The sequence below is a fragment of the Staurois parvus genome, unplaced genomic scaffold (genome assembly GCF_062004578.1).
Source record: "Staurois parvus isolate SC_StPar_1 unplaced genomic scaffold, SC_StPar_1.0 ptg000415l, whole genome shotgun sequence".
In the NCBI taxonomy this organism is placed as follows: domain Eukaryota; kingdom Metazoa; phylum Chordata; class Amphibia; order Anura; family Ranidae; genus Staurois; species Staurois parvus.
In genome coordinates this window covers 314,333-386,421 of record NW_028318211.1, presented here as the reverse complement: position 1 = coordinate 386,421, position 72,089 = coordinate 314,333, and the positions used below count along the sequence as shown (strand labels likewise).

Below are 72,089 nucleotides of genomic sequence, written 5' to 3'. Positions count from 1 at the left end.
AAGGGAGTTGTCCCTGTGCATTGATTCAGTCAAGCTGGGCATCCCATAATCCCTATTACCCCATCCAAGTTATTTCCCCTAATAAAATAACAAAAACCGAGCTCACTGAATGTGAATATAAGTGTGGAAAATGTGTGCTGCCTGGCTGTGCAAGGTTTAGAGGGACCCAGAAACACAGTGGCCCTCAAGAGGGTAGTGATACACAGTGAAATGCCAGTTTGTAATAGATGCAGCTTTCAAACTGATAAACACTGTCATCTACTGATTGAAGAATCTAATGAATACTGATGTAGTTGTTACACAAAATACATAAACACTGTATTCCAACACCCCCATTCAACAATTACTATATATTAGTCCCATATCGGATCTTGGTTCTATAAATCTGTTTCTTGTAAATGGTTTTGCCAAAGCATCTTGTCCATTTTATTTCTCATGGGTTGGAAATCTTTGCATCTTATCCCATGAATCTGGCTTTGGTTTTACTGCTATGCAAGCAACATAGGACAGACGTTTGGCTAGAATGCCTTTATTGCTTATGGTGAATTTCCTGATTGAAGCCTCTTGTGGACTGGTTTCTACTTTTACAGTATTTGGATTGTCTGTGTTAATTTCTATTTCTGTGTCACTTTGTTATTTATCTTCATGTGACACTGATGTGGAATTTACCTCACTTTGAAGCGTTTTTGTTCATGAAATGTTCAACACACTGACGTTTCATCAACAATTACACTTCTACTGATGGTACATTGTTTTTGTCTTGGTGTAGAATTTTGTATCCCTTTTGAGATTCACTGTACCCCACAAGTACATGTTCCTTTGATCACACATCCCATTTTGTTTTTCTTTTGGGATTTGCTTCCAAAAAATTTTAGATGGTTCAGATTTGGGCCTTTCCATTCCACAATTCATATAGTGTTTTCTCAATTGATTTTCCTGGTAGTCAATTTTGTAGATAGCATGCAGTCATAATTTCCCCCCCCCCCAGTATGTGGTTGGCATATCTGCATCGAACAGCATGGTTCTTCCACTTTCACATAGAGTACGGCTCATTCTTTCTGAACCCCCATTTTGTTCTGGGTTGTATGGTACAGTAGTTTGAAATATGTCAGGCTTTCTGAGAATCACCTGTGTTTTATCACCTGTATATTCAGTTCCAATGTCTGGGCGCAGACATTTGCCAAAATTGATGCTTACTTGATCTAAATACTGTTTAAGTTTTTCTGGTACTTCAGTTTTGTTGTGTAACAGATATAGTGTTGTACATCTGGAGTAATCATCCATAAAAGTGGGAAAACACTTTTTCCTGAAGTAATTTTTTTCTATTTGCTGCATCTGAATGAATTAAGTCCAGTTTTTTTTTAGTTCTGATGCTACTCTGCTTTGGAAAGGCTTTTCTTGTCATTTTTTTATACAGCTGGTGCATTCAATTGTTTGATCACTAATGGACTAATTTTGTATTCCACTTGCATTGTCATTCTCAATTAATTTTTTTTTATTATGTCAGGACTTCTGTGCCATGTGTGAATGCAGTTTGAATGTTTTTCCTCCTTGGCAGTATTAACCACCTCATTGCAGTTCAACGGATATAGTTCATCCCTAAGATATCCCCTTTTGTGATTGCACAACTGTCACCTTAGAAAGACACTATGCAACCTTTTTTTGTGAGCTTCTTCACTAACAAAATATTAGTTTCAAGAGCAGGGACACACAAGACCTTTTTCACAGGTATCTTTCTGGTGACACTGGGAAATAGGATCGTAAAGAAAACTGTCTCTTATGATTCCAGTTCTTATTCCTATTTTTGGTCTTTAAAGCAGACTCTGCGAGAGAAGCACCTTCACTATTAATTCTTTCTGTTTTGCAGCTGGATAGAAGAAGAAGAAGAGGATTCATCTGGGGTCTGAGGAGGTTCACCAAAGTGCTTTGGATGCTCTTAGAGGAGAGACTATTTTGGTGCCCGTATTTGGGCATCCCATATACCCCTCAACCCCACCCAAGTTGTTAAACCCCTTAAAAATACAACAAAACCAAGCTCAAGGACTGTTTTCTGACTCCAATGTGCAAAGTGTGGAAGAAAATGTGTGTTGCCTGGCTGTGCAAAGCTTTAGGGGGACCCAAAACTCAGCGACTCCTAAGAAGGTAGTGCTACACCTATATTCATCCACAAGCTTGCCCTTAACATATCCCATTGTCGGTTCATCATCTGGACCTGCATCAAGTGCTGTGACAAGCGTTTCATAACATAACTATATTGCTCCAGGCTCATAGGAAGAGTGAGTTAGGCCTGCCGAAAACTTAAACAAAATTTCTTCCAGACTCCAACCACGCTGTCAAACTGTATAAAGCAAACCTGGATTACAGTATATTGCAAAAATAGGCACCATCATGCAAACGTCGGCAGCACTGTTTTTCAGGGCCTCGTGATTTATAACAGCAGTGCTGCTGTCTTCAGAGCTCCACAGCCAGGCAGTGGGTGCCTCTATGCATCTCCTCCAAGAGAGTACCAGGATCCTCTGAGGGTAAGACTCATTCACCCTTCAGTACAACATTTTCCCCTGGCTTTCTGCCTTGAATGTTGTATCCTTCTTGACCAGGCAGGACATTTTGTGCTAGGCTCCAACAATCATCAGGCCTAACCAGCACATACTACTACACACACCTTCCCAGGCCAAACCCCAGGGAGAAGACCCCTCACCAGGCTACTCTCCAAATATAAATATACTACCCCAGCATGCACCACTGGTAGTAAACTTCCTTGTGGTTTGCCAGGTTGCCTTAGAGAGATGTCACCTTTGCAGGGGAGACCTCTTGTGTTTTTCGTTTATTTTATTTTTGCTTATCCTTTCCTTATTCTTTACTCCCTCCTTTGTTTCATGCTTTTTTTCTTATACTATTACAGGTTCCCCAGTACCTACTTCCTGTCTGATTGGGGAAATATAAGCAAGGTGTAGCAGTTCTGGGCACTCTCACATTGAGAATCAAGGTTTTACCCCAGGATTCTCAACTAAACAGGTTGAGGGGCTCCAGAGGGTTTACTTAATGCAGAGGAAACTGGCATTTCAGTTTCCTCATTTTTCCGTAAAGTCCGTTTTGGGATCTGGAACCTGGAGATTTCAAAGTGATCTGGGAGGGATGAAATCTCCAATCCTGGGTCCATGTTTTATGAACCCCCAGCACACTATTTGTACAGGTGTGTGCAGGGCTTTAAAAAACAACCTGACTAGGGTTCTGGGCTCCACCCCGGCAGACAGGAGATCGTTGCCCAGGAGTCAGGAGAGCTCCACCTAAGAGAGGTGGGAGCCAGAACAGCAAGGGGCTGCTAGCTGTGTGCATAAATCCATTTAGGTAGGAGTCTGCAGGAGAAAGCTGTGAGCCTGAAGTGGAAGGCCAGAGCGGCAGAATTGTGTGTACAAGCCAGGAGGTTAAATATCTGTGTTTTTTTGAAGAGTGAAATGCTGAAAGCCCCTGTGAGGGAATTGCATGGCACATTCTTTTAAATAAAATTGGGCAGAAAGGACCTTAAAAAAATAAGAAAAAGAGTGGCTGTGTGCTTTAAAACTCTACCATTTGATGCTAGCTCTCACAAAGGTTAAAATATGGATTTTCCCATATTTTCATGCACAACACAATCATTTTTCAATTTATACTGATAACTTTAGAGTCACTGGTGTGATATTTGAGAATGCATTAGTCCAAACTACAAGCAGCTACAGAGGTCAGGGAGGACTTGTTTTAAAACTCTTTCTTTTGTAATAAAAGCTTCTTACCTGCCTGTTCACTAGAATCTTCAGAATGTACATTGAGCAGCTTAGTGTACAATCCCAGGGCTAGGACACCAAGTGGTGGCACCCTGCAGAGGGGCATTAAGAGATCTGGATTCAGAATTCAGTGAAGCTTTACGATTTGTTAAGAACACAGCACGAGTGCCAAACCACATAAACACAGCAACCTATACAAACCAGTCAACACTTGTGAAAAGTGGTAATTAAAGTTGGCTATACTTGGTTATACTAGCTGAACAAAAATACACGAACAGATTCCTCCATCCACACAAATGAGGTGGATCTAGGAATTGTCCCCACCAGGATGTTGTATTCCTACAGCAGGACTGGCCACTGTTAGAATATACTGATCAGCAGCTGCAGCCACTGATCGACAAAATATTTCCAATATGTTCCTTTAACACAGTGTTTCTCAACTCCAGTCCTCATGGACCCCCAACAGGTCATGTTTTCAGGATTTCCATTATTTTGCACAGGTGATTTGATCAGTTTCACTGCCTTAGTAATTACCACAGCTGTTTCATCTGAGGGAAATCCTGAAAACATGACCTGTTGGGGGTCCATGAGGACTGGAGTTGAGAAACACTGCTTTAACAGAAGTCAATCAAACACCTCACTATCCGCAGGGCTTTTCTTCCAGTTGGAATGCAGTGGCCCTGTGCTTACCGCTGTCATTTGTTGTAAACCAGTTGTCTTCACCTGCCGACTTCTGTGTGTGGTGGAAGAAATCTGTACTGGGGGGGGGGGGGGGGGGGAATGGGAGAGGAGCTTTGTATTGATGGGGGGGGGGAGTTGAGGAAAGAACTCTAAAGTGTGGGATTACAGGTTAAGTTATGTATTGGTGTGTTGCTCACTTTGGAGCCCTGCATCCTGCGAAATATGCACTCCCGATCTCTGCCCTAAACCCACTCCTGAGCCCTGCACCATGTGCGCTGCCCACCCCTGCACCCTGTGCAATGTGCTCTTCTGAGCTTTGCACAATACTCATTTTGAAACCTTGCATGATACACACTTTGGAGCCTTGCCAAATATGCGCTTCTGCTGATGTGTGAAAAGGTCTCTCTGTTCAGCAACTTATAGCAGGACTGCGGCAGGCATTCTGACACTAGGGGGGAACTGACTAATTGTCCCTGACATCCCCACTGACACTAATACAGTGATCAGTGCTAATAAAAAGCCCTGACACTGTGCTAATGACGCTGGGCAGGAAGGGGTTAACATTTGGGGTGATCAAAGGGTTAACTGTGTGCTGTTTTACTATTTTGTCTGTGTGTGTGCTTTACTGTGTAAGCACACTGCTATGCAGAGCAATATAAAACAGCATGCTGGAGCTGACAGGGGAGAGATCTGTATTGGTTACATAGAGACCTCTCCTCTGACAGTGTTTCTCGGTGATCGCCAGGTGCCAGCGGGGAATCTCCAGCCAGGATCAACAGCTGTTGCCGCCAATGGCAGTGCGGGTAGGTCGGCACATGTTCGTGCCCCCTACCCGGAAATACAAAATCACATATATATGCGTGATTTTGCCCAGCTCTGATGCCCTGTAGTAGTAGTTCTTTTATACAGTGGTCAGGAAGCTGTTAATAGGCAGCCCTCTCAGGTACACTTTAGGAGAATCCCATACAATAGGTAGTGGAGAAGTACCTTTGTTTAGGGATATGAATTCCACTATCAGTGGTGCAATAGGGTTAGGTGAAAGAGTCAAAAGGAATTGAGTCTACAATCTGTAAAGCCTTGTACACATGATCAGAATATTGGATGAATGATCATCCGTTTTGTTTTGTTTTTTGCATGCTAGCCTCTTATCAAAAGTGAAGAGGTACTGATTAAATGAAAATCGTACAATCTGGTATCATAAGAGAAACATTTTCATGCTTGTCCCTTCTAATAATTTTGGACAAAAGCTGTGTTCTAATGACCAGATTATCGTACAATTGTATTTTTTGTACAATTTTCTGACCATGTGTACTAGGATTAAGTTTAGGTATGTTGCTGAAGTCAGCACTAGTAAGGGAGTGATGTGATAAGACAGGCTCCTAGACAACAGACAAAATCATGAAAAGACAAAGCATAATTTCATTAACCAAAGCAAGGTCAGTTCTGGATAGGGCGTGTCTTAGTACTGAGATTCTACAGGATGGTGCATCTTCTGCAGATCTCTCAGGTCCAATTCAGATCATCATTTAGCTAAAGGAGTAGTATGGAGAGGTGTCGTAAGGGCTGTAGTTGGGGAATTTGTAGAGGGTTGGGTCCAAGGGATGCAATTTTTAGTGGCCATTTATATATGAACTAAATCAAAATGTGTGTATATACGAGGGGTGACTGAAAAGTTCTCGGCCTACCCATGAAGCATTTGTCTTAGCCCAATTTTATTTTTGCTACTCATAGTACATATCTTTGCAAGGTTCCATACCAAATTTCTCACAAATAGCTTTTTCTTTGTTTCAGTTATTGAAGACTGAAGTGCAGAAGGTCATCATTGTCTTAAAGATGGAGAAAGTGAGAAAACGTGCTGTTATCCAATACTTGCTGCTGCCACGTTTGTTTTCAACAGTCAACATTCTCAGGACCCACCGACTTGACACCTTGTGCATGTCCAGCACTACTGTTAAAATTTGTCCAACACGTTCCTTGGATATGCCCACTTTCTCTGCGATGAAATGTTCTGTCACACGCCTGTCTGCCATTACGAGATCCTGGATTGCTGTGATGTTTTCCTCTGCACATGCAGTTGCTGGCCTTCCACTGCGAGGGGCACCTTGGACAGAGGGGTTCCCCCTCTTGAATTCCACCACCCACTTTTTAATGGTGGAATAGGAAGGGGCATCCTCCCCTAATATTTCTATCATGTCCTGTCCACTCATTTCCTTTTTCAGCAGGTATTGGATAACAGCACATTTGCTCACTTTCTCCATCTTTCAGACAATGATGACCTTCTACTCTTCAGTCTTTAATAACTGAAACAAAGAAAAAGTGATTTGTGAGAAATTTGGTATGGAACCATGCAAAGATATGTACTATGAACAGCAAAAATAAAATTGGGCTAAGACAAATACTTCATGGGTAGGCTGAGAACTTTTCAGTTGCCCCTCGTATACACCCCCCCCCCCCACTACAATAATGTATAAAGTGCTAAGTGCTTAAATCACAAATATATGACAAGTGCAAATACATAAAAAAATACATAAAAGTGCCCATTGCAGAAAAGTGCTTTAGAGTTCAGTTCATTGCACATGTAGAGGATGGTTTCCACCACTCCTGAATATAAGGAGAAATTTATATTTTCCTAATATTCTTACTCCACATACTTCAGATCATTCAGTGATGTATCTATCCGCACTTAACTACTATGGACAAATATACCACAATAGTCATACTTTTGTTTTAAAAGACCTAACAAAAAGACCTAAAATTAAAATCAGTTAATACAACTTTTAGCTCTGGAAAAATGTAAATGAATCTATTACTGCATAGCACGTGCAGTCCTGGAGACAAAACAGAACTCTTCATCTTTTGTTTCCATTAATGGATTTATTTAAGTTACAGCAGTTCTATATGTATCAATAAATTATCTTCAGCCAATGCTAGGCACTAGAGCTTTGTCCTGAATCTGTAAGCTGCCTGAATTCCTTTTAATTATCATAAGTGGATTTGTTGTACTGCTGGCCTGTTGCTATCATTCCATTCCAAGGGAGATTATTTTTAAGTACCCTAGTTACTAGGTCTCACATCTCACATGTTGGTCTTGCCATGTAAGTACTGAGACTTTCAGTGCGGCTTTTACTCTTCAGAAGTTTTGGAGAGTATACAGTGGATATAAAAAGTCTACACACCCCTGTTAAAATGTCAGGTTTCTGTGATGTAAAAAAATGAGACAAAGATAAATCATTTCAGAACTTTTCCACCTTTAATGTGACCTATAAACTGTACAACTCAGTTGAACAACAAACTGAAATCTTTTAGGTGGAGGGAAGTAAAAATAAAAAACTAAAATAATATGGTTGCATAAGTGTATACTTTGTTGAAGCACCTTTTGATTTTATTGCAGCACTCAGTTTTTTGGGGTATGAGTCTATCAGCATGGCACATCATGGCTTGGCAATATTTGCCCACTCTTCCTTGCAAAAACACTCCAAATCTGTCAGATTGCGAGGACATCTCCTGTGCACAGCCCTCTTCAGATCAGCTCGCAGATTTTCGATCAGATTCAGGTCTGGGCTCTGGCTGGGCCATTCCAAAACTTTAATCTTCTTCTGGTGAAGCCATTCCTTTGTTGATTTGGATGTATGCTTTGCGTCGTTGTCATGCTGAAAGATGAAGTTCCTCTTCATGTTCAGCTTTCTAGCAGAAGCCTGAAGGTTTTGTGCCAATATTGACTGGTATTTGGAACTATTCATAATTCTCTCTACCTTAACTAAGGCCCCAGTTCCAGCTGAAGAAAAACAGCCCCAAAGCGTGATGCTGCCACCACCATGCTTCACTGTGGGTATGGTGTTCTTTTGGTGATGTGCAGTGTTGTTTTTACGCCAAACATATCTTTCGGAATTATGGACAAAAAGTTCAACCTTGGTCTCATCAGACCATAACACATTTTCCCACATGCTTTTGGGAGACTTTAGATGTGTTTTTGCAAAATATATCTGGGCTTGGATGTTTTTCTTCGTAAGAAAAGTCTTCAGTCTTGCCACTCTACCCCATAACCCAGACATATGAAGAATACAGTCACATGTACCACACAGCCAGTACTTGCCAGATATTCCTGCAGCTCCTTTAATGTTGCTGTGGGCCTCTTGGAAGCCTCCCAGAGCAGTTTTTTTCTCTTATTTTCATCAATTTTGGAGGGAAGTCCAGTTCTTGGTAATGTCACTGTTGCGCCATATTTTCTCCACTTCATGATGACTGTCTTCACTGTGTTTCATGGTATATCTAATGCCTTGGAAATTCTTTTGTACCCTTCTCCTGACTGATACCTTTTAACATTGAGATCCCTCTGATGCTTTGTAAGCTCTCTGCGGACCATGGCTTTTGCTGTAGGATGTGACCAAGAATATATCAGGAAAGACCTACTAGAACAGCTGAATTTTATTTGGGATTAATCAGAGGCACTTTAAATTATGGGAGGTGTGTACTGACTCCTATTTAACATGATTTTGAATGTGATTGCTTAATTCTGAACACCGCTACATCACCAGTTATAAGAGGGTGTGTACATTTATACAACCATATTATTTTAGTTTTTTATGTTTACTCCCCCTTCCCCCTAATTTCAGTTTGTTTTTCAATTGAGTTGTACAGTTTATAGGTCACATTAAAGGTGGAAAAAGTTCTGAAATGATTTATCTTTGTCTAATTTTTTTACATCACAGAAACCTGACATTTTAACAAGGGTGTGTAGATTTTTATTTCCACTGTACATAGAAAGCAGGATTAAAGTAATTCTAAGTGATATTTTTTTAAATTTAAAATTGTTGGAATACATTGTTTATTTATTTTGTGCGACAACTACATCAGTATTCCCTAGAAATATATTCGTCAACCAGTAGACGGCAGTGTTTATGTTTTTAGCTGCATCTATGGTATGGTATACTTTAGGGTCTCCACACTTTCTAAACAAAGGGCTAGTTTACAGGCTTTCAGACTTTAGGGGGGCTGGACTGTGGCCATTGGGAGCAGAAATTGTCCTGCATCATTGGGAGTAGACAATGCATCTTTGGCATTAGGGGGAGTAATAGTGCCCTATTCTTGGTTTATGTTGGAGAAATAGTGCCCCATCATTGGTTTCAGAGGGAAGTATGGTGCCCCGTTGTCAGTGTCTATATACCCTAGAGATGGTTGTGTGTGAAAATCCCAGTAGATCAGCAGTTTTTGAAATACTCAGACCAGCTCGTCTGGCACCAACAACCATACCACATTCAAAGTCACTTAAATCCCCTTTCTTTCCCATTCTGATGCTCAGTTTGTACTTCAGCAAGTCGTCTTCATCATGTCTAGATGCCTAGATGCATTGCTGCCATGTGATTGGCTGATTAGCAATTTGTGTTACCAAGCAATTGAACAGGTGTACCTAATAAAGTGGGGGAAGTTGTAAGGCTAGTTAGGTGTAAGCTGGAATTCCACTTTAAGGAAACATGTACAGTTAGGTCCATATATATTTGGACACAGGCACAATTTTAGTTTTTTTTAGGTATTTACCAAAACATATTCAAGCTATAGTTATATAATGGATATGGGCTGAAAGTGCACACTCTCAGGTTTTATTTGAGGGTATGTACATCCAAATTGGAGGAAGGGTTTAGGAATTACAGCTCTTAAGAGTAGCCACCCCCCCTTTTTCGAGGGACCAAAAGTAATTGGACAATTGAATCAAAAGCTGTTTCATGGCCAGGTGTGGGCTACTCTTTCGTTATTTCTTCATCAATTAAGCAGGCAAAAGGTCTGGAGTTGATTCTAAGTGTGGTATTTGCATTTGGAATCTATTGCTATGAATCTACATGATGCATTCAAAGGAGCTGTACATGCAAGTGAAACAGGCCATTGTAAAGCTTCAAAAACTAAACAAATCCATCAGAGAGATAGCAGCAACATTAGGAGTGACCAAATCAGCAGTTTGGTACATTCTGAGGAAAGAAGAACGCACTGGTGAGAGGAGCAACATAAAAAGGCATGGACATCCACTGAAGACAATAGTGGTGGATAATCACAGGATCCTCTCTATGGTAAAGAAAAACCCATTCACAACATCCAGACAAGTGAAGGACACTCTCCAGGAGGTGGGCGTATCATTGTCAAAGTCTCCAATCAAGAGAAGACTTCACGAGAGCAAATACAGAGGGTTCAGCACAAGGTGCAAACCATTCATAAGCCTAAAGAATAGAAAAGCCAGATTAGACTTTGCCAAAAAACATCTAAAAAAGCCAGACCAGTTCTGGAAAAGCATTCTTTGGAGGGCTGAAACTAAGATTAATCTGTACTAGAATGATGGGAAGAAAAAAGTGTGGAGAAGGCTTGGAACAGCTCATGATCCAAAGCACACAGCATCATCTGTAAAACATGGTGATGGCAGTGTGATGGCATGGGCATGCGTGGCTTCCAGTGACACTGGGTCATTGGTGTTTATTGGTGATGTGACAGAAGACAGAAGCAGCCGGATGAATTCTGCAGTGTTCAGAGATATACTGTCAGCCCAGATTCAGCCAAAGGCAGAAAGACCCACAAAGAGCAACTGAAGACAGCTGCAGTTAGAGCCTGGCAAAGCATCAGAAAGGAGGAAACTCAGTCTTTGGTAATGTCCATGGGTTCCAGACTTCAGGCAGTCATTGCCAGTAAAGGATTCTCCACAAAATATTAAAAATTAACATTTTATTTATGATTATATTAATTTGTCCAATTACTTTTGAGCCCCTGAAAATGGAAGGACTGTGTATAAAAATGGTTGCTGTTCCTAAAATGTGTACTTGATATTTAGCTGAAGCTGAAAGTCTGCACTTTAGATTCATTTGGATTGTTTCATTTTAATTTATTCTGGTAGCATACAAAGCCTAAAGTATGAAAATTGTACCTGTGTCCAAATATATCTGGACCTAACTGTATTAAGAGAAATATATAGGCTGCCATTTCTGCCTCTGGCCTTCTTTCTGAATCACTCACTTGGAAGGAACATGCAGCTAGTGAAGTCAGGGTAAATTCAGAACTCCTGATAATCTCATCAAAAAGTACAGAAGCCCTTGGGTCAACATTAGAGATGAGCGAATCGAACTTGGCGAAGTGGAATTCGTTTCGAATATTAGGAAAAATTTGATTCGCGTCGAATCCGAAAATGAGCAAACTTCGGATGCACGAATCAAATTTTTCCCGATCGGCCGATTTTCATCCCTTCTACAGCCGGCAAAAAGTGTCCCTGCAGAGAGCTCCGCTATTTCTAAAAGTTCTCTGACAGTTCCTTCACATTTACAGCGGTTGAAACATTGTATCTATTTGTTTCCATTTAGGATACAGATGTTTTTATTCGGAAACAAATAGATACAATGTTTCAACCGCTGTAAATGTGAAGGAACTGTCAGAGAACTGTCAGAGATAGCGGAGCTCTCTGCAGATACACTTTTTGCTGTACTGGAATTCTTCTTATTTTCATCCTACTTCTTCTTCTTCTTCTTCTTCTTCTTCTTCTTCATCCTCATCCTCTTCTTCTTCTTCTTCTTCATCCTCATCCTCTTCTTCTTCTTCTTCTTCTTCATCCTCATCCTCTTCCTCTTCTTCTTCTTCTTCTTCATCCTCATCCTCTTTTTCATCCTCATTCTCTTCTTCTTCATCCTCTTCTTCTTCATCCTCATCCTCTTCTTCTTCTTCTTCTTCATCCTCCTCTTCTTCTTCTTCTTCATCCTCATCCTCTTCTTCTTCTTCTTCTTCTTCTTCTTCCTCACCATCATCCTCTTCTTCTTCTTCATCCTCATCCTCTTCTTCATCCTCATCCTCTTCTTCTTCTTCTTCCTCATCCTCTTCTTCTTCTTCTTCTTCCTCATCCTCTTCTTCTTCTTCTTCTTCATCCTCATCCTCATCCTCTTCTTCTTCATCCTCTTCTTCTTCTTCTTCTTCTTCTTCTTCATCCTCATCTTCTTCTTCTTCTTCTTCTTCATCCTCATCTTCTTCTTCTTCTTCCTCATCTTCTTCTTCTTCTTCTTCTTCTTCATCCTCATCTTCTTTTTCTTCTTCATCCTCATCCTCTTCTTCTTCTTCCTCATCCTCATCTTCTTCTTCATCCTCATCTTCTTCTTCTTCTTCATCCTCATCCTCTTCTTCTTCTTCCTCATCCTCATCTTCTTCTTCTTCTTCTTCATCCTCATCTTCTTCTTCTTCTTCTTCTTCATCTTCTTCTTCATCTTCTTCTTCTTCTTCTTCTTCATCTTCTTCTTCTTCATCTTCTTCTTCTTCTTCATCTTCATCTTCTTCTTCCTCTTCTTCTTCTTCTTCATCTTCTTCTTCTTCATCATCTTCTTCCTCTTCTTCTTCTTCTTCTTCTTCATCTTCTTCTTCTTCATCATCTTCTTCTTCTTCATCATCATCTTCTTCATCATCATCTTCTTCATCATCATCTTCTTCATCATCTTCTTCTTCATCTTCTTCTTCTTCTTCTTCATCTTCTTCTTCATCTTCTTCTTCATCTTCTTCGTCGTGCCCCGTGACTGCCCAAATGAGTGAAGTGTGCGGTGATTCTAAGATCGACGGCACTCATCTGCATGTCATACTGACTGACAGTATTATTTCTCTTCCCCAGCAGACTCCAAGGGCATTTAAATTAAAGGTACAGTGTTCTGCACTAATATAAAGGCTCTCTGAAGCCTAGAAACCCTTTTAATAAGTTAAATTCGCAGCGAATAAATTCGCATCGAATCAAATTTATTCCGCAAATTCGGCGAATCAGCCGAATCGAATTTTTGAATAATTCGCTCATCTCTAGTCAACATAACAGCCAATCCACTAATGTCTTCAAAAGAAGAGTTTACATTTTCTTATACAGATTTTTTTAGAAAAAACATTTCTTTTACAAGACAATTTAAAAATTCACATGGCCATGACCATCCAAAACCAATATTTCAGTAGTCAGTGAAGCTTGGCATATCATATCACATCAGGGATGCTAAATTTACCTCTTAGACTCTGGTACCAAAATTGTCCCACTGGAATGTCCCTGCAACCACCAATGTCATTATTATCTTACTCAGTTTTTCTGAAAAGTCCCTGCTGAATTTTCTATTCTGGTTTATTGCGTGTTCCCCTGTGCTTTTGTAAAGTAGCAGCTACAGTAAAATAATTATACGATTTCTGCCTTTGGAGATTTAGTTTTCTCTCTAAAATTAGAATTGCGCCAGGTGCTGAAAATGGCCCAGTAATATTGAACACCTTGATCTTACTTCTCTAGGGTTGTATAAGCACCCACATTATTCAAGACCTGCAGACGCACAGTTTTTATGTGACAGTAAGAAAAGACGGCAACAAATTACATCTAAAATGGGAAAATCTGAATGTGTTTTTTTGAGGGGTGGAAGAAACATTTTTTGCAGCTTAGCAAATCTGTTTCACACACATAAAGAGAAGGGACCCTGAATAGTCTTTCATAGATATTTGAAGGTTAGTTTATAGCAGAACTCCAGCTTCCAGAAATAAAGATATAGGGGAATAGATAAAGAATGTCTAAGGGCTCTTTCACACGGGCGTTCCGTGTGTCTGTTTTTCATCTGTCCATTAAAGGTCCTTTCACACAGACGTTCCATTTTTTTCATCAGTTCAGTCACGTTTTTTCAAAGAAGAAATGGATTAGTTTACATTCGTTTTTTCATCAGTTTACATATGTTTTTTCATTAGTTTACATCCATTTTTCATCAGTTTACATCCGTTTATTCCTCAGTTTACATCCTTTTTTTCATTAGTTTACATCCATTTTTCATCAGTTTACATACGTTTTTTCATTAGTTTACATCCATTTTTCATCAGTTTACATAGTTTTTACATCAGTTTACATTCGTTTTTTCATCAGTTTACATCTGTTTATTCATCAGTTTACATCCTTTTTTTCATTAGTTTACATCCATTTTTCATCAGTTTACTTCCATTTTTCATCAGTTTACATCAGTTTTTTCATCAGTTTACATCTGTTTTTTCATTAGTTTACATCCATTTTTCATCAGTTTACATCCGTTTTTCATCAGTTTACATGTTTATTCATCAGTTTACATCTGTTTTTTCATTAGTTTACATCCATTTTTCATCAGTTTACATACGTTTTTTCATTAGTTTACATTAGAGATGAGCGAATCGAAGTATCCGAAGTGGAATTCGAGTCGAATTTCGGAAAAATTTCGATTCGTGCCGAATCCGAAAAACAGCCTAATTCGGACGCGCGAATCGAAATTTTTCCGAAAATGGCGGCTGACATGTGCGGCGACGGAGCGGGGATGTCGGGGAAGGCGCGCAGACAAGGCGCGCTGCCCCATAATGCATTCCTCAACGACATGTGATCGCATCAGCCAATCAGCAGCCAGCCAGCCAGCACTGTGTAATGGTCGAGGTATATATAGCGGCCATTTTGGAAATCTTCATTTGCCTGCAGTCATTGAACAGAGGCAGACCGCTCTGTACTAGGGACAGGGACAGAGTTAGGGCCACAGAAACGAGAATTGGGGACAGAGAGAAGTTACTTAGGGACAGAGAACCATTACTCAGGGACACAGACTTGTTAATGAGGGCCACAGAATCGTTATTTAGGGACAAAGAAACGCTAGTTAGGGCCACAGAATTCATACTCAGGGACAGACAGAATTGTTACTCAGTGCCAGAGAATTGTTACTTAGGGCCACAGAAACGTTATTAGGGCCACAGAATTTTTACTCAGGGACAGACAGAATTGTTACTGAGTGCCAGAGAATTGTTACTCAGGGACAGACAGAATTGTTACTGAGTGCCAGAGAATTCTTACTCAGGGCCACAGAATTCATTCTCAGGGACAGACAGAATTGTTACTCAGGGACAGACAGAATTGTTACTGAGTGCCAGAGAATTGTTACTCAGGGACAGACAGAATTGTTACTGAGTGCCAGAGAATTGTTACTCAGGGACAGACAGAATTGTTACTGAGTGCCAGAGAATTGTTACTCTCACAGACACAAAATTGTTACTTGCACAGACACAGAATTGTTACTTGCACAGACACACAATTGTTACTCAGGGCCACAGAATTCATACTCAGGGACAGACAGAATTGTTACTGAGTGCCAGAGAATTCTTACTCAGGGCCACAGAATTCATACTCAGGGACAGACAGAATTGTTACTCAGGGACAGACAGAATTGTTACTGAGTGCCAGAGAATTGTTACTCAGGGACAGACAGAATTGTTACTGAGTGCCAGAGAATTCTTACTCAGGGACAGACAGAATTGTTACTGAGTGCCAGAGAATTGTTACTCTCACAGACACAAAATTGTTACTTGCACAGACACAGAATTGTTACTCGCACAGAGACAGAATTGTTACTCAGGGCCACAGAATTCATACTCAGGGACAGACAGAATTGTTACTGAGTGCCAGAGAATTGTTACTCAGGGACAGACAGAATTGTTACTGAGTGCCAGAGAATTGTTACTCTCACAGACACAAAATTGTTACTTGCACAGACACAGAATTGTTACTTGCACAGACACACAATTGTTACTCAGGGCCACAGAATTCATACTCAGGGACAGACAGAATTGTTACTCAGGGACAGACAGAATTGTTACTGAGTGCCAGAGAATTGTTACTCAGGGACAGACAGAATTGTTACTGAGTGCCAGAGAATTGTTACTCTCACAGACACAAAATTGTTACTTGCACAGACACAGAATTGTTACTTGCACAGACACACAATTGTTACTCAGGGCCACAGAATTCATACTCAGGGACAGACAGAATTGTTACTGAGTGCCAGAGAATTGTTACTCAGGGACAGACAGAATTGTTACTGAGTGCCAGAGAATTGTTACTCTCACAGACACAAAATTGTTACTTGCACAGACACAGAATTGTTACTCGCACAGAGACAGAATTGTTACTCAGGGCCACAGAATTCATACTCAGGGACAGACAGAATTGTTACTGAGTGCCAGAGAATTGTTACTCAGGGAAGACAGAATTGTTACTGAGTGCCATAGAATTGTTACTCAGGGACAGACAGAATTGTTACTGAGTGCCAGAGAATTGTTACTCTCACAGACACAAAATTGTTACTTGCACAGACACAGAATTGTTACTCGCACAGAGACAGAATTGTTACTCAGGGCCACAGAATTCATACTCAGGGACAGACAGAATTGTTACTGAGTGCCAGAGAATTGTTACTCAGGGACAGACAGAATTGTTACTGAGTGCCAGAGAATTGTTACTCTCACAGACACAAAATTGTTACTTGCACAGACACAGAATTGTTACTTGCACAGACACACAATTGTTACTGAGTGCCAGAGAATTGTTACTCAGGGACAGACAGAATTGTTACTGAGTGCCAGAGAATTGTTACTCAGGGACAGACAGAATTGTTACTGAGTGCCAGAGAATTGTTACTCAGGGACAGACAGAATTGTTACTGAGTGCCAGAGAATTGTTACTCTCACAGACACAAAATTGTTACTTGCACAGACACAGAATTGTTACTCGCACAGAGACAGAATTGTTACTCAGGGCCACAGAATTCATACTCAGGGACAGACAGAATTGTTACTGAGTGCCAGAGAATTGTTACTCAGGGACAGACAGAATTGTTACTGAGTGCCAGAGAATTGTTACTCTCACAGACACAAAATTGTTACTTGCACAGACACAGAATTGTTACTTGCACAGACACACAATTGTTACTCAGGGCCACAGAATTCATACTCAGGGACAGACAGAATTGTTACTGAGTGCCAGAGAATTGTTACTCAGGGACAGACAGAATTGTTACTGAGTGCCAGAGAATTGTTACTCTCACAGACACAAAATTGTTACTTGCACAGACACAGAATTGTTACTCGCACAGAGACAGAATTGTTACTCAGGGCCACAGAATTCATACTCAGGGACAGACAGAATTGTTACTGAGTGCCAGAGAATTGTTACTCAGGGACAGACAGAATTGTTACTGAGTGCCAGAGAATTGTTACTCTCACAGACACAAAATTGTTACTTGCACAGACACAGAATTGTTACTTGCACAGACACACAATTGTTACTCAGGGCCACAGAATTCATACTCAGGGACAGACAGAATTGTTACTGAGTGCCAGAGAATTGTTACTCAGGGACAGACAGAATTGTTACTGAGTGCCAGAGAATTGTTACTCTCACAGACACAAAATTGTTACTTGCACAGACACAGAATTGTTACTCGCACAGAGACAGAATTGTTACTCAGGGCCACAGAATTCATACTCAGGGACAGACAGAATTGTTACTGAGTGCCAGAGAATTGTTACTCAGGGAAGACAGAATTGTTACTGAGTGCCATAGAATTGTTACTCAGGGACAGACAGAATTGTTACTGAGTGCCAGAGAATTGTTACTCTCACAGACACAAAATTGTTACTTGCACAGACACAGAATTGTTACTCGCACAGAGACAGAATTGTTACTCAGGGCCACAGAATTCATACTCAGGGACAGACAGAATTGTTACTGAGTGCCAGAGAATTGTTACTCAGGGACAGACAGAATTGTTACTGAGTGCCAGAGAATTGTTACTCTCACAGACACAAAATTGTTACTTGCACAGACACAGAATTGTTACTTGCACAGACACACAATTGTTACTGAGTGCCAGAGAATTGTTACTCAGGGACAGACAGAATTGTTACTGAGTGCCAGAGAATTGTTACTCAGGGACAGACAGAATTGTTACTGAGTGCCAGAGAATTGTTACTCAGGGACAGACAGAATTGTTACTGAGTGCCAGAGAATTGTTACTCTCACAGACACAAAATTGTTACTTGCACAGACACAGAATTGTTACTCGCACAGAGACAGAATTGTTACTCAGGGCCACAGAATTCATACTCAGGGACAGACAGAATTGTTACTGAGTGCCAGAGAATTGTTACTCAGGGACAGACAGAATTGTTACTGAGTGCCAGAGAATTGTTACTCTCACAGACACAAAATTGTTACTTGCACAGACACAGAATTGTTACTTGCACAGACACACAATTGTTACTCAGGGCCACAGAATTCATACTCAGGGACAGACAGAATTGTTACTGAGTGCCAGAGAATTCTTACTCAGGGCCACAGAATTCATACTCAGGGACAGACAGAATTGTTACTCAGGGACAGACAGAATTGTTACTGAGTGCCAGAGAATTGTTACTCAGGGACAGACAGAATTGTTACTGAGTGCCAGAGAATTGTTACTCTCACAGACACAAAATTGTTACTTGCACAGACACAGAATTGTTACTTGCACAGACACACAATTGTTACTCAGGGCCACAGAATTCATACTCAGGGACAGACAGAATTGTTACTGAGTGCCAGAGAATTGTTACTCAGGGACACCTAATCGTTGAATTAAATAGTATGTCAGACAACATGCAGAGGAGTGGCAGAGGAGGCAATGTTTTAGGAGCGAGCAGACGTGGCAGCAGAGGAAGGGGTCGAGGCAGCAGTATTCGCAGCCAGAGGCCAGTGCTCCCGGTGTCATCCAGCGGTCGTGTCTCCACCGACAACCCTGCCGTCATTGATTGGTTGGCTCGGTCGTCTTCCTCTTCCCAGGTCACCTCTGACACCTACAGCCAACGGTCGGTGGGTACGTCAGACACAACCGTTAGTTGGCATGGCCCGGGACCAAGCCCACTGAAATCACGTGTCCTCTACCTGCCCCTGTCCTTTGCTGTTCCCTCACCAAGCGAAGTATCGCATGCTGTGGGCTCAGCCCCACTGTACAGTGAGGAAGAGCTAACAGAGGGCGGTCAGGAACGGGGGGAGACATCGGCCTTTTCAGCAGCCAAGCGAACAAGTACTGGCGAGGAGAGTGGCTCGGTAGCCGGTCTAGAGACAGGTCTGTCTCCTGACCCAGACGCAGCCGAGGGGGCTAGTAGTGAGGCGGAGACCCTACTTGATGATGAGGAGGTTGATCGCACTTGGCAGCCTCGTCGTCATCAGGCAATTTCTTCCGCATCATCAGGAGAAGAGGGTGGCAGCTTGGCAGCGAGCAAAACAGTCGGTGGGTTGCCCAGGAGACAGCAGCAGGGTCGCATCAGTGTCAGTGGAGCCAAACGTCCACGGAGTAGAGCACCAGCTCCACTGCAGCCTACCACCACGGCCAGTAGTGGTGCCGGTGCGCACGGAGGAAGTAGCAGTCAGCCAGTGAAGAGTAGCGGGGGCAAAGTTTCCTACTCGGTGGTGTGGCAATTTTTCGTCAAGCCGCCCGAGGAAGTAAACGTAGCCGTATGTCGACTATGTGGCCAGAAATGCAAGCGTGGCCAGGGGGCCCATGTTGGGACTACAGCGTTGCGTCAGCATATGCAGCGTCACCATTCGGTGGCCTGGGAAAACCGTGATAAACATACGGCGGTTCTGCCTGCCCCAGCCCCCGCTCCATCACCCGCTCCGTTACTTGCTCCGTCACCCGACGTCGTCAATCGCCCTCTATCAGCCAGTCAAGGCTCCAACACCTCTGCTGAGGGGAGTTGTCGCTCATTGGCATCTTCCGCTCGTTCAGATGCTCCTTCTCCTGCTACTCCTCTTCTCGGATTCCGTCAACAGTCTTTCTTGGAATCCGTATCCAAGAGACAACAGTTTGCGAGCACGCACCCGACGGTGCAAAAGCTGAACGTCCTCCTGTCCAAGTTGCTGGTGCTGCAGTCCCTCCCTTTCCAACTGGTGGACTCAGCACCTTTCCGAGAAATGATGGCTTGTGCCGCGCCGCGGTGGAGAGTGCCAAGCCGTCATTTCTTTGCCCAAAAGGCAGTGCCAGCCCTGCATTCACATGTAGAAGAGATGGTGGGCCAGTCTTTGAGCATGTCGGTCTCTGCCAAAGTGCACGGCAGCGCCGACGTGTGGAGCTGTAACTACGGTCAGGGACAGTACATGTCATTTACGGCCCACTGGGTGAACGTGGTGCCGGCACAGCCGCACCAGCAACTTGGACAGGTCACGACGCTTTTGCCTCCACGTTTGCACGTCCTTGGTCCAGCAAGCATGTCCGCCTCTACCACCTCTTTTTCCGCCGTGTCCTCAGCCGCCACCCCCGTGCCAAGTCCCATTACCCGACCGGCATATCACATGTGCAGGGCGCAACGGTGTCACGCTGTGCTGCACCTGGTATGCCTTGGCGAACGTAGTCACACAGGGGAGGAACTGCTGAGTGTAATGAACAGAGAAATCGACAGATGGCTGTCTCCGCGCAAACTAAAAATCGGAACCATGTTGACTGACAACGGAAAGAACATGGTGTCTGCTCTGCGTCAAGGAAGGTTGTGCCATGCGCCATGCATGGCTCACGTGTTCAATCTGGTTGTCAAGCGGTTCCTAAAATCCACCATCCCACTGCAAGACATCCTTAAAATGTCACGTAAACTGTGCATGCATTTCAGCCATTCCTACACCGCAAAGAACACCCTCATTGAGCTGCAGCGGCAGAACGGAATTCCACAGCATCGCCTGATCTGCGACGTTGCAACAAGGTGGAATTCAACCCTACACATGTTAGACCGCCTTTACGAGCAGCGAAAGGCCATCACCGATTTCCTGATGTTACAAGCGGATAAAGGTACTCCCCTGTGTAACTTAGATGTCAGCCATTGGCAGCTCATGCGTGACACCTGCCGCTTGCTCAGGCCCTTTGAGGAGGCCACGCTATTCGTGAGTCGGCAGGACTATGGGATGAACGACGTCATTCCTCTGTTGCACGTCCTGGAACAAATGCTGTTAACAATGGCTGGTCAGGGTGCGGTAGACGTGGCGCACAGATCTCAACGCCACATGACCCCTGTGGGGGCAGGACAGGAAGAAGAGGAGGAGGTAGAGGAGGACATTTGTGCTCAGGAATTATTGAGTGAAATGGGTGGTTTTTCCACTCAGCGGACAGGAGTGGAGGAGCAGGAGCATCTGGTAGAGGAGGAGGAGGAGGAGACAGAGGACCCAGACGCACCGTGGCAGTATGCTGTGGAGATGGAGGCAGGGAGTCCCTCGCATTCCTTGGCACAAATGGCCCATAGCATGCTCGGTTGCTTGCGTAGCGACAGCCGAATAATAACCATCAGACAGAGGGATGACTTTTGGCTGTCCACCTTGTTGGACCCTCGCTACCGGTCCAAAATGGTGGCCTTTTTCACACCTGCTGAGAGGGAGGCCAAAATTACGTACTATAAAAACCACCTATGTAGTCAGTTGGTCTCTGCCTTTGTGCGCCAACGTCCATCCTCAGACACTGTGGGCCCTGTGCGCTCGCGTTCCGCTGGCATGGCAGCAGGGGAGGGGTGGGGTGGTAGGAGCAGTGGCAGCTCCACCAGCAGCGGCTGCCTCAGTCTGCAGTCGATGATGAGTAGCTTTCTTCACCAGCGCAGTGAGGAAACTACTAACCAGCCGCAGCAGCAGCAGCAGCATCAGGTGGACCTGGAGCAGGAGCTCAAACAACAGGCTTGGGCCTACTTGGACAGCACCCTGCCAACCGAGGTAGACAATCCCCTTGACTACTGGGCAACGAAACTTGACCTTTGGCCCCAACTAGCTGAATTTGCCCTTGAAAGGCTGTCATGCCCGGCCAGTAGCGTGGCATCGGAGCGCGTGTTTAGTGCGGCAGGAGGTATTGTAACTCCGCGGAGGACACGACTGTCCACCCAAAGTGTGGAGAGACTCACGTTTGTGAAAATGAATCAGGCGTGGATTAGTCTGGATTTCAAACCACCAGTTCCTGACACAACTGACTAAATCCGCCATGAATCATGCCTCAAACATGTGCCACTTTCAGGTCTCCTCACACTGCTGGTGTGTTGAATTTTTTGACATAGGGTGCTGGCAGATTACGGGCCTCCTATAGCTGCTGCCAGGCCCCTAATCTGCCATAGGCCCCTATATACCGCCTCCTCCTGCTGCTGCCAGGTCCAGAGTCTCTCATGGGTCCCTGTACGGCCTCCCATTGCTGCTGTCTCCATCGCCACACTCTGCTGCCATGTGCCACTTTCAGGTCTCTTCACACTGCTGGTGTGTTAAATTTTTTGACATAGGGTGCAGGCAGATTACGGGCCTCACATAGCTGCTGCCAGGCCCCTAATCTGCCATGGGCCCCTATATACCACCTCCTCCTGCTGCTGCCAGGTCCAGAGTCTCTCATGGGTCCCTGTACGGCCTCCCATTGCTGCTGTCTCCATCGCCACACTCTGCTGCCATGTGCCACTTTCAGGTCTCTTCACACTGCTGGTGTGTTAAATTTTTTGACATAGGGTGCTGCAAGATAACGGGCCTCACATAGCTGCTGCCAGGCCCCTAATCTGCCATGGGCCCCTATATACCGCCTCCTCATGCTGCTGCCAAGTCTAGAGTCTCTCATGGGTCCCTGTACGGCCTCCCATTGCTGCTGTCTCCATCGCCACACTCTGCTGCCATGTGCCACTTTCAGGTCTCTTCACACTGCTGGTGTGTTAAATTTTTTGACATAGGGTGCTGCAAGATAACGGGCCTCACATAGCTGCTGCCAGGCCCCTAATCTGCCATGGGCCCCTATATACCGCCTCCTCATGCTGCTGCCAAGTCCAGAGTCTGTCATGGTCCCTGTACGGCCTCCCATTGCTGCTGTCTCCATCGCCACACTCTGCTGCCATGTGCCACTTTCAGGTCTCTTCACACTGCTGGTGTGTTAAATTTTTTGACATAGGGTGCAGGCAGATTACGGGCCTCACATAGCTGCTGCCAGGCCCCTAATCTGCCATGGGCCCCTATATACCACCTCCTCCTGCTGCTGCCAGGTCCAGAGTCTCTCATGGGTCCCTGTACGGCCTCCCATTGCTGCTGTCTCCATCGCCACACTCTGCTGCCATGTGCCACTTTCAGGTCTCTTCACACTGCTGGTGTGTTAAATTTTTGGACATAGGGTGCTGCAAGATAACGGGCCTCACATAGCTGCTGCCAGGCCCCTAATCTGCCATGGGCCCCTATATACCGCCTCCTCATGCTGCTGCCAAGTCCAGAGTCTGTCATGGTCCCTGTACGGCCTCCCATTGCTGCTGTCTCCATCGCCACACTCTGCTGCCATGTGCCACTTTCAGGTCTCTTCACACTGCTGGTGTGTTAAATTTTTTGACATAGGGTGCAGGCAGATTACGGGCCTCACATAGCTGCTGCCAGGCCCCTAATCTGCCATGGGCCCCTATATACCACCTCCTCCTGCTGCTGCCAGGTCCAGAGTCTCTCATGGGTCCCTGTACGGCCTCCCATTGCTGCTGTCTCCATCGCCACACTCTGCTGCCATGTGCCACTTTCAGGTCTCTTCACACTGCTGGTGTGTTAAATTTTTTGACATAGGGTGCTGCAAGATAACGGGCCTCACATAGCTGCTGCCAGGCCCCTAATCTGCCATGGGCCCCTATATACCGCCTCCTCATGCTGCTGCCAAGTCTAGAGTCTCTCATGGGTCCCTGTACGGCCTCCCATTGCTGCTGTCTCCATCGCCACACTCTGCTGCCATGTGCCACTTTCAGGTCTCTTCACACTGCTGGTGTGTTAAATTTTTGGACATAGGGTGCTGCAAGATAACGGGCCTCACATAGCTGCTGCCAGGCCCCTAATCTGCCATGGGCCCCTATATACCGCCTCCTCATGCTGCTGCCAAGTCCAGAGTCTGTCATGGTCCCTGTACGGCCTCCCATTGCTGCTGTCTCCATCGCCACACTCTGCTGCCATGTGCCACTTTCAGGTCTCTTCACACTGCTGGTGTGTTAAATTTTTTGACATAGGGTGCAGGCAGATTACGGGCCTCACATAGCTGCTGCCAGGCCCCTAATCTGCCATGGGCCCCTATATACCACCTCCTCCTGCTGCTGCCAGGTCCAGAGTCTCTCATGGGTCCCTGTACGGCCTCCCATTGCTGCTGTCTCCATCGCCACACTCTGCTGCCATGTGCCACTTTCAGGTCTCTTCACACTGCTGGTGTGTTAAATTTTTTGACATAGGGTGCTGCAAGATAACGGGCCTCACATAGCTGCTGCCAGGCCCCTAATCTGCCATGGGCCCCTATATACCGCCTCCTCATGCTGCTGCCAAGTCTAGAGTCTCTCATGGGTCCCTGTACGGCCTCCCATTGCTGCTGTCTCCATCGCCACACTCTGCTGCCATGTGCCACTTTCAGGTCTCTTCACACTGCTGGTGTGTTAAATTTTTTGACATAGGGTGCTGCAAGATAACGGGCCTCACATAGCTGCTGCCAGGCCCCTAATCTGCCATGGGCCCCTATATACCGCCTCCTCATGCTGCTGCCAAGTCCAGAGTCTGTCATGGTCCCTGTACGGCCTCCCATTGCTGCTGTCTCCATCGCCACACTCTGCTGCCATGTGCCACTTTCAGGTCTCTTCACACTGCTGGTGTGTTAAATTTTTTGACATAGGGTGCAGGCAGATTACGGGCCTCACATAGCTGCTGCCAGGCCCCTAATCTGCCATGGGCCCCTATATACCACCTCCTCCTGCTGCTGCCAGGTCCAGAGTCTCTCATGGGTCCCTGTACGGCCTCCCATTGCTGCTGTCTCCATCGCCACACTCTGCTGCCATGTGCCACTTTCAGGTCTCTTCACACTGCTGGTGTGTTAAATTTTTGGACATAGGGTGCTGCAAGATAACGGGCCTCACATAGCTGCTGCCAGGCCCCTAATCTGCCATGGGCCCCTATATACCGCCTCCTCATGCTGCTGCCAAGTCCAGAGTCTGTCATGGTCCCTGTACGGCCTCCCATTGCTGCTGTCTCCATCGCCACACTCTGCTGCCATGTGCCACTTTCAGGTCTCTTCACACTGCTGGTGTGTTAAATTTTTTGACATAGGGTGCAGGCAGATTACGGGCCTCACATAGCTGCTGCCAGGCCCCTAATCTGCCATGGGCCCCTATATACCACCTCCTCCTGCTGCTGCCAGGTCCAGAGTCTCTCATGGGTCCCTGTACGGCCTCCCATTGCTGCTGTCTCCATCGCCACACTCTGCTGCCATGTGCCACTTTCAGGTCTCTTCACACTGCTGGTGTGTTAAATTTTTTGACATAGGGTGCTGCAAGATAACGGGCCTCACATAGCTGCTGCCAGGCCCCTAATCTGCCATGGGCCCCTATATACCGCCTCCTCATGCTGCTGCCAAGTCTAGAGTCTCTCATGGGTCCCTGTACGGCCTCCCATTGCTGCTGTCTCCATCGCCACACTCTGCTGCCATGTGCCACTTTCAGGTCTCTTCACACTGCTGGTGTGTTAAATTTTTTGACATAGGGTGCAGGCAGATTACGGGCCTCACATAGCTGCTGCCAGGCCCCTAATCTGCCATGGGCCCCTATATACCGCCTCCTCATGCTGCTGCCAAGTCCAGAGTCTGTCATGGTCCCTGTACGGCCTCCCATTGCTGCTGTCTCCATCGCCACACTCTGCTGCCATGTGCCACTTTCAGGTCTCTTCACACTGCTGGTGTGTTAAATTTTTTGACATAGGGTGCTGCAAGATAACGGGCCTCACATAGCTGCTGCCAGGCCCCTAATCAGCCATGGGCCCCTATACCGCCTCCTCCTGCTGCTGCCAGGTCCAGAGTCTCTCATGCCATGTGCCACTTTCAGGTCTCTTCACACTGCTGGTGTGTTTAATTTTTTGACATAGGGTGCAGGCAGATTACGGGCCTCACATAGCTGCTGCCAGGCCCCTAATCTGCCATGGGCCCCTATATACCGCCTCCTCATGCTGCTGCCAAGTCTAGAGTCTCTCATGGGTCCCTGTACGGCCTCCCATTGCTGCTGTCTCCATCGCCACACTCTGCTGCCATGTGCCACTTTCAGGTCTCTTCACACTGCTGGTGTGTTAAATTTTTTGACATAGGGTGCTGGCAGATTACGGGCCTCCTATAGCTGCTGCCAGGCCCCTAATCTGCCATGGGCCCCTATATACCGCCTCCTCATGCTGCTGCCAAGTTCAGAGTCTGTCATGGGTCCCTGTACGGCCTCCCATTGCTGCTGTCTCCATCGCCACACTCTGCCATGTGCCACTTTCAGGTCTCCTCACACTGCTGGTGTGTTGAATTTTTTGACATAGGGTGCTGGCAGATTACGGGCCTCCTATAGCTGCTGCCAGGCCCCTAATCTGCCATAAGCCCCTATATACCGCCTCCTCATGCTGCTGCCAAGTCCAGAGTCTGTCATGGGTCCCTGTACGGCCTCCCATTGCTGCTGTCTCCATCGCCACACTCTGCCATGTGCCACTTTCAGGTCTCCTCACACACTGCTGGTGTGTTGAATTTTTTGACATAGGGTGCTGGCAGATTACGGGCCTCCTATAGCTGCTGCCAGGCCCCTAATCTGCCGTAGGCCCCTATATACCGCCTCCTCATGCTGCTGCCAGGTCCAGAGTCTCTCATGGGTCCCTGTACGGCCTCCCATTGCTGCTGTCTCCATCGCCACACTCTGCCATGTGCCACTTTCAGGTCTCCTCACACTGCTGGTGTGTTCCATTTTTTGTCATAGGGTGCTGGCAGATTATGGGCCTCCCATAACTGCTGCCAGGCCCCTAATCTGCCATGGGCCCCTATACCGACTCCTCATGCTGTGACGTTGCAACAAGGTGGAATTCAACCCTACATATGTTAGACCGCCTTTACGAACAGCAAAAGGCCATCACAGATTTCCTGATGTTAAAAGCAGATAAAGGTACTCCCTGTGTAACTTAGATGTCAGCCATTGGCAGCTCATGCGTGACACCTGCCGCTTGCTCAGGCCCTTTGAGGAGGCCACGCTATTCGTGAGTCGGCAGGACTATGGGATGAACGACGTCATTCCTCTGTTGCACGTCCTGGAACAAATGCTGTTAACAATGGCTGGTCAGGGTGCGGTAGACGTGGCGCACAGATCTCAACGCCACATGGCCCCTGTGGGGGCAGGACTGGAAGAAGAGGAGGAGGTAGAGGAGGACATTGGTGCTCAGGAATTATTGAGTGAAATGGGTGGTTTTTCCACTCAGCGGACAGGAGTGGAGGAGCAGGAGCATCTGGTAGAGGAGGAGGAAGAGGAGACAGAGGACCTAGACGCACCGTGGCAGTATGCTGTGGAGATGGAGGCAGGGAGTCCCTCGCATTCCTTGGCACAAATGGCCCATAGCATGCTCGGTTGCTTGCGTAGCGACAGCCGAATAATAACCATCAGACAGAGGGATGACTTTTGGCTGTCCACCTTGTTGGACCCTCGCTACCGTTCAAAAATGGTGGCCTTTTTCACACCTGCTGAGAGGGAGGCCAAAATAACGTACTATAAAAAACACCTATGTAGTCAGCTGGTCTCTGCCTGTCTGCGCCAACGTCCATCCTCAGACACTGTGGGCCCTGTGCGCTCGTGTTCCGCTGCCATGGCAGCAGGGGAGGGGTGGGGTGGTAGGAGCAGTGGCAGCTCCACCAGCAGCGGCTGCCTCAGTCTGCAGTCGATGATGAGTAGCTTTCTTCACCAGCGCAGTGAGGAAACTACTAACCAGCCGCAGCAGCAGCAGCAGCATCAGGTGGACCTGGAGCAGGACCTCAAACAACAGGCTTAGGCCTACTTGGACAGCACCCTGCCAACCGAGGTAGACAATCCCCTTGACTACTGGGCAACGAAACTTGACCTTTGGCCCCAACTAGCTGAATTTGCCCTTGAAAGGCTGTCATGCCCGGCCAGTAGCGTGGCATCGGAGCGCGTGTTTAGTGCGGCAGGAGGTATTGCAACTCCGCGGAGGACACGACTGTCCACCCAAAGTGTGGAGAGACTCACGTTTGTGAAAATGAATCAGGCGTGGATTAGTCTGGATTTCAAACCACCAGTTCCTGACACAACTGACTAAATCCGCCATGAATCATGCCCCAAACATGTGCCACTTTCAGGTCTCCTCACACTGCTGGTGTGTTCCATTTTTTGTCATAGGGTGCTGGCAGATTACGGGCCTCCCATAGCTGCTGCCAGGCCCCTAATCTGCCATGGGCCCCTATACCGCCTCCTCATGCTGCTGCCAAGTCCAGAGTCTCTCATGGGTCCCTGTACGGCCTCCCATTGCTGCTGCCTCCATCGCCACACTCTGCCATGTGCCACTTTCAGGTCTCCTCACACTGCTGGTGTGTTCCATTTTTTGTCATAGGGTGCTGGCAGATTACGGGCCTCCCATAGCTGCTGCCAGGCCCCTAATCTGCCATGGGCCCCTATACCGCCTCCTCATGCTGCTGCCAGGTCCAGAGTCTCTCATGGGTCCCTGTACGGCCTCCCATTGCTGCTGTCTCCATCGCCACACTCTGCCATGTGCCACTTTCAGGTCTCCTCACACTGCTGGTGGGTTCCATTTTTTGTCATAGGGTGCTGGCAGATTACGGGCCTCCCATAGCTGCTGCCAGGCCCGTAATCTGCCATGGGCCCCCGTACCGACTCCTCATGCTGCTGCCAGGCCCGTAATCTGTCATGGGCCACTGTTGTCGCTTGTTGGCATATTCCGCTCGTTCAGATGCTCCTTCTCCTGCTACTCCTCTTCACGGATTCCGTCAGCAGTCTTTCTTGGAATCCGTTTCCAAGAGACAACAGTTTGCGAGCACGCACCCGACGGTGCAGAAGCTGAACGTCCTCCTGTCCAAGTTGCTGCTGCCAGGCTCGTAATCTGTCATGCGCCCCTGTACCGCCTCCTCATGCTGCTGCCAGGTCCAGAGTGTGTCATGGGCCCCCGTACCGACTCCTCATGCTGCTGCCAGGCCCGTAATCTGTCATGGGCCCCTGTACCGCCTCCCCATGCTGCTGCCAGGTCCAGAGTGTGTCATGGGTCCCTGTACGGCCTCCCATTGCTGCTGCCAGGCCCGTAATCTGCCATGGGCCCCTGTACCGACTCCTCATGCTGCTGCCAGGCCCGTAATCTGCCATGGGCCCCTGTACCGCCTCCTCATGCTGCTGCCAGGTCCAGAGTGTGTCATGGGTCCCTGTACGGCCTCCCATTGCTGCTGTCTCTATCGCCACACTCTGCCATGTGCCACTTTCAGGTCTCCTCACACTGCTGGTGGTTTCCATTTTTGTCATAGGGTGCTGTATGGCCTCCCATTGCTGCTGCCTCCACCGCCACACTGTGGCTCCACACTCTGGTTTTGGCCCCGTGACTGCCCAAATGAGTGAAGTGTGCGGTGATTCTAAGATCGACGGCACTCATCTGCATGTCATACTGACTGACAGTATTATTTCTCTTCCCCAGCAGACTCCAAGGGCATTTAAATTAAAGGTACAGTGTTCTGCACTAATATTAAGTCTCTCTGAAGCCTAGAAACACCCTTTTTTAAGTTAAATTCACAGCGAATTTATTCGACTCGAATCGAATATTGTCCACGAATTCGCCGAATCAGTCGAATCGAATTTTTCATTTCTTCGCTCATCTCTAGTTTACATCCATTTTTCATCAGTTTACATAGTTTTTACATCAGTTTACATTCGTTTTTTCATCAGTTTACATCTGTTTATTCATCAGTTTACATCCTTTTTTCATTAGTTTACATCCATTTTTCATCAGTTTACTTCCATTTTTCATCAGTTTACATCAGTTTTTTCATTAGTTTACATCTGTTTTTTCATTAGTTTACATCCGTTTTTCATCAGTTTACATCCGTTTTTCATCAGTTTACATGTTTACTCATCAGTTTACATCCGTTTATTCATCAGTTTATATCCGTTTTTTTCATCAGTTTACATCTTTTTTCATTAGTTTACATCCATTTTTAATCAGTTTACATCCGTTTATTCATCAGTTTACATTCATTTTTTCATTAGTTTACATCCATTTTTCATCAGTTTACATCCGTTTTTTCATTAGTTTACATCCATTTTTCATCAGTTTACATAGTTTTTACATCAGTTTACATTCGTTTTTTCATCAGTTTACATATGTTTTTTCATTAGTTTACATCCATTTTTCATCAGTTTACATCCGTTTATTCATCAGTTTACATCCTTTTTTTCATTAGTTTACATCCATTTTTCATCAGTTTACATCCGTTTATTCATCAGTTTACATCCTTATTTTCATTAGTTTACATCCATTTTTCATCAGTTTACTTCCATTTTTCATAAGTTTACATCTGTTTTTTCCATCAGTTTACATCTGTTTTTTCATTAGTTTACATCCGTTTTTCATCAGTTTACATCTGTTTATTCATCAGTTTACATCTGTTTTTTCATCAGTTTACATCCATTTTTCATCAGTTTACATCCGTTTTTTCATTAATTTACATCCATTTTTCATCAGTTTACATCCGTTTATTCATCAGTTTACATCCGTTTTTTCATCAGTTTACATCTTTTTTCATTAGTTTACATCCATTTGTAATCAGTTTACATCCGTTTATTCATCAGTTTACATCCGTTTTTTCATTAGTTTACATCCATTTTTCATCAGTTTACATAGTTTTTACATCAGTTTACATCCATTTTCATCAGTTTACATCTGTTTTTTCATCAGTGTACATCTGTTTTTTCATCAGTTTACATCAATTTTTCATCACTTTACATCCATTTTTCATGTTTACATCTGTTTTTTTTCCATCAGTTTACATCTGTTTTTTCATCAGTTTACATCCATTTTTCATCAGTTTACATCCGTTTTTCATCTGTTTACATCTGTTTTTGTCTGTTTACATCCGTTTTCGTCTGTTATCCATTTACATCCATTTTTCATCCGTTCCGGGTTTTTTTACAGAAGAAAAAAAAACCGATGTTAACAGATACGGACATTAACGAATGTAAACAGATGATCATCCGTTTATATCTGCTAGTCCATAGAAATACATGGGTGTCCATTTTTCTTACAAAAACAGACATAAAAAACGCCTCTGAAAGAGGCCTTACGAATGAAAAACTGACATTTTTCAGGCGGACCTGATCGGAACCTCCATGCTCTTCTATGGAGTGGCGGGTAGAAACGGGCATGTGTCCGTTTACACCAGCCGACATCCGATCCGCCAAAAAGGGATGGATGGGGATCCAATTCCCCTTCTGTCCGTCAGATTGGGTCGGATGAAAACAGACAGGCAGTCTGTTTTCATCTGATCACCCATTGAGGAGAGCGAGCAGCTTTGTGTCTGCTCTGCAGCAGCGGAGCGGACACAGACCTGTTATACGCTTGCTCAGTGGGGATCATTGGAGAGATCCCTTGCTGAGCAAGATGATCTGGTAAACGGGTCCATCTCGTGTGCAAGGACCCTTAGATACTCTAGATTTTCATCATGCCTCTACACAACAAATGCTGGTGCAGGCGTCACATTCATGTACTTGTAAACAGGTACATGAATCTGGGGCACGCACCACATGAGGAGGCACACTGAGAATGAAGTGTCCACACGGCCGCTCCATCCTCAGTACAGCTAAGCTTCCACCCGCCGCTGTAGCTACCACCAGAGAGCACAGTGGCCAAGAATTTTCAAAGCTGGATGGGCGGAGTATGATGGGATTTCACAGATACTAGAACCCCATTAAAGTTTATGTAAACCCTCACCTTATAAAATAACCCATTCAGTTTAACATAAAATGAAGGGCAAAACAGTTGTGTATACATATACAGTATAAAAAAAACATTATACGCACTTTTTTTTCCTTTTTTATAAGTGATCACATACCTTCTGTTCTCATCTGCATAGAGAGCTGGGGAGGAGAAGCAGCAGTGCACTGGTCTTCCCAGTGAATGGCTGTGTAAAGGGGGGGGGCATGTCAGGATGAGGATGATCATTGGAGGAGATCAGACTGATTTTTCCAAACACTAGAGAACTCAGCATGCTGTGCTCTCATGCCCAGTGTGGTCAGTTTTTTTTTTTTTTATAGGAAAGCAGAGGAACTGGCAGGAACGCCAAGGATTTCACACAAAGAAAGCAATTAAAAAGTCCATGGTACAGTAGTCACAAATCAGGAATATGAAATGTTGTGTTTACATACTGTATTCTTTAAGTCCTGATGCATGAACTGCTTCTGATTGATCGCATCAGTGTGTAAAATCTTTAGCCAATAAATAGCCTGCTAATGGCTAGAGAATCTGCCCAACCCCTGCTGTCTATCACAAGTAAAGAGCAGACCTAATGGGGAACTAGAGTCTCTGCCTCCCCTTTGTCAGTGTCACTGGTTGCTAGGAAGCTGTTGGCTGTGAAGTGGACAGAATCCTTCACGACCAGTGACAGGTGGGGAGAGGGGTGTGGTGGCAAATATGCTGCTCTGCCACACAGGTACAGAGACAGGCACTTTACCTATCTCTGTATATCAACTTTGATTTGGTCTTAGTGACCTCCAGTTTCGTTATCTACGAATTGACAGCAATTTAGTGCACTTTTACAAAACTATCTAAATCACTGCATGTGTCAGTGAGCTACCGAAATGGGCAGCAGGGATTTTAGAATCTGGTGCAGGCCATTTTAATATGACTGCAGATTATTCCCACATGAAAGAAAATATATTTGAAATATATTTTTAAAATATTCTTCCCAAATATATTGCCATTGTCGCAAACGTGCGCAACAGAGACTGACGCAGACTCCATCTTGCTAAGGGTATCCATTTCTCCCTTATCCTTCCCTTACCCCTCCCTCTCACTGAGAGGAGACATGTGGCCAGTGTGTGTGTGTGTGTGTGTACTGTTTATAGGTCACTGGCCGGCCAAGGCATCTCCAGCTAGGTGCTGAGCTCTCTCTGAAAGCTGTATCCTTTCTCACCTAGGAAGAGATAAGGCCAGTTTTCTCAAGAGAATTGGAGTCTCACTGACCAAAGTACCTGTGTAATTTCACACCTCCGTAACAAGATAACAGAGCCTTCCCAAGAGTTGAAAGGGACTCTGAGCTAATAACCTAGCTCATCGTAGGTGACAGAATTAGATGAACACTTCTCAATTTTTCCCCTATGTCTCATATTTTGAAATATGAAAGACTTACATAAAAACAGGATACCTCGTCAGATGGCCAATGAGCAGGCGAACAGTTTGATGGGTCACTCGCTTATCTCGGACCATCAGGGAAGCCGAAACATAGAACTCGTGAAACGTGCAATATATAATTTCATAATTCATATCTAAATAATCCCCAGGCTTGTCTGCATAATAATATACCCGCGGGTGGACTGTCGCTTGTGCAGATGGGAAGTTATGGACCAGAATATGAATTATGAAAGATATTGGCTCCAGTTTAGGGTTCTGCCTGACGATCCCTCCCTAAACAGGGGATTGGTCTTTTACTTCAGAACCACCCCCTGCTGGGAAACTTTAAAACAGGCTGTTAAACCTAAGAGTAGGGAGTTGAAGAATTCTCCCAGCTTTACCATCGTAACATAGGGAGATCAAAAAGCACCCTTCTGCTCAGAAAAGTGATCTGCCTACACCCAAGGCTTAATGGCAAGTACCTTAACCCTTTAACCTCTCTCTGTTATCTCTTTGCTGTGCTGTTATGCTCTGTATATTTATATATATATCTTAGTTACATCTTTGTTCTGTAAATATTTTTATTGCACCTGTTTGACCCTTTTAGTAATAAATCTCTCTTTCTGAAAGTGTTGAACTGTTTCTATAGCTCTTAATTGCAATTTACGAATCCCTGCCTTTGAAGAGACGCTACTGTTTGTTTGAACCCTCTGTATAACAGGCCTGTATTATGACCGGGTTATGCAGTTGATTATATCAACCATTATAGCATTATAGCTGAACATCATGTTTCCTCTTTCTCTGAATAAAAAGGAGGTGGTGGCAGTGTGAATAGTTAATTGCCTAATTAACCTGACCCAGTAACAATCGATCCAGGCTGCTGGCACGTCGATCTGTATCCATTAGCTGGAAAATCGTTGTGCAGGGTGCAGCTGGGTGTGGCATTGTTACGTACGTCACATCGCGGTTTTAGGTCGGCTAGCCTTTCGGTCACGAGTTTTGGTGAGAAGGTCTGGGATCTGACGCCGTGATCGTGACATAATAGACGTCGCGATCGTGGGATCGTCGCATGTTGGTGGCATCGATCTTGCGATCCGTGACAGCCATATACTTGAAATGCTACAATTTTGGCCATATTCAATATATTTGAAAATATATTTATATATATATATATATATATATATATACACACTGCATGTTGAAGTGCATTCTTATTACAAGATATATGAAAAATATTTTTTTAAATAGACTTCAAATATGCTGTATGTTAAAAAAATCTGAAGAATATATTTAAAAACAAAATATATATACTGTATATATATATATATATATATAAATATATTTTTAAATGTATTGAATATGGCCAAAATGGTAGCATTTCAAATATATGGCAAGAATATTTTTTAAATATATTTCAAATATATTTTTCTTCCATATGGGTTAGGGCAGGGGTGGGCAAACTGCGGCTCTCCAGCTGTTGCAGGACTACAAGTTCCATCATGGCTCTGCAAGTAATAGCTGTAACTGTCAGTTTTGTAATGTTGCAATGCCTCATGGGAAATGTAGTTCCACAACAGCTGGAGAGCCGCAGTTTGCCCACCCCTGGGTTAGGGGCTTTGAATGTATGCCCTTGCTGAACTTGGTAGCTACAAGCACTGTGAAGGAATCTGTCTTCCAAGTTCACAGCACCTCACCCTGTTCCCCTCACCCAGAGCACATTATTTGTGTTTACATTAGAGGTTAGAAGGCTTTGTTGTCACTGCTGGGAGTGGGAACATGGTGTGCTGAGTTGCTAAGAGAACCACTTTAATGACTTCTTCTGTCAACTTTGAAGACTTATTTTAACACTTTGCCTGTAGCTGCAGACTTCAGTAAGGCAGTGGCGTCCTGAGGCAGGTGCGGGGGGTGCGCGCCGCACCGGGTGACACCTACAGCATGGGTGACAACGGACCCACTACATGAAAAGGTAAGTTGTAAAGCAAGCCAACAATCCCCGCAGGATGGATCCGACCTTTGCTTTCTTTGCAACTTACCCTTTCGTGGAGCGGGTCTGCTGTCACCCCATATAGGTTGCATGCCGATGATCCCCGCAGGATGGATCTGATCTGCAGATTGGGGAGCATAATGGATCGGAGTCTGATCCATTATGCTCAATACGCAGATCCAATCCATTCTGTGGGGATCATCGGAAGGGGTGTCACCAAGTGTTATCGCACCGGGTGACACCAACCCTAGGGACACCCTGCAGTAAGGTATTATTTTAAAGCTCATTTACTACATGTTGAGGATATGTAAATACTTAAATGTCATTATCCTAGTCACAGGTTCATTTTAAACATGCAATCTAATGAATCAATGTAATTCCACAACTGATTTAAAGGGAAGGAGAAAGGAGGCTCTGATTTCTTTATCAGCATGAACATGATACTGATTCTCAGCAGTCGTTCAATGCAGTAGTAATGGAGGTTAATGTACTTTATTCTTCCAGCCTGGGGAACTTTCTTTCACTCTTTAGGGCTTGTGCACACAGGTATCTTGTCTCATATCTCTCCTCTTCATGTTGATGCAGCTATAAAAATAGAAATTGATACAGTGCTTGCATCTAAAGTATTTCCAGGAAGAAAACTTTTATAGAGAAAAAGATCTCTTGTCTTCTCAGTGGTCCAGTTCTACAGACCACTGAGGGTGCTCATAAGTAAACTAGTGCTGTGCTCTGAAGCTGCCCAGCTCTCTATCTTTGAAGAGCATCTATGGGAATGAAGATCAATACTTAGATAACCACTTGCCCTCCAGAGGATTTACCCCCCTTCCTGACCAGGCCAGTTTTTGCGTTACGGCGCTGCGTTATTTTAACTGACGATTGTGCGGTCATGCAATGCTGCACCCAAAGGAAATTTACATCTTTTTCCCACAAATTGAGCTTTCTTTCAGTAGTATCTGATCGCCTGTGTGGTTTTTATTTTTTGTGCCATATAAAAAAAAAAAGCAATATTTTTTACTTTAGCTATTAAACATGTCCAATAAAAAAATCAAATTTCATCATAAATTTAGGCCAAAATGTATTCTACTACATGTCTTTGCTAAGAAAAATCACAATACGTGTAAATTCATTTTTTTACTAGTAATGGCGGTGATCAGCGACTTATAGCGGGACTGCGGCGAGCATTCTGAGACTAGGGGGGAACTGATATCCACAGTGACACCGATACAGTGATCAGTGCTAATAAAAAGCACTGACATTGTACTAATGGCACTGGGCAGGAAGGGGTTAACATGTGGGGCGATCAAAGGGTTAACTGTGTGCTATGTCTGTTTTACTATGGGGGCTGTGTGTGTGTTTCACTGTAAGCACACTGCTTTGTATAGCTCTGCTATGCAGAACCATACAAAACAGTGTGCAGGAGCTGACAGGGGAGAGATCTGTATTGTTTACTTACAGGTCTCTCCCGCGTCGGAAATCCTCAGAGATCGCCGGGTGCCGGCGGGAAATCAACAGTGGTTAACATGTGGGGTGATCAAAGGGTTAACTGTGTGCTGTGTGCTGTTTTACAATGGGGGCTGTGTGTATGTTTCACTGTAAGCACACTGCTTTGTATGGTTCTGCAATGCAGAGCCATACAAAGCAGTATGCAGGAGCTGACAGGGGAGAGATCTGTATTGTTTACTTACAGGTCTCTCCCCCGCCGGAAATCCTCGGAGATCGCCGTGTGTCGGCGGGAAATCAACGGCTGGGACCCTAACCGGAACTGCAAAATCACGTATATATATCTATATATATATAGATATATATGTGATTTTGCGCACCCGTGTCGCCCTGTATCAGTAATTCTGCTATAGGGCGGTAAGGAAGCAGTTAAAGTATATCTATAATTTATATATTGCAGCTTACCAGTCCTTAGATGTGGTGGCTGCATTTGTTTTCTTTTTTCAGACATTGTTTTTACTTTGTTTTCACCTGGTGATCCTGCCAGTAGCACCTTTCCTGCCCCAGGGTGGCAATACTTATTTGATGTGTTAACATAAATTAGTGAAGCGCTGTATAATTATTACCAATAAATAAATACTAAAGTGCCTATTATACCTAACTATTAGTGCTCTGTGAAAAAAAGCTCATATACATATATGCATCGGTGCAAATTGCACAATCTTAAAGTGAATGGTGATGACAACAATACCATGTGCATATATAAAATTCAGTCAAATCATTTTATCATATAACTGTGAATCACACAAATATAGGAACACCATCTGTGAATAATCAAAAATAAACAAAGTCCATGCAAGTGAAACTTCGTGGAAAAGTGATCTTCACTTCTAGTGCACAAATCCTCAAATGGCAGCAGTGCCTGCTCACCTCCCCACACTGACCCACACAGGGCCAAAAGGATATTACTCTCCTCTATATCAGATCCTCATATGCAGATAGCTCATCCAGGGATCACAGGGGAATTGGAGACTTCTCTATTCTACTCCATCTCCACTCAATAGTATATAAGACACAAGAGAAATCCTTCCATAGTGCAATAACATTTAATAAAGACAGCATAAAAGACAAAGATTGCACTCACATATTTTTCTTGTTACATCAGCGTTTCACCCCATCCCATGGGTGTATTGCATGAAACCAGGTAAAAACCAATATGGCCGCTGCGTCCGGACGTGCGTCACCACGTGACTGGAAATGACGTAACTTGAAACCGGATATGGCGTACCGACGCGTTGCATCATGTGCGTCATGACTTCATCAGGGTTCAATTTATTTATTAGTAATAATTATACAGTGCTTCACTAATTTATGTTAACACATTGATCACTTATTGGTTTAGTCGAGTGACAGCAGCTATTATTATAGGGATATTATTGGGAATTTATCTATATAAAGCGCAGGAGGATACTCCCAAATACTTATTTGATGCACTGTATCTATGGGGGAAAAAATGTTGCTGTCCTAGGACAGGACTACAAACCACCTCCTCCTCTTTTTCTCCAATGCATAGGGAGGTGTTCTGTATTAAACAAAGAGCGATAGGAACATTGTTATGTGATAACAGGCAGAGGGCACGTGAAGTTATAGGCCTACATGTTTTCAATGGAGCATTTAAAAGACAAAAAGTGAGCAAATAAAAGAAGTTCATTGTGTAGAAGTTTACAAACACTTTATAGAAAATAAATAAAAAAGGTCTTGTCGGGACAGAATGAAATGAGCTATTTAGCCTCAGGGTAAATGTGTAATACAGGGAGTGCCATAGCTCAGAATCAATCGTCATATTTTCAGCAGCAGTGTGAAGGTACAGAAAGCCTCTGGAATATGCAACAAACATAGACACAGTGTCCTACACACCCCAGCAACAGACACTATCATTTTCTCCTGTCCTGACATGATTGGAAAGTTGGAAGAAAGCCTCTTATTGTGAAGTGAGGAAGTGATATTAGAGGAAATGAGGAGCACAACAGGATACTTGGCTGGATCACTTCTCTTGTGCATCGCATACCTGGAGCCCCCAAATTGTGAGTGTGTAATGTCCATTATTACAATTTGTCTGCTTTCAATTCTGTTCCAAATCTGCGTCATGTATACGTCAACGGTCATTTGTGAATCTGTCTATAATGCCATACTGTGGTCGGGTGTCACAGAAGTCTCTTCTTGAAAAAGTTCATACTCGTGTGCTACTGAGCAGTCTGACTATAGTCTGTACCAACCCATTTCCCACCTCCTCTCTCCAAAACATCCCCCCGTAATAGGTTTTATCTGTCCTCTTCCTTCCTCTGGCTTCTCTCTTCATGATGTCCTGCTAGACTCTGCTCTGATTCTGGCTCATGTGTACCCTCCGAACAGAAGGCTCATGTGCTGGAATTTCCTCTCCATCATTCACAACTGTCACTTCTTACAAATACACTAAGTTTCCTATACAGCCTGGAGACACTTCAGAACGGTGAGCTGGCACCATTTCTCATAGATATTATATTTATACTGTTTTATGACTCATTCAGGATCATAAAGGCTTTTTTAACCATTGTGCAAAGTGTGCTAATTCAATCCGCAATCATTACTGCACTTTGCACATCATTACTGCTCTTTGTAATGCTTTATTTAATAGAATTAAAATAGCTTTATACAATATTCTATTCTATTTTTTTACAAGGATTTGTTAGAGTCAGAGGGAGATAACGGTGTACCAGGCAAAGCCAGTACTTGGGAGGATTGCCTAGAATCTGCATCCCTCTAAGGACTCTTGAGTTCAGGGACTCAAGGTTAAGTTGAGTGTATTTGGGAATCTCTATCCAGGTGCATAGCTGCCAAAATTGTTAGATAATTGCCAGATATACTTTTTACCTTTTTTCCACACACATAGGTGCAAAACATTTATTCATTTCTAATATAAGCATTTTGGATGCATATTTATCTTAAAATATCTATATATGTGTATGTGTGTGTGTTAATATACTCTGCAAACGTCATAGGCACTTGTGTAAAAACGCTCTAAATTAAGAATTTCAGAAATAACACAGAAATAGAGTTCATAGTTTATTTTTTATCAATGAACAGAAGATAAATCCAAACCAAATCGATATTTGGTATGACCACCCTTTGCCTTCAAAACATCATCAATTCTTCTAGGTACACTAGCACACGGTTTTTTAGGTAATTCAGCAGCAGGGGCGGACTGACAACTCATGGGGCCCCTGGGCAATAGGGGATCAAGGGGCCCCTGTGTCCTTGCCCAAACTCAAAAAAGCCTATGAAAAAGGTACCAGGGGCATCTCATGGGGCCCCCTACTGACCCTGGGCCCTCGGGCAGTGCCCAAGTTTCCAAATGGTCAGTCCGGCCCTGTTCAGCAGGTAGGTTTTTGCAAACATCTTGGAGAACTAACTACAGATCTTTTGTGGATGTAAGCTGCCTCAAATCCTTCTGTGTCTTCATGTATTCCCAGACAGGCTTGATGATGTTGAGATCAGGACTTTGTGGGGGCCAAACCATCACTTTCAGAACTTCTTGTACTTTATGCTTAAGATAGTTCTTAATGACATTGGCTATAAGTGTGGGGTTGTTGTCCTTCTGAAGAATAAATTTGTGGCCAATCACAAACCTCCCTGATGGTATGGCATGATGGAGAACTATCTGTATTTCTCAGCATTGAGGACACCATTGATCCTGACCAAATCTCCAACTCCATTTGCATAAATGCAGCCCTAAACTTGCAAGGAACCTCCATCATGCTTCACTGTTGCCTGCAGACACTCATTATTGTACTGCTCTCCCTTTGCAAACAAACTGCCTCCTGCTACAGCCAAATATTTCAAATTTTGACTTATTGGTCCAGAGCACCTGCTGCCATTTTTTGCACCTTTGTTTCTATGTTTTCATGCATAGTAGAGTTGCTTAGCCTTGTTTCCACATCAGCGTTAGGGCTTTTTGACACAATTCTTCAATGAAGACCACTTCTGGGCAGATATCTCAGGACAGTAGATGGTTATACCTGGGTCCCACTGGTTTCTGACAGTTCTGTGCTGATGTCATTGCTGGACATCTTCCAATGTTGAAGAGAAGTAAGCATGATGTGTCTGACCACCGCATCTATAGTACTCAATATTGATCATCTCTTGGTGCTTCTTCAAAAGAGCTTGATGAATTGAATATGATGCCGGCCAAAGTGTAGTTACTCTAAATATTGATTTGATTTAGATTTTTCTTCTGTTTGCGCACTTTGCTTTTTGTAACTCGATATAAATAAACAATTAAAATATATATTTTTGAAAGCATTCCTATTTTTTAGCATTTCTTCACACCTGCCTATAACTTTTGCACTGTACTGTGTGTCTGTGTATACACACACACATATATAAAAGTATGTATGTAAAAAAGAGAGGCTCAGTATACTCTTTCTATACTTAAAAAAGAACATTTCAATGATAAGTACTCAGAACCTGGGACTGTTACCTTAAATCATTGGCTGTAGGCACTTACATACAGTATGTTTTAAAAAACATACTATCACTGAGTATATGGTGATTTATGGGATTATTTAACTATGCCGCAAATTTTCAAACTTTAATATGCTGGCTGAGCATCACCGTGTCCCTGAAATATATTGTAAAGGGATGCTGCAGGATGTTAATATGGAAACTTTCACTTTCTGATCTTTTGTATGTGTGCAGATGAGAGGGCTACAGGTTAAGGCTGCTTTCACACTGATCTGTGTGACCATGTATTACTATGGAAGTCTTCACACTGATCCTTTGTGGGTCAGGTGCATTTTTCAATGTCCTGTTTGATGCATTTTTGGTGCAGGTTTTGTGTGGTTAAAAAATTGATATCAATGGAAAACACAGCAAAAACGCACCCGCAGTGTGTTTTTGGTGCGTTTTTGAGTCACGTGTTCTGCAAAAAAGCACTGCAAAACTCTGTAGAAATGTGACATATGCGTTTTTGCCATGTTTTTGCTAGGATCAGTGTGAAAGCAGCCTAAGTGTCTCATAACTTCACTGGTACATGCTTGTTTTAGGTCAAATAAACAACCTGCTGGTTGAATGAAAGAAAATGACTAAATTCCCCCATCCACACTTTTGAGGTGGATGGGGGTATTGTCCTGCTGCGACTTTGTGTTTTGACAGCAGGGAGACTTACCCACCATCAGAGCCAGCAGAACTGATCAAGTGGTAAAAATACGACAGGGTGGTTGCACAGAAGTCGATCGGAAGATAGACTTCTGTACAACCACCCTGCCCATACATGGATTGAAATTTGACGGGTCTCTGCTGCTGAACCGGCGGAATTTTGACCCATGTATTGCCGACTTTACAAAGAATGGCAGCTCTGAAGATTGCATTTACTGAAAAAAGTTTATCTTAGGCTACAAATACAACTAAAATTTTATTTTATATATCGGTGCCCCTATATTGCCTATTAATTACTATGTAGTAAGCATGCTAAAATTTTATCTTTACATTTTATAAAATTTCATGTAGGACAGATGATCTTTCCACAAATACTATAGTGTGCAATCCCATAAATTGTGGTCCACAATAGAAGGTAGGTACACAAAAAAAGTTATACAGGATTACACCTGCATCCTTATGCAGGATTTAAAAAGCTCCGTTCTGGCAAAAAACTTATCACAGGAGACAATTAAGCTAAAGGCCATACCCAGCAGTCCAAACACAAAATACGAATAAGTTACCTATAAAGCAGAAGTAGTCAGATAACATATTGTGGATCACTACAAAACAAGGAAAAAGAGGGCACACCAGCTAGTGCATTACATGAGTTAACTTTATTAACCCCTTCCCGCCGGTGCCTCCCGGCCCTTTAAGAGTTTCAGAGGCCAGGAGGCGGGATGGGCAGGGCGGGGTTTAGGGATCATGTGACCGCTGTGACGTGTCGTCACGGCAGTCACATGATCAGGAAAGGTCCCGATCGAAAGAGCACACCGAGACCTTTCCGTGAGTACCGGACATGTGTACTGGGAGCGCGCAGGGTGCGTGCTCTCTGCACATATGTTTTTTGTTAATTGCCCGCAAATGTGCGGCCGCTCAACATCTAGGCCAAGACGCCGGGAGGCCGCACATTTGTGTGCGGCCGGCGTGAAGAGGTTAAGTAAAAGGAGATATATACTCACAAACAACTGTAGTGACAAAGGCATATCAGTATCCAAAGCAATGATGTCCCCAGGTCAGCTCCCAAAGCACAAGAACACCCTCAAATGGTTGACGCGTTTCGAGGGGTGATCCCCTCTTCATCAGAGCCAGTCTCAAATATTACTCAAGCTGTCTCGGTGACTGCTTGTGTAACAATTGAGACTGGCTCTGAGGAAGAGGGGATCGCTCCTCGAAAAGCCCTGGCTATTTGAGGGTTTTCTCGTGCTTTGGGAGTTGACCTGGTGATGTTTGCTTTGGTATCCATTGCTTTGGATACTGATATGCCTTTGTCACTACAGTTGTTTGTGAGTATATATCTCTTTTTAACTCAATAAAGTCCTTATCAGCTTCTAATTGGGGTGGAGTTGAATGCTCATTTGAGCATCTCCCTATAAATTTAGATCAGCTCATGGGGGAGATCACTGATGGGGGGCACAGTCTCTGATGGGGGTACTGCTTCTGATTGAGTGCTGCGCTGAACGAGTGCGAAGCAGTTAAACACAGCAGTTGAACTAAAGCAGGAGAACTTAAGCAGCAGGAAGACACAACAACAACAGCAAGAAACTCTACTGCACGCTGGACAGACTGCACGCAAACACCCTGGGAAACATCTCTTACATGCCTGAGTCCCACTCCGTGTACCTTTATATAATACGCCCCTCTTCTCATCATATTACTATCCTCTGTTCCCAAATCTCATTTCTTTACCCCTCTGCTCCACCCCAAAACTTGTACATCTCCCCCTCATTGCTACCATCTCCCTACTATTGCTCTCATCACCTCCCCAAAATGCCTCTTCCACTCCTCCTTCTAATTTTCCTCTCCTCCGTTCCCAAAATCCATTCACTATATCCCTCTGCTCCTCCCAAACATTTGTATATTGTGTTCTCACTGCTTCCTTTGCCCCTCTACGGCACCCACCACCTCCTCCTATTACTCCACTCTCCCACTGACCCGAACAACTCCACTAGTAGTTTCTCACGCTCCTGCACATCCCGCTCCCATGCCACCGTTCTCACCCTTCTCCTCCTCCTAACCGCGGGGGACATCTCCCCGAATCCTGGCCCTCCACCACCTCCCTCACCCGCACAACACCCTCCCGCCTCCACGTCCTGCCGCAACCCCCGCAACTTAGTATCTGTCCCCCTGCTCCCTAAAATCTCCCCTCCGTTTTCATGTGCACTCCTGAACGCCCGATCGGTGTGCAACAAGCTTACCGCCATCCACGGCCTCTTTGTTTCCCGCTCCCTCAACCTCCTAGCGATCACGGAAACCTGGATCCAGCCCACTGACTTTACCTCCCCTGCTGCACTCTCCTATGGAGGTCTCACCTGGACCCACTCACCCAGGCCTAACGGTCGTAAAGGTGGTGGGGTTGGTCTGCTCCTGTCACCGCAGAGCACCTTCCGAGTCCTCCCAAACCCCCCCTCCCTATCCTTCTCCTCCTTCGAGGCCCACTGCGTCCGACTATTCTCTCCAACCCCCCTGAAGATTGCTGTGATATACCGGCCTCCTGGATCCATGCCCCGCTTCCTGGATGACTTTTCCTCCTGGCTACCCTTCTTCCTCTCCTCTGAGCTACCCACCATCATCCTTGGGGATTTCAACATCCCTGTCAACCTCGACAACCCGGACACATCCCATCTCCTCCACTTAACCTCCTCCTTTGCACTTTCACAGTGCATACAATCCACCACCCACTCCAATGGTAATATCCTTGATCTTGTCTTCTCCAACCGCTGCGCTCCCCACAACCTCACTAACACCCCTTCCCTCTCTCTGACCACAACCTGATCACCTTCTCTATCTCCTCGTCCTCCAACGCCTACCCCTCCAAATGTCACACTACTATCAGCCATAACCTCCGCAACCTTAACCCTGCCCCCCTCCACTCTGCAGCTGATCAACTCCATGACAGCATCCTCCCCCTGTCCTGCCCCGACTTGGCTATGACTGCCTACAACAACGCGCTGTCAACAGCCCTTGACTCACTAGCGCCATTAACCACACGCAACATCAGACCCGACCGCTCCAGCCCTGGCAGACTGATCACACCAAAACCCTCAAATGACACAGTCGTGCCCTGGAGCGACTATGGCGCAAAACCAAATCCCAACAAGCCTTCACCCGCTACAAATCTGCCTTCCACACCTACACCTCCTCCCTCCACGCAGCCAAACAAGCCTACTTCCTGACCCTCATCAAGACCCTCTCCTCCAATCCTCACCAACTCTTCTCCACCTTCAACTCTCTACTCTCTCCACCCCCACCTCCACCCAGCACCTCAATCACCGCCCTTGAGATTGCCAATCACTTCAAAAACAAGATTGACACAATTTGCAAGGACATCGCCGCAACTCACACGCCCTCTCAACCCGTCCCCTCTCACACAGCTACCCCCTCATCCCCCCTCCCCCTCGACATAACCCGCAGGGACTTTGTCGCTGCTCAAACTCCCTCCAACCCCGTTCCCCCTCACTCAGCTACCCCCTCATCACACCTCTCCCACAGCCCCACCACTGCTCTGACCTCCACTTCCACCCCACCCTACATTCCTCATACTGAAGCTCCCCCAACACTCCGCACCTTTGACCTTACTACCATTGAGGAAGTCTCCAAGATCTTCTCTGATGTCCGCCTCACCACCTGCCCCCTCGACCCTATCCCCTCACAACTCCTATGACCTCCCTCCCCCTCCATCCTACGCTCCCTCACCCACATCTTCAATCTCTCCCTCTCCTCAGGCATTTTCCCCTCCCTTCTGAAACATGCACACATCACCACCATACTTAAAAAGCCCTCCCTGAACCCCAATGACCTGAACAACCTCAGACCCATCTCCCTGCTCTCATTTACATATAAACTCCTCGAGCACCTCGTCTACACCCGCCAATGCTCTCACCTCAACGACAACAACCTCCTCGATCCCCTACAGTCCGGCTTCCGTCCCCTACACTCCACCGAAACCGCCTTACTCAAACTCTCCAACAACCTGCTAACCGCCAAAGCTAATGGCCACTATTCAGTGCTCCTACTCCTTGACCTCTCTGGGGCCTTCGACACAGTCGACCACCCCCTCCTCCTCAAAAAACGACACTCCCTCGGCCTCAGAGATTCTGCTCTTTCCTGGCTCTCATCCTACCTGTCACAACGCTCCTTCAGCGTTACCTATAATGCTACCACCTCCCCCTCACTCCCCCTCTCTGTTGGGGTCCCTCAAGGCTCTGTCCTTGGGCCCCCTCTCTTCTCCATCTACACCTCCTCCCTTGGCCAACTCATACACTCTCACGGCTTCAACTACCACCTCTATGCCGACGACACACAAATCTATCTCTCAACCCCCCACCTCACCCCCTCGGTCTCTTCCCGAATCACACACCTACTGAGCGACAAATCAGACTGGATGTCGCTCCGCTTCCTTAAACTGAACCTCTCCAAAACCGAGTTTCTTGTCTTCCCCCCAGCCCGGACACCACCCCCCATTGACTTCTCCATCACATCCAACAACGCCACCATCAAACCCGCCCCGCAGGCCAGAGTACTTGGTGTCATTCTAGACTCCAACCTATCCTTCCAGCCCCAAGTCCAATCTTTAACTAACTCATGCAGACTCCACCTCTGCAACATCACCAAAATACGCACGTTCCTAACCCCAGAAAACACTAAACAGCTCATCCACTCCCTCATCATATCACGACTCGACTTCTGCAACTCCCTCCTCACTGGCCTGCCTCGCCGCTGGCTATCCCCGCTTCAGTCCATCCTGAATACGGCTGCCAGACTCATTCACCTTTCCAACCGCTCCATCTCCGCCACCCCCCTCTGCCAATCCCTCCACTGGCTTCCGATTGCGCAACGGATCAAATTCAAAATCCTAACACTGACGTACAAAGCTGTCCACCATACTTCCCCGAACTACATCACTGACCTAATATCCAAGTACCGCCCAGCACGCACACTCCGCTCCTCACAAGACCTCCTCCTCTAGTTCCCTGGTCTCCTCCTCCCATGCCTGCCTCCAGGACTTCTCCAGGGTGTCACCCATCCTCTGGAACTCCCTGCCCCAACCCATCAGATTATCACCTACTCTCCTCTCCTTTAGGCGCACCCTGAAAACCCATCTCTTCAGGGAAGCCTACCCCACCCCCTGCTAACTTGCCGACCTCCTCCACTCTTCCTACCACTCCATCCCCCACAGCTATCTCCTCCTGTACCACTATCCCCTCCCTCCTAGATTGTAAGCTCGAAAGAGCAGGGCCCGCAATCCCCTCATGTTTTGCATTGTATTGGTATTGTTCTGTCACATGTTCTGTCCCCCTTTGTAATGTACAGCGCTGAGCGAACTATTGGCGCTTTATAAATACTGTATAATAATAAATAATAATAAAGTCAACTCTCAGGTAATGCACTGAGTTCTTTGAGTTTCCCCCAACCCTTAGAGGGCAGCAAGACCTGTGCTGATACTGGATGTTTTCAAGGACTGGAAATATTCCCATCATCTTACCACTCTTGAGCGCAGGAGACGTTGTTCTTGTTCTTTGGTAACATATTGTGGTTGTCATGTTTATCACATGTAATTGTTACTACATCAATGTACAGCTGGAATAATGGAGAATTGTGACAAGTATTTGAAAACCTATGATTTCCTGGTAAACTCAGAAGGGTTGTCAGCTATGCACCTGGAAGTCCTTTCCCACCATCTGTAATCAATGGTGAACAGCTCACTGGTTTGTTCTCTTTGGCATACATAAAAATGTTGTTCTGAGAATTGCTGGAGTGAGGATGTGTCATTCAACACAAATCTATAGACAGGAAGAATCCAGATAGAGAGGCTTTGGTAACATGACAGTACACTGGTAGTATGGCATATGTTTGGTTTTGGTAGCCTAGTTACCCTCTAATAATATGGCTTCAGTCTGGCTTCAATAGCATGTCATCTACCAGGTTGCAATCTTGCATGCTGTCACTCTGTATTTGTTGTTATGTGTTGGTGGAAAACCATAGGCTCTCTGCAGTAATGATTTATAGCCAGAGATCATGTGGCTACCTAGGCTGGGAACTGAAGAGCACCCATTTTTCATAGACAAAAAGTACTTTTTTACTTTAAAATAATATGATTTGCTCAAGCTGACTTGTTCCATATTGGTTCGTGTGAAGTGTGATTTTAATGATAGGATAGCATTTCTGCAATACAATCAACATGCCGCAACACATTTTAATGTCAGCTCATTCTTCAATAAGATCTCACGTGTACCTGAGAAATGAGCCTTGTCTTTTCTTTACACCTTTAACACAAGGTTATTTGAGGCTATATCACAAATTACATTACAATTTTTAGAAATGTACGCATTTAAAAGGGTTTTGGCAGAAACCAGGTCACAGCTATAATTGTAGGATTAAGCTGCCAATGAAATGTACCGTTTATTTCCCATAATTAAAAAGCCACATTGGATTTTGGCTAGCTCAGCTCTGACTGCGCCCTCAGATGTAGCCTGCTCTTCATTGACAATTGGCCATACATAATCCCTTTTTCTCCCTTCCTACAAGTTTGTTGGGAATACTCTTCTACTATTAAAATTAATCCATGAAAAATATTTTTAACAAAGAAACACGGTCATCAAAGAATATGAACTACTAAGCAGTTTGAAAGACCTGTAGTGGTCTTTAGGGAAGGCAGTAAAAATAGGCAGCTGAGTCGTGGTTTTATGACCCCTTTGGCTGCTGGAGTTCTAGCATTACAAGCTGATAAGCCTGTACACATTTCTTTGTGCCACAGTTGCAGCAATTTTAACTCAGGCTGCAGAGTCTGACAAGCAGCACTGCCACTATTGGACTTTGGCTAGCTCAGCTCTGATTGCGCCCTCAGATGTAGCCTGCCCGCAGGGGCGTCACTAGGGTTGGTGTCACCCGGTGCGATAACACTTGGTGACACCCCTCCGACGATCCCCGCAGAATGGATCGGATCTGCGGATTGAGCATAATGGATCGGACTCCGATCCATTATGCTCCCCAATCTGCAGATCCGTTCCATCCTGCGGGGATCATCGGCATGCAACCTATATGGGGTGACACCAGACCCGCTCCACGAAAGAGTAAGTTGCAAAGAAAGCCGATGATCCCCACAGGATGGATCCGATCCATCCTGCGGGGATCATCGGTTTGCTTTACAACTTACCTTTTCGTGGAGTGGGTCCGGAGTCACCCCGTGCGGTAGGTGTCACCCGGTGCAGCGCACACCCCCTGCACCTGCCTCGGGACGCCACTGCCTGCCCTCCATTGACAACTCAGAGTCTGACAAGCAGCACTGCCTGTCAAACTTGCCTATTGAGACTAATAGGGCTGCACCACAACCAAGAAGCAAACACATGGCTTGCAGTTGTGGTGCAGTCTTGTAATGTAACATTTCTGTTCAGCAATTTAACTAGTTCAGCTCTTTGGATGTACGTCCAAAAAGTGAACTGTTAATCACAAGTTGATGGCTGCAATAGCATATTATAGTGCCATAGCCGCCGATCACTTTCACGGAGTGGGTAGTCAGTGGCCCACCTCCAGTGGACCTATCGCACTTTGAATGACAATTGTGTGGTCATGCTATGCTGTACCCGTTTTAAATTTGTATCATTTTTTTCACACAAAAAGAACTTTCTTTTGGTGGCAGTTTATCACCACTGGGTTTTTTCATTTTTTGCTAAATAAACGAAAAAAAAAAAAAAGTTTGAAAGAAAAACAAAAAAATTTTTCTTCCTTTCCGTTATAAAATTTAGCAAAGAAATAATTGTTTTTCATAAATTTAGTCCTAAATGTATTCTGCTACATTTCCTTGGTGAAAATAAACCAAATAAGTGTTTCCACAAAGTCCACAAAACTATGATATATATATCTGAAAATCGATCAGTCCGGATGTACTGACCGCCTATCTCTTTTCTTGAGGCCCCAAAAATGTCAGGACAGTACAGGTATCCCCCCAATGACCCCTTTTTGGAAAGTAGACAGTCCAAGGTATTTAGTAAGAGGCGTGGCAAGTTTTTTGAAGTTGTAGTTTTTTGTCAATCTTTCACAATTGTTTTACATACCGTTGCCAGTGCAGTACAGCATCATTATATAACTGGTGTGGCAGTGATCAGGGACACTGACTAGTGACAGTATGAAAAAAAAATCAATAATTTTTTTTCAATTTTTATTAAATTTTTTTCTTTTTTCTTTTTTTACAATTTTTTTAACACACTGTGACCAGAGCAATATAATGTTACCATAGTAACATTGTACTACTCTGGGGACATGATCAGGATTTTTTTTCCAATTTCACTGCTATAAGTAAGCATTATTTTTTACTGAATTAAATTGATACATTCAGTGTGTATTGTTGTGATTAGCTCTGTTTGCCGACAGCAAATCACATGGTACAGATGGGCTGTGATTAGCACTGTCTGTTCCATGTTATCACTGTGACCAATCACAACTAGCAACATAATAGTACACCATGAACTGAAGCCATTCATTGTTTACAATTGCCATGTGATTTGCTATGATTGGTCACAGCGATTACAAGGTATCGGCGGCAGGCCGGAACAGTGATCCGTCATCGGCTCTGTCCGGTGGACACAGCTAGTAACAGATCTCGTCCGGAACAACGAAAGTCCTGTCAGGCCGTCATTTTGAAAATAGGAAATGGTTAATAAACAGTTGTGCAAAGATTATGTGACATAAAAATCAGAAACTGTTATCTTTTTATTCTACTGGGCCTTTGCTTTCAGAAAATATATAAGGTGCCGAGGGTTTGAGTAATTTTATTAACAAAAATTAAGATATTTACATATGTGCAAAAAAAATGAAAACAAAAAATTTGCCCTAGAGCTGAACTGGTTAAAAAAAAATGTAAAAAAGACCCTTACAAAAACAGGTGCCAGGGGGTAGTAGCATTACCTCCCAAATGATTACCAGCTGCTACACCCTCTGAAAAGTGATCCACCGCAAACCGATTTTCAGAGAGAGGTAAGCATTACTGACTGTATGAAAGAATCGTCACACTTGACAGTGGAACAGCTTTGTAGATTTTGGCACAGCCACAGGTAAACCTCACGGTTTGCTGGGGTCATGGGGCTATAAGTCCTGTGTTAATTAGTAGACGTACATTTCTTTTTCGTGGTTACACAAGAGTATGTATGTAGAAACAAATATGGATGTGGGTTTAACTTTGTGTCTCATTTTTACCCGTAGGACCTTCTCGCCACCCATTGTTCCTCAGTTGAGAACATCCTCTTTATTAAGGCTCCCACACCTTTTCCACCAAGGGACAGAAATGGTTTAACTGTGCTTTGTTTACTGCTTAGCAATCCTGATACCTGATGTAACATTCAGTTGGGTGAAGCCTCTTCCATTCCATTCCCAGAAGCCAGCAATGAGTAGTTGCAGCTGTCTGCACCCAGAGACTGACTCAGAGGATGAGGTGAGTTATTGTGACAGCTCAAAGTTTCAGTCACAGGGTGCACAAAATAGAAAGTGTGTTGTCACCAGTCACAGTAACCAACTGGCATACAATGTACATTTAATCAATGAACACACCACAATCATCATCACAGTGATAACAAAGAAAATGCCGTTTAGCAGGAAAAGTATGAGGCATTCATCTTAAATGGATTCTGTCATGAAAGAATAATGGAGGCTATGCTGTCCTACTAATGATTAGGTAAAAGCTAGCTAACAAAACTGACAGAAGCAGTGTTGTGTTTCATTCCAAAACTGATTTTACTTCTGTGAATAGTTCTGTAAAACTGCAATACAATCACATAAACTGAAATAACAATATATTTATATATATGTCTCTCACAAATGCTTACAATTAATACATTTCTTGCAAAGAGCTACCTACAATCACATTGAATACATTGAAATGCTATCTAGCTATGTATGTGACTTTAACACAATGAAAGAATGTACAGGTGTATTGAATGGAGAAAGGAGGCCTTCACTGGTGTTCTTCTAGAACAAGGTTTCTCCACCAGGATTCCTTCAGAGTTTGCTAGAAATTATGTGAGCAATGAGCAATTTCTGCCTCTCAGTTAAGTTCCCACTGACACCATTGATCTTTTTAGCTATCTGTAAGGGGGTAATTCTTCTAAATGACCATCACACTAATGTAGCATGCATGGTAGATATAGTAATTTTTAGCATCGGTTCCCCAAGATCGGAAAGTTATTTCAAGGTGTTCCTCTGTTTCGAAAAGGTGGAGAAAGGTTAGTCTAGAACAGCCTTTCTCAACCAGGGTGCCGCTGCACCCCGGGGTGCCGCCAGAGGTCTTCAGGGCTGCTGTGGGGAGAATGGCTGTCACTTGAGCCCAAGCTCCCGTTCCCCAGCCGTACTGTACGTCGGCACTGGGAGCCGTCACACCGCTCAGCAAAGTAAAAACAAAGGGAAGGGGGGTGTCTTCTGTGCCCTCCGCTTCCCCCTAGAGTGCTGTGTGATGTAAGCTAAGGTACTGTAACTTTTCATAATGCTGTATACATGTTCCTGTGCGTGTATGTATGTGTACATGTATGTGTGTACATGTGTATATGCATGTGTGTGTGTATATGTGTGTGTATATATGTGTCTGTGTGTGTCTGTATGTGTATATACAGTGGGGATCGAAAGTTTGGGCACCCCAGCTAAAAATTTGTATTAATGTGCATAAAGAAGCCAAGGAAAGATGGAAAAATCTCCAAAAGGCATCAAATTACAGATTAGACATTCTTATAATATGTCAACAAAAGTTAGATTTTATTTCCATCATTTACACTTTCAAAATAACAGAAAACAAAAAAATGGCATCTGCAAAAGTTTGGGCACCCTGCAGAGTTAATATCTTGTACTGCCCCCTTTGGCAAGTATCACAGCTTGTAAATGCTTTTTGTAGCCAGCCAAGAGTCTTTCAATTCTTGTTTGAGGTATCTTTGCCCATTCTTCCTTACAAAAGTCTTCCAGTTCTTTGAGATTTCTGGGCTGTCTGTCACGCATTGCTCTTTTAAGGTCTATCCATAGATTTTCAATTATGTTTAGGTCAGGAGATTGTGAAGGCCATGGCAAAACCTTCAGTTTACGCCTCTTGATGTAATCCCCCGTGGATTTCGAGGTGTGTTTAGGATCATTATCCATTTGTAGAAGCCATCCTCTCTTTAACTTCAGCTTTTTCACAGATGGCATCAAGTTACCATCCAAAATTTGCTAAAATTTTATTGAATCCATTTTTCCTTCTACTTGTGAGATGTTCCCTGTGCCACTGGCTGCAACACAACCCCAAAGCATGATTGATCCAACCCCATGCTTAACAGTTGGACAGAGGTTCTTTTCATTAAATTCTGTGCCCCTTCTTCTCCAAACGTACCTTTGCTCATTCCGGCCAAAAAGTTCACTTTTAACCTCATCGGTCCACAGAACTTGTTTCCAAAATTCATCAGGCTTGTCTATATGTTCATTCGCAAAGTTCAAACGATGATTTTTGTGGTGAGGACGTAGAAGAGGTTTTCTTCTGATGACTCTTCCATGAAGACCATATTTGTACAAGTATCTCTTTATAGTGGAATAGTTTACCACAACTCCAGTGTCTGCCAGATCTTTCTGGAGGGATCATGCAGTCAAACGTGGGTTTTGAATTGTTTTTCTCACAATCCTGCGAGCTGTTCTGTCTGATATTTTTCTTGGTCTTCCAGATCTTGCTTTAACTTCCACTGTTTCTGATGACTGCCATTTCTTAATTACATTCCGAACAGAGGATATTGACATCTGAAAACGCTTTGCTATCTTCTTATAGCCTTCTCCAGCTTTGTGAGCATCAACTATTTTCAGTTTCAGTTTTCTAGACAACTGCTTAGAAGAACCCATGGTGCTGATTGTTGGGGCAAGGTCAGATGAGTCTGGGCATTTAAAACCTTTGAGATTGACATCATCTGGTCTTCCCAGACGATGATTGAGAACAATCCATGACACTGGCAGGTCTCAGCTTGGCAAAGGGGGCAGTGCATGCTATAAATTCTGCAGGGTGCCCAAACTTTTGCAGACGCCATTTTTTTTGTTTTCTGTTATTTTGAAAGTGTAAATGATGAAAATAAAATCTAATTTTTGTTGACATATTATAAGAATGTCTAATCTGTAATTTGATGCCTTTTGGAGATTTTTCCATCTTTCCTTGGCTTGTTTATGCACATTAATTTTTAGCTGGGGTGCCCAAACTTTTGATCCCCACTGTATGTGTCTGTGTGTGTATATATGTGTCTGTGTGTACATGTGTATGTGTGTGTATATGTACACGCGTTTGTGTGTACATGTGTATTTGTGTGTGTGTGTATATGTACGTGTGTGTGTGTATATGTAAATGTGTGTGTGTATACATACGTGTCTGTGTGTGTACACATGTGTTCATATGTGTGTGTTTGTTTTTATATGTGTGTATATGTATTTTACTTGTACTCTTGACCCCCTATTCCTGTTCTATCTGAACTGCTTTTTTAGGACTTGTTCGTAATAGCAGCAAGGACTGCTGCTCCTCTGAAAAGCAATCCATGCTCAGATCGCTTTTCAGAGGCATTTGACAGGTGGTAAAGAGGCAATATGTTGCCTCCTCACCACCTGGTTTAACCCCAGCATCAGTCACCACACCACAACTGTGTGCAGGGCGCACACAGTTGAGGGGTGGTTGTAGTTCAACTCCATTCACCTGGAGATACACTTCCAGCTGCGGCAACAGCATGTGTATACCCCCCAGCTGCTGTTTCTGCAGCTAAAGGGGGAGCAGTTGGGGGTGGTAAAAGCAGCTCAATTGCATGATTTTACCGCCTTCCAACCTCACAGGTGAACAGGCCCTTGGTTCACATCTGTATGGCTGTGTGTAGGGCAGCCCATTCATTTCAATGTGCTGCCTTACCCGCAGAAATGCCGGGAAAGTCGTCCCTGACCTTCGTTTTAAAATTGCGCCACACCAAAAACACCCCACGTTTGCCATTGTATGGGGTACCCCTAAAGAGCAGAGCATCTGTCTGCGTGTCAGGCATGAGCACTTTTTCGCGTTTGTTCCACGACACACTGTAACGTGAACCAAGCCTTGGACAGGGGTGCCTTGTGACTGAAAATACTTTTCAAGGGCGCCCCGACTGGAAAAAGGTTGAGAAACACTTAACGAACCTTCCTGTTATTTATTGATAAGGATGCAATAATAAAAACAGGTGCAGTTGCAGTGAACACCCACTACATGGCTTCCTACTCAACACAATGATGATATACGACATACAGAACACTCCCCACCTCGTATAAATATATACCACTACTATACATCTTTTAATTACTGTAACGTTTAACTAGGTAACTCCTCATTCTTGTAAAGGGCTCATAAATCTGAGACAGGTTGGAGGTATACAGTGCTGCTGGAAAATTATTTATTGATTTGAATTGTTGCTACACCTCTCACCAAAGACTTGCAACTTGAGAATCTGAGAAATCTATGTGAGCCTAACCGGTGTTCATGCACTTTGGTTGCCAAGGCTGTCACTTCAGGTCTGATCTGACTGCCAGAATTTGGTTTAATAAGGTCAAATACCTCGGCTTTCGGTGGCTCACTCGTATCTCCATTACGCAAGAAATCTGGGCCTAAGGACCAGTTGGTATGTTTCATGTGAGCTGCTTGAATTAGCCTGGTACCTGTTGGGTTCTGACTAGTGGTAACATATTTCCACTGGTCTGGATTTGTGGATTTTCTAATGCAGATTACCCTGTTTGAGACATACACATCAAAATCAAGGCTTTGCATAGTGATCAGGGCTGCAGACCTGAGTGGGTCGTAAAGACTGTTTACTGTGGCTAGGATACCTCTCTGTATGTGTGGCTTCACCTCCCTGGGCACTTGAAAGGTAAAACTGTTGGTGTGGAGATTCCAACTCCTAAACTCCATTGAAGGGGCAGAAGATCGACACCTAGAATGACGTATTTTAACTTGTTAGCTCTGTCATCTGTAGGAAACACTTCCATTACTGAGCTTCTATTGGACACCACCTTGTGTAGCTTAACATTAGATCCTGCAAGCATCTCTCTTGCTCTCTACAGGAGATTGACCGCTTCGGCTTCAGTGGGCACACATTAAGTCTGTCATCTATGTATAAATTTCTTAAGATGAACTGTTTTGCGTCTTCTCCATACTCACTCAGTCCCTGCTTAGCTGTTTGGTGGGTGCTACCACCTGTTGAGACCCATTCAAGTAAAGGGTGCCACTCTGCAAGTACCCCACAACTGCATGCTTCTGCAGGGTCCAAGGGGTTAAAGCAGGTGGTGAGAAAGCAACACAACGCTGCCTGTTTAACCCCTTGTTTGCTGTACTGCCCAAGGTTGCAGGGCACTTGCAGAGCATATCATTCACTTGAATGGGTCATGCTTGAAAGATGTTACACCCACCAACCATGACAAGGCGTAGGAGCCAGCACTACAGAGGAGACACCGGCTTATGCAGTTCCTACTCCATATTACAGCTTCAACTTGAGATGGTGGGTCAGCAAGTTCTGACCGTGATCTACCAGTCACCTGGCTTGTAGAACAAGGAGTCTGTTCTGTGCCTGCTCCCTGTTGTTTGGTAGTCTAGGGCGTGGTGAGCTAAACGGTAGGGGTGCTACTGTGGTTTTCTTCGTCCACAAACTTCTCTTTTTTAACTACATCAAGGAACATATGATCTTTGATGGACATACACTATATTGCCAAAAGTATTGGGATACCCCTCCAAATCATTCGATTCAGGTGCTCCAATCACCTCCATGGCCACAGGTGTATAAAATCAAGCACCTAGGCATGCAGACTGCTTCTACAAACATTTATGAAACAATGGGTCACTCTCAGGAGCTAAGTGAATTCAAGTGTGCTACCATGATAGGTTGCCACCTGTGCAATAAGTCCATCCATGAAATTTCCTTGCTACTAAATATTCCATGTTCAACTGTTAGTGGGATTATAATACAGTGAAAGCAACTGGGAACAAGAGCAACTCAGACATGAAGTGGTAGACCACATAAAAATGACAGAGCGGGGTCGCGTGCTTAAGCGCACAGTGTGCAGAAGTCGCCAACTATCTGCAGTCAATAGCTAAAGACCTCTAAACCTTGTGTGGCCTTCAGATTAGCACAACAACAGGACGTAGAAAGCTTCATGGACTGGATTTCCATGGCCGTGCAGCTGCATCCAAGCCTTACATCACCAAGTGCAATGCAAAGCGTCGAATGCAGTGATGTAAAGTACGCCACCACTGGACTCTAGAGCAGTGGAGACGTGTTCTCTGAAGTGATGAATAATGCTTCTATGGCAATCTGAGGGACTTGTCTGGGTTTGGCAGTTGCCAGGAAAACAGTACTTGCCTGACTGCATTGTGCCAAATGTAAAGTTTGATGGAGGATTATGTAGGGTTGTTTATCAGGGGTTGGGCTTGGCCCCTTAGTTCCAGTGAAGGGAACTCTTAAGGTGTCATCATACCAAGACATTTTGGACAACTTTATGCTCCAAACTTTGTGGGAACAGTTTGGGGATGGCCTCTTCCTGTTGCAACATGACTGCACACCAGTGCACAAAGCAAGTCCATAAAGACATGGATGAGCGGGTTCGGGGTGGAGGAACTTGACTGGCCTGCACAGAGTCCTGACCTCAACCCAATATAACACCTTTGGGATGAATTACAGTGGAGATGCAAGCAGGCCTTCTCATCCGACATCAGTCCCTGACCTCACAAATGTGCTTCTGGAAGAATGGTCAAACATTCCCATAGACACTCCTAAACCTTGTGGACAGCCTTCCCAGAAGAGTTGAGGCTGTTATAGCTGCAAAGGGTGGGCCAACTCAATATTGAACCCTATGGACTAAGACTGGGAAGCCATTAAAGTTCATGTGCATGTAAAGGCAGGCGTCCCAATACTTTTGGCAATATAGTGTAGCAGGTCTTGCATCATTTGGAGTTCTAATGAACACATTGCACCTAAACTGTCCACTCTATGAGCTGTGGTCCTTGAATGGCATAATGAGGGAGTGTATGGTTGTAGTTCGCAAGCATTGAAGGTCCCTTTTACTCTCATAGAGCTGGTGTATGGGCTGAATAGAGAAGAACGCCTATTGGGCGGCACGTTTGTCTTAAATGAGTTCACGTCTGCTGCTGTGTGAGCCCCACCTAAGCATACTTCTCCAACTATGACCCAACCTAAATCTAAATGTTGTGCATAAGGAGCCTTATGAGGTCCGTTAATCTGCTCATGCACTTTGTGCATCCTGAAAATATCTCTCCCTAGCAAGAGGAGTATTTGGGTATTAGGGTCAATTGTGCGAATCTTATCTGTTAAGGAATTCAAAAGAGGGAAATGCTATGTAATCTTAGGGGTTGGTATTGCTGACCTGTCATTAGGCATCATGTCACATTCAATGAGAGTGGGATGTTTTATGTGTGTTTTCACATCAACAGACTGAACAGTGAAGTTAGATGCCCTACACCCTGTTTTACACTCCCCACCTTGCTCTTTGTTGGTTACTGGAGTCTCTGTTGCCCAGGGGGTATAACAGTCCTCTCTGGATAATGAATGTGTACAGACCTGATTCTCTTGGCCTATATAGATGATTTTGGTCTGAGCCACTTTGTTAGCTGATCTAGCTCCTCTCTAGCCGTAAGACTGAGATCTCTAATGATGCCTTGGAAATATGTCTTCCATGCCCAATAGTTTTTGGGGCAATCATCAAATGTTAGTAGCCCAATGCTCACTAATTCTCACCGAATTAGGTGCTTTGCTAGATCACTTGTCCCTGAGGATCCTAACAGGCCATTTTCAAAGGAGGATACAAGATAACCCATGTCACGTGATGGATGCTCTGCTTTTTTGAACGTGTACCCTTGGCCCTGGGACAGCTTCAGAGTTACTGTGAAAAGCTGGAGACAGTACAAGCATATCTGGATAGGACTGTCGGTGTGTCAAGTCAGGAAACTATGGGAATGTGTGGGGGATTGGCTTGATTGAGGCATACCCTGTCGTAACTTGGTTCAGAGCATGGTTTTATACATATTTCCGAGTCCTTTTCACTGAATCTTGTGTTGCTATCTCCTCCTGGATCTCCTTTGGAACCAATCACAGTTTCATATACCACGGCTTCTGCTGTTGCTGCCCTTTGAGTCTGCAGCACATGTATACTAGCTTCAAGCTCTGCTTTCTCCCTCAATGAGTTGGCTTCCAACTCTGCTTTCTGCCTCAATATCCCACTCATAAGTGGGATATTCCAAAAACAGGAACTATGTACATTGAGGACTTCTAATCTTCTGGATAAGCTATGTTGAAGTCCTTGTAGTAGTAGTAGTAGTAACAGCGGTAGTAGTAGCAACTTCTTTAGAGTCCCAGAGCAGTGTCCCTTTAAAAGTAAGCCAAGTGAACAAAGCTCTTCGGAACATCAGCGAGTGTTCCCTTTGCTAGGCCCGCAGCTGGCTTTCTAGCACCAGAGGAGGTGAAACAGCACACAGTCTCTAAGATCCTTTAGCGATGTCTACACTCACAAGGCCCAAGCACAGCAGGACGTTTATAAATGTAGCTTGGTAGACAAGGGGTTAAGGTGACCCTATCACCACAAGTTCAAAAGTAAATAAATCCCATACTGTAAAACAAGATCCTGTATACTTACATTTCTGGTGGCCCTTGTCTTCAAAACTCCCACATACTGCTGAACATCATCCACTGAAGGTTTTTAACACTTCCACATGTGTGAATACTGCACTGGATGGCGGTAAGAGGAACCACTGTGTATTGCTACTGATATCTCTTGACAAATGGCTACTGTCAATCTGAAAATGGCCTACAGGTATATTAGCAGAGAAGAGAAGCATAGTTTTAAAATCTAATTAGCTTAGGGTGATGATGCGGGGTATAGTGACTACATATGGCCAAATCTAGCCTGTCTGATGTGGGGGTGCAGTAAAAAATGTCAGGGGGCAAAAGATGCAAAGTCAGCAGGGCAGTGAATTGGAATCAGTAGTGCAGTGTACAGGGGTCAGCAGGGCAGAGAATAGGGCCATCAGTTTGTAGGGAAGAGTCCAGAGGCCATTAGTTTGAAGGGCAGTGTACAATGAGTTATCAAGGCAGTCTACAGGTTAGCAAGGCAGTGTGTTGCGGGTCAGCAGGGCAGAGGATGGGAGTTCAGCAGGGGGGGTACAGGGGGTCAGTAGGGCAGAGAATAGGGGTCAGCAGGGCAGAGGACAGGAATCAACAAAGTAGTTGACGGAAAATCCCCCCTCCTGGCACAACCCCATGCAAATTAACCTTCCCAGCACAAATCCTCCTAACACAAATTCCCCCCAATCCCCTTCTAAGCACAAAGCCCCCCCCCACTACCACCACCACAAAAATTTCCTCCAATTCCCTCTCCTAGCACAAATCTCCCCCAATCCCCATTATCCTTTCCAGCACAAATAGCCCCCCATCCTCCCTTCTTCCACAAACATCCCAAGCACAAATGATTGTTCTCCCCCCCTTTATTGTGTACAATTTCCCGCATTGTGTACAATTTGCCTGTAAGCTCCACCCCCCCACACCTTACAGGGGGAAAGTCGGGTGGAGGTGCGGGCTGTACTGTGCACAACCCTTCTGTCAAACAGCTCTACTCCATGGAGTAGATGACACAGGATTGCTACAGTATGCATCGAGTTGTACACACAGTTTGATTACCTGCCCCCTATCCACATGTCCTGCTGACATGGGATGAACAGCCCTTGGAGCAGATAGGGAGCAGGTAATTAAACTGTGTGTGTACAGCCCGATGTAAGAGTAATCCTGTGTCATCTGCTGCATGAAGAAATATTATTTTTACAGGAGGGGAGAGCACAGCACATCCCGTACATCCTCTCGACTCTCTCCTCTCTGTGACTTCTACTTTCAGGACTTCACTGCTCCAGGCTGCCCTCCCATTGTCCCAGCCCTGAGTGTAAGGATTGGGGGAAGGAGTTCAGCGGCCAGGCAAAACATCCATGGGAGGGCCAGCCTTAAGGGACAGAACTGAAATCTGGTGAGCTAATCCTTTAAAGATGCATTCCAGGTATGGCAAGTATGGCAATAGTCACATTGGACCAGCATGGACCAATGTTAGTATGCATGTGCCATATCTGTGGGATCCCCGTGAAAGCATCAATGAAGTAGACAACTCCGCCACTTCACTATTCTCCTGGTCCCATGCCGAGTACCTGCCCTGAGGAATCTTCTCAATGAATGCAAAGCATTCTCTGATTGGACAATGTGTAGAGGCAGAGCAGTGATATCACAATGTCCACCTTGTCTAATCACAGAACACTTTGCATTTATTGAGAAAATGGAGAGTATTTTCTGAATAGCGCCAGTGCAGGGGCAGTGATTTCCTGTGTTCTGTAAGAACCAGGGTGTCCGCTCATCATAGGACCAAAAAGACATTGGAGATCACTATAGTAGTGTTACCTAATGCAGGGATTTCCAGCTTCCAAGGGGATCCAACCTCACATTGGTCCAATCTGGTCCAAAGCAACCATGTAAATATTGCCATGCCTATTCTTCAGATTTAAATATAACATAGCCCATTAACCGTAACCTGAATCTATCCGTTATCATCTGTTCTATCATGGCAGTTCCCATATTCAGCTCAACAAAAACATTATTTTTTATCCCAAACAATACGAGAACACAGCAAAAATCTGTGCACAACCCTGGTGCCAAAAGCTTTGTGCCGAAAACAATTATTCCGAAGCAATTACTACACTCAGTGGACCCAAAAAAAGGTTTTTATAACTCATTGTTCTCACACTCTATCCATGTATTCTACATGTATTTTAATGTAAAAGAGACATGAATATTTGTGCATTAGGTGAACTTGATTTTACACTATTTGTCTCCTGTAGTACAGGGAGAGCACAGAGAAAAAGAAGAATGAGGAGATCCCTAACAAAGTAGATGGAGAGCTGGTCTTTTCTACAGCCACCGTGGGTGGTATACAAAAAGCACAAAGCAACCAACGGGATCGTGAGAAGGACCGTCAAAAAATAAGAGAGCGTGAACGAAGAAGAGAGCAAGAGAAACAAAGAGAAAAAGACAGAAATTCAGAGAGAGAAAAGGAGAGGAGACGGCAAAGAGAAAGGCAGAGACAAGCCGAGAAACAGAGACAGAGACAGTCTGACAAACAAAAACAAAGACAAGCGGAGAAGCAGAGGCAGAAGAAAAAGAAATGAATATTTTGTGTAAATACCATCAGTAGTGACATAAAATATGGGCAGGTCCACAAAAAGAGTTATGCAGCCTGCAGTGATTTGGTTTTTATCATAAGGAATGTGTACCCTTCATCAGAAATACCATTTTAACTACCATAGCCTAGTTACACATAGCGGTGCATGTTTTTCCTGCAACAACTAAAGGCAAAACCATTTTCCATTTTGGATACAGTAATGAGGGCTATAACCCCTGTCAGGGTTATTTTTTTTCACCATCTGTGTACCTTTTGGGGAGGTTTCTTTTCACTTTCTGTATCACAACCAATACACAATGGGGTTGATTTGCTAAAGGTAAATAGAATGTGCACTTTGCAAAGTGCAGTTGCTTTAGAGTTTAGTAAATGAGCAGAAGCTCTGCTGACTTCCATCATCCAATCACATGCAAGCAAAAATGCTGTTTTTTATTTTCCCTGCACGTGATTGGGTATTCTTTGCAAATCGAAGCTGTACCTAATTTACCAAGCTATGGAGCAACTGCACTTGCAGAGTGCAACTGCACTTTGCAAACTGCAAGGTCTATTTGCCTTTAGTAAATCAACCCCAATGTGACAGGGATTCCCTCCAAAGTGAGGGAAACCTTGGTTGTCATAAAAACCAGTGTCCCCATTAAAAGATTTCCCCTCCATTCTTGTTCTGGTGACAACCAAAACTTCCACTTTCACTCTTGGTGCTATTGATAAACAAGACAAATAGAGAGGGTGAATCTCCCATACTGGGGCACAGACCCAGCAATAAAAACCTAACAAGTGTTATAATCCCTCTCCACTATATATAAAAAAAAAGTTTTGCCTTTAATTAAACTTTCAGTTCTTAGTCCTCTCATATGGTTTGCAGCCTTTTGGCTGCACAGAACTGCAGAAATAAATATTGTACTTGAAAGGTATATTATTTTCTTTTATTCTTGTATGAACAGTATGTATGGCTTCAATGCTTTGAGTTAAGCTGGCCATACACGTATATATTTTCAACCCCAAAGTGAGAGGGATTTTTTTAGGGGGACAGCACCGCCCCCCGGAAGAAGGGACCTGGTGAGCAGCGGCGGACAGAGCCATGCAGGGCCGCTATCAGAGGGGTACCATCGGTACTCCTGTTGGTGGCCCGGACAGCAGGAGGATCGGTGTGGTGGGGGAGAGCAGTTGCAGAACGATGCTTGTGTATCTCTCCCTCCAGCAGCTGAAAGCTGGTTTGACATTTCTCCCCCTCTCCCTCCCGCCGGCTTTCTGCTGCTGGAGGGAGAGACAGACCTGGATGGATGGAGGGGGTGCTCTGGTGTTCCTGAGTGGCCGCTCTCCGCTGAGCTCCTTCCCCCACACGCACTTAGAGCTAGGACCAGGGGACAGCCTAGAGCAAGGAGAGGAGCAGTGGTGGAGAGAAAAGAGCCAGGAGAAGGTGAGCTGTGATGTGTTCTCTGGGCTCGCCCTCCTGTCATCCATCCAGCACATGAGACACTGACAGATCGTATGTGACTGCACACACACAGTATGATTACCACCCCCTGCCCACATTTCCTGCTGCCCGGAGATCAGCAGTCCTTGGAGGAGGTGGGGGTTAATCATATTGTGTGTGTGTGTGCATGCGTGCAGTGGTGTATTTTGGTGTTGTGCTGCCCTAGGCAAGACTAAAATCTGGCACCCCCTGCATCTAAATTTATCCCACACCTTCCTGTTTAAAATCCACCTCTTCATTTCTAAACTCCACCCCTTCCTCTTTATGCCCCACCTCTTCCTATTAGAGCTCCACCCACTGACAACGATGGGCCGCTATTTCTCCCATTGACAACAACGGTGAGGCGCTATTCCTCCCACTGACACCAATGATGGGGCACTATTTCTCCCACTAACACCAATGATGGGGCACTATTTCTCCCACTAACACCAATGATGGGGCACTATTCCTCCTACTAACACCAATGATGGGGCACTATTTCTCCCACTAACACCAATGATGGGGCACTATTCCTCCCACTGACAACAATGGTGGGGCACTATTCCTCGCACTGATACCAATGATGGGGCACTATTTCTCCCACTAACACCAATGATGGGGCACTATTTCTCCCACTAACACCAATGATGGGGCACTATTCCTCCCACTAATACCAATGATGGGGCACTATTCCTCCCATTAACACCAATGAGGGGGCACTATTCCTTCCACTGACACCAATGATTGGGCACTAAAAACGGGTGGAACACGTTACATGTTCCAAAGGTGAACTTATTCTTTAAAGTGGTAGTAAAGTCACCTGTTTGATTTTATACCTACAGGTAAGCCTATAATACCTGTAGGTACAGTAAGGAGAAATGTACTTTAGTAGCAGCCGGTGACGTTACCGGCACATGCACACTGGGCTCTGGATGGACTGTGCTATCCATTCAGAGCTCTGTGCCAGCTCCCACACACATGCACAGGAGTGATATCAGCGTGGCTCGATCATTCGAAGTTTGTGAAAACGGAAGGAAGACCAGGTGAAGATGGAAGCCCTGGCAGCAGTGACAGCATGCCACTGGAAGGCTGCGTTTTAAGGTAAGTCTGCCATACATATGCATACTAGCACATTATGACAATATCCTGTAGGGGCTATTTTTATTTTTTACTACAGCTTTAACATACCTATTTTTGTGAGACTGGAGCTTTGCACTGTGCATATTACTTTGCACTGTGCATATTACTGGGAAATGTTGCTGTCCGGTAGCGAGTCAGTCAACAATAACTGGAACAGTAAAAGAAGGTAGTCAAAATAAAAAACAAAGAATCAGCACAGAGGTCATGACTTACTTGTGCTGCTGGCTCCTGGTTTCTTTGACATTTTCTTTGATCCCCCTCAACCCCATAACTCTCCAATGTAGCAGGGGTTAAAAAAAATTGAGGCATGCCTCCCAACTTTCTGAGGTGGGACCGAGGGATACCTATTAGCAAATGTATGTCAGCATAGGATACCCCCCACCACGCCCCACTTAAAGGAGAATTATACAAAAAAAAGGTTAGTTAAATCCACAAGTGTTTTTTTTTTACCACCACCATTCTTTTATATTGGCTTTGGAAATTTACAAATACAGCAATTTAGAAATTGGATGAAAGGTTTACTGCTATAAAACACTTTTTAATAGATAAATAGTGCATTTTATATACAACTATATAGGTCAGATCAAAATGAGGGACAAATGAGGAGGACAGAAGGACTTTGCTGCAAATGAGATAAGTCAGGGACAGTTGGGAGCTATGTTGAGTGAGCTGTCATATGCATTCATAAAGAGTACCTGCCTATGCCCACACCTTCTGCCCAACTCTGCCACTCATAGAAGCCGGTGCTAAAACTCCTATGAATGCAACAGGATCTACAAATGGAAAATGGGTGAATGACAGAAAGTTCCATCCCCTCCATTCATAGATCTTGTTTCATCTATAGAAACTGTAGCATGGCTTCTAAGAATGGCGAAGCTAGGTGGAAAGGATAGGGCATAGTCAGACATTCTTGATGAGAGCTTCTCACATCTCCTTTAGTTCTAATATTCCCTGCTACACCAGAAGATTATAGTGTTGGGGGTGGGGATGGAGTTGATGGAGGAAAATATCAAGGAATCCAGGAGCCAGCAGCCTAAGGGACACACATTAATAAAGCCCTATTTACATGGGGTGGATTCTGTTCTGATCAGCAGGGGATCCGCTCACAGATCCTCTGCTGACTGGAGAAGAGCAGGCAGATAACACATCTGTGTCCATTCTGCTCTATAGGCAGCTGGGACAAGAGTCCCAGACTCCAATGTTCATTTACACCCCACTAATTGATCCATAAAAATAAGGACAGTGGCCCTGGAATCAATATCACAAAAATATGTAAAAAAAAAGATATATACGGAAGAGCCGCTATCTTACCCTTGCTAAGCAAGGTGCATAAATATACCAAAAAAACTGAAGGCAGCGCTCTTCAAATTAATATATCTCTGAGTGAGTGAACTCAACGAGATAAGTAAATAAACAAATAATGGTATAAAAATATTAAACCAAGTGATATCAAACAGAACAAATCAATGTGACAAATCTGTGAATAAAAAATAAATTTGTGTCCAACAAAAAAGTCTATATAAATCATAGTGTTCATAAAAGTAATATTCGTGAAACAATAAATCTTCTTTGATCCTTGTATTATGCTCTTATATAGTGTGACCCAAAAAAAACTGTGAGAATCCACCACCAAATGAATTGAATACACTAAATGATCCGCCTAAAAAGAAAAGGATGGATCTCTTTCCTTTTTTTTTTAGTGGCCAGATCAGACCCAGTAGTAACACAAGTCTGTTGACATCCACCTGTCCATAGGAATGCATGCATCTTACAATTAGGTCTATGTGAAAAAGTTACGGATGGACCTAATGGGATCATCTGTGTGAAAGGGGCCTAAGCCATGGACCTTGTGCTGATTTTTGTGTTTTTTAATTTTAATTACACTTAGGCTTTAAACATGCTTGGAACTAACATAGCTCTGTACAAAATTAGATGTATCGGGCAGACTTGATGGACCACTTAGTCTTTTTTTTCTGTTGTCATTCTTCTAACATTCTTCAACAAAGATCTCCAGAGTTAATAGTTCACTGTTTATGAGAGGTTGCTCCTGATGGAAGGACCTATGTCAACTGCAAGGTTATCATTATTAAAACTAAAACAGTATTCTTCTCTATTTCCCTTACTGATAAGGAAATGTAGAAATAATAGTTTGTACGGCACTATAGAGGAAGTGGGAGCTGCATCTAAATCCTTGGAACACTAGCTGGTTTCCTAGCTCTGCCCTAAAATGTATACAGTATATAGTGGCAGAAACAATGCAATTATTGTTCAGTGTAAAAAGAGGTCTTCTACATCCAGTCTGTTCATCCAAACAAAACAAGGACCTCCGTGAAATATAAGCCAAGGTTTGGAAAACAGCTAATGCACTGAGCATACAGCCAGTTACTCTACAGTCATGTTTGCTGCCATTAATTGAGGCAATGTAAAATACACTATAAAAATACTGATATTGTTAGATAAAAATGTGCAGAACAAATCTAAATAAAAAGAAAAGCAGCTTTTAGAGCTGTAGTGGTCAACTTTCTTTATATAAGAGGCTTAAGTGTGGCCCCTGACATTACTAAAGGGCACACACATATCTCCGAACTGTCCCTGATTTCGAGGGACTGTCCCTAATTTGCAACAAAGTCCTAAACACCGCTGGGCGAAACGTACTTTGAAGCATCACTACGTCACTTCTGGGTCCAGGGATGGGACTTTCAGCCATAGCAAAAGTGAGGCTTGGAGTGCACGTCCGCCATCTTTGACATTCACAAGCTGCAGATACTGGTGCCAGTATTATAGGCACCGCTCCATGTGAGTGCAAAATTGTTTGTTTTTTTGCCCAAAATGTGTATTTAATAAATGCTATACTTAGAAAGATTTTATATCTGTCTGGTTTATCTGAGCGGCCTGGCATCACATCTCCTTAAGGATTAGACCATATTGAAAACCATAGATGAATCGGAGAGTTTGCTGAAAATCCCATTGCCTTAGCTTTTGGCCTTATCAATGGAGAGCTGCTGGAGGGGAGTAACATTCTAGGAAAGCCTAAGAGGATGGTTCCCTATAGGACCAAAAAGCGCATCTGACCACCTTAATTGAGGTCACAAGGTCTGGTGAGTGAGCAATTTATATATACCTTGCCGGCACGTGGTGAAAATACGAAATCACTCACTTATTTGGGTCACAGCATAGAGGAACTGAAAGGACTGTCACTTCTTTCAAAACCTAAACTCATTTTTGGACTTTTATTGGTTTTTTGTGCTTTTTTGTGTTCTTTGTAAAGACAGTGGAAAACATAGCACCCACTATAGGTGCAATATATAAAATGTAATGGTTTGTTTTAGGGGCATGTTGTGAAACAAGCCTCCTATATGTCTATGCACATTATGTAGCGCCAGTCTATTTATAAATCTATTGAATTAGAATAACATCAGGGAGGCCCTTGCACTACATAGTTGATGGTAGATATAAAGAAGGTTGTACAGTCAGATTGTACAGTGTATAGAAACATTTAGGAGACAATCATAAACTAAAGCAGTGTTTCTCAACCTTTTTTCAGGCAAGAAACCCTTTAAAATTATGAACAGTCTTGAGGCACCCCATTCTAAAGTGTGAAAAATATTCTAATAGTTTTATATAACGCAGCAACATCCACGCATGTAGGACACCCAACATTACAGGTGATTTATACTTCCAAAGCAAATACACTTTTGCACACTGGTCCTGACTAGTATTCCAGTGTTTCTCTTAGATTTTCTCCATCACTGAGCTGATGTGACCCCAGCACTGATGGAGAGGGGCAGGAGAGGGTCAAACAGGGATGCTGTGCAGGCAGCTGATATCCTCCTTATCAAGTAATGATGTGATTGGTTTTCAGGATGCCGGTGGCTAGAAGGTCATAATGGCGCACAATGAAAACCTCTGGTTTTGTGTAACCAAAAAGGCAGGCTTGTTCTACCCATTGGCTTGTATACAAGTTTTGGGCAATTTTTAGACATTTTGCCAAGGCACCCCTGAAGAAACTTCAAGGCGCCCCAGGATGCCTGGGCACCCTGGTTGAGAAAGGCTGAATTAGAGACACATTACACAAGACTGCTAGAGATCACTGTTATTACAGTTATTCACTTCATCATTGTGCTCCCTACAGCCTCCCTAAAAAAAATGACCGCAAGATCTGTTATAAAAGATCAGAGGAAAAAAAACATGCAAAGAGAAAAGGAATGGTCAACACAAACAAGAAAAGGCATGAAAAAAACAAACAAAAAACATTTAACTACTGGAGACCTTTGTAAAGATTTTTTTTCCTTCACTGACCTGAGTAAGCACCTAGGTAAGAGAAACACAGACTATTCTCTAAAGAGGTTCCGAGGTCCACACAGTGAGGCTCTGTTCACTTGCAAATTAAACCATTAGTGATTACACCCGGAAGACCCAGCAGGAATTCCAGACGATTAGCTGCGAGCAGAAATCTCATGAAAGAAATGGGAGGCTGACACCATCCATAGCTAATTGCGGCAGCTCTTATGTAATCACTCATGGAGCGATTACCTGCGAATGATCGGCCCCAGATGTCAGACCATTCATAGATAATTGCTGCTTTTACATGCAGCTGTGATTAGCTTTAGAAGCTGTCAGCCTCCCATTGCTTTCAATGGGGATTTTTCCCGCAGCTAATCGTCAAGAACCCACTCTGGGTTTCCCGCATATAATTGCTAACTTGCACGTTTTGCAAGTGCACGAAATGCGTTAGGGAGGAGCCAAGCCAGTGTTATCTGATTGCCTGAGCCATGAGGGAGGCCGGTGGCCATCCTGGATACTGTGTACATTCCTGTATACCATAGCTGCATTCCTATGGTCCAGATGTGTATTCCTTAAAGTGCTTATTTTGGGTGCATAAGCCTGAAGTGGAATTTTTCCCTCTGATCTGGAGAGTGACAGTGGAGGAGAGGCTGTGTTGCAGAGGTATTGCTAGACATTCCCCGGGGTTACTCCAGGATGATGATGACCAGGAGTGGACTTGATCACTCAAAAGCGCTTTACATTGCGCTATCTGGTTAGTGCAATTTACTCTCATTTCCACATGCACTTGACGCACAGATCTGCACTGGTTTTGGAGATATAACTGTCACCAATACACCATTTTAGGGCATTATTAGACGCCAACTGCACCCTTATATGACACTCCTCAGAGTCTTACCATTGTTATCTGTATTTTGATTCCCACATTGGACTGAGCAACATTAGCTGTTTTTACATGCGTTTATCTACATGCATTTTATGTGATACTTTATATATGTATTTATATTTCACGAGGTATATGAGGTGTACTTCACCTGAGCGCTGCATTTCTTGGATATTATTGATATTTTGAGACCAGGCTGGTGACGTAGCTGGGGGCAGACTTGCGGATGGTTTTGTAAGTTGTTGTCAGTATTTAGAATTTTATTTGTTGTGGATGGATTGGCAGAGAGGGGTTATTAATTATTCAGGTTCTGTGGCTGATTAAGGTGGTAATTAAACTCACTTGGTGCCTTATCTGCATTAAATTAGCTTCAGAACCTGTGGAATTAATATGTGTTCAGTTTTAAAAGGGATGAGGTGGCAACCTTATGCAGGCCATAGATGGGGAGAAAAACGGCCGATTTTTCGTCCGAAAATAAAACCGGCCGATTATCTTATCGTTAGTGGACGATTTTGTCGGCCGTTTTTCGTGTATTTTGGACTTTCAGATTATCGGTGATGTTGGAAAATTTTCGAAAAACGCCCGACTTTATCCTCATTGATGGTCAAAAACGAACGATCGTTTTCCGAAAAAGGATCACAAAGGCCACAAAATGACATCATTTCCCGTTATAGGTTACTCATTAATCGGCCGATTTTCGTAATAATTGGTGGTCAGGTAAGTTTTTTAGACCGACCGATAGTTCGTTAATCGGCCGAAAATCTGCCATTTTTCTCCCCATCTATGGCCTGCATTAGGCTCAGGTGATTTTTAAACTGACTTTTGACTTGAATTTTTGGCCAGTTCAACAGAAATTTGAGCCTTCTATGGCCAGCTATGGTAGAGTGTGTCATCACCCGAGACCAGTAAGCCACTTTCACACTGCTCTACTACAGTTCCCCTGCAGTGCAGCTGCAACGCAGTTTACCCATGGTTTTCATGTGGGTTACCTGCACTTTTCCATAGACTTCTATTAGATTGAGCATTTTTTGGTGTGTTTGCTGAAAGTGCACCAAAGATGCAGCATGCAGGACTTTTGGTGCACTTTCAGATAATGTACCAAAAATGCTCAATCTGATAGAAGTCTATGGAAAAGCACAGGTAACCCACATGAATACTGCTGGTACACTGTGCTGCACCTGCGCTGTGGAAAAATCGCAGGGGGGAAGTGTAAAAGAGGTGTAAGTGGGTACTTTAGTAAGGCTCCATGCACACTGGGCGTTTTGATAACGCTGGTAACGTTACCTGTGTAAAGTCACATTAACATTGTGAGTTTTTCATCTTTTTTTAGTGTTTTTGCATTAGCGTTTATCAGTGTTTGGCTTCGATTAGCGGCATTTTATCGCGTTTGTGTTTTTAACATTTTTTTTAACCATAAAAAATTTTTTGGGTCAAAAACATCCAAAAACGCTGATTTGTGGTGTTTTACCGCGTTTTTCAGTGTTAGAGCGTTTTTACTGCTAAAAAACTCCTCTAGAATACCACTAGTCCTGGGTTTTTTATTCTAGCCAAAAAATGTCCCTGCCAAAAAACGTTGATTATAGTCTATGTGTGCATGGATACATAGGATAACATGCTGGGGAGTTTACTGGCTGTAGAAATAAAACCTCAAAAGCCAAAAACAGCCGCTGTAAAAAAAGTCAAATGTGTATGAGGACTGAAGACACTTTGGTAGTGCTCTATCCATGTTAGAAAATTGTGCACCAGTTGTTTTAAAGCTGGGTAAGAGTTTTCTTGATACTTCTAATAATTCAGGTAGTTCCTATGTGTGACGCTTTGACATTTGGTGCTGTGAGACAAAACTCTGAGGAAATTCTGCAACAGATTAGTATATGCCTTACTGACAGTTACATGAATCTGTCACAAGCTGCACTTTAGGCCCCGTTCACATCTCACGATTTGGGATCGCGAACAGAATCGTTGCAATTCTGCCCATGATGCCAATATGCAGCAAAACACACAACATGCTTTTGGGTGCCATTATTCCTTAATGGCACCCCAAACGCTATGCGATTATCACGTAGGGTTGCCACCTCATCCCTTTA

The 72,089-nt window shown here is 44.3% G+C and overlaps 2 protein-coding genes across 5 annotated transcripts; one reads left to right on the top strand and one right to left on the bottom strand.

Annotated features, from left to right (window-relative positions):
• Positions 1-6,229: 6,229 nt before the first annotated feature.
• LOC149454800 (protein GVQW3-like) lies at positions 6,230-6,700 on the bottom strand. Its single transcript, XM_089686970.1, has one exon. The coding sequence runs from the start codon at positions 6,698-6,700 to the stop codon at positions 6,230-6,232; it is 471 nt and encodes a 156-aa protein (XP_089543096.1).
• A 31,989-nt stretch (positions 6,701-38,689) lies between these two features.
• Positions 38,690-63,156, top strand: LOC149454799 (uncharacterized). Of its 4 annotated transcripts, none has more exons than XM_089687008.1 (3): positions 38,690-38,895; positions 51,355-51,470; positions 61,908-63,156. In XM_089687008.1, the coding sequence occupies exons 1-3, from the start codon at positions 38,826-38,828 to the stop codon at positions 62,232-62,234; spliced, it is 513 nt and encodes a 170-aa protein (XP_089543134.1). In that variant the 5' UTR covers positions 38,690-38,825; the 3' UTR covers positions 62,235-63,156. The 4 variants fall into 4 exon arrangements, with proteins under 4 accessions (XP_089543134.1, XP_089543135.1, XP_089543137.1 ...); XM_089687009.1 differs by having other exon boundaries at positions 38,736-38,895; positions 51,242-51,470; XM_089687011.1 differs by lacking the exon at positions 38,690-38,895 and adding an exon at positions 39,150-39,320.
• The last annotated feature ends 8,933 nt before the right edge of the window (positions 63,157-72,089 follow it).

Bases quoted from the DNA above. Each gene is read 5' to 3' on its own strand.
- LOC149454800 (XM_089686970.1), bottom strand. From the start codon at position 6,700: ATGGAGAAAGTGAGCAAATGTGCTGTTATCCAATACCTGCTGAAAAAG.
- LOC149454799 (XM_089687008.1), top strand. From the start codon at position 38,826: ATGAGGAGCACAACAGGATACTTGGCTGGATCACTTCTCTTGTGCATC. The intron at 38,896-51,354 runs GTGAGTGTGTAA...TTTACTGCTTAG, and splicing joins ATACCTGGAGCCCCCAAATT to CAATCCTGATACCTGATGTA. The intron at 51,471-61,907 runs GTGAGTTATTGT...TGTCTCCTGTAG, and splicing joins AGACTGACTCAGAGGATGAG to TACAGGGAGAGCACAGAGAA.